The sequence below is a fragment of the Chrysochloris asiatica genome, unplaced genomic scaffold, assembly GCF_000296735.1.
Source record: "Chrysochloris asiatica unplaced genomic scaffold, ChrAsi1.0 scaffold00063, whole genome shotgun sequence".
Lineage (NCBI taxonomy): Eukaryota > Metazoa > Chordata > Mammalia > Afrosoricida > Chrysochloridae > Chrysochloris > Chrysochloris asiatica.
In genome coordinates, this window is record NW_006408581.1 from 15712249 (window position 1) to 15763431 (window position 51183).

General features: G+C 37.8%; 1 protein-coding gene across 3 annotated transcripts; it reads left to right on the forward strand.

The window, feature by feature from the left end:
- Window positions 1–5622: 5622 nt before the first annotated feature.
- Window positions 5623–27724, forward strand: KLF5 (Kruppel-like factor 5 (intestinal)). Of its 3 annotated transcripts, XM_006864311.1 has the most exons (5): window positions 9982–10098; window positions 10159–10227; window positions 12533–13406; window positions 14771–14830; window positions 27531–27724. In XM_006864311.1, exons 1-5 carry the CDS (start codon window positions 9982–9984, stop codon window positions 27707–27709), a joined length of 1299 nt encoding a protein of 432 aa, XP_006864373.1. In that variant the 3' UTR covers window positions 27710–27724. The 3 variants fall into 3 exon arrangements, with proteins under 3 accessions (XP_006864374.1, XP_006864372.1, XP_006864373.1); XM_006864312.1 differs by lacking the exons at window positions 9982–10098; window positions 10159–10227 and adding an exon at window positions 5623–5788; XM_006864310.1 differs by having other exon boundaries at window positions 9665–10227.
- The last annotated feature ends 23459 nt before the right edge of the window (window positions 27725–51183 follow it).

Below are 51183 nucleotides of genomic sequence, written 5' to 3' on the forward strand. Positions count from 1 at the left end.
AACCTTGAGGTTGAATGCTTATCCTATGGCACCACACCGGGACTCCATGAACCAACTAGATCTAGGGAAAGATTGATGCCAAGACACATGGGGATCTTCAAGAATGCTAGCCTACAGATGCTGAAAGGGGACAAGGATTTTTACTCAGAGCTGGTACTCTGAATTCAGACTTCTAGTCTCCTAAACCGTGAGAGCACAAATGGTGTCTATTAAAGCTACTTGTGGTATTTCTGTCCAAGCAGCATGAAATCGCTAAGACAGCCTCCAGACTCATATTCTCTTACTTAGTTTGTTTTTTCTATTTCATGTCAGAATTATTTCAAATTTACAGAAAAAAAATTTCAAGAATAATACAAATACTCTTCATACAGATTCATTCACAAATCATTAACATGTCGTCACATTTGCTTTTCCTCTACCTTTAGCTTGATAGATAAGGAACCCTACTGGCTAAGTGCTTGAATGATAACTGAAAAGTTGGTTGCTCAAACCCACTCCATGAGCAAAAGATACGGCAGTGTGCTTTTGTAAAGATGACAGCCTTGGGAAGTCTATGGAGCAACTTTGTAGCTCTGAGTCACCTTGACTTCAGAGAGATGGGTGTTTTGGTACACACAGATACATACACACACATTTCTTGTCCTGATTAATTAAACCATACGGTCAGCAGTTCAGAACCGGCAGCCACTCTTCAGACACCCTACCTGGCACGTAACAACATAACAACATGGTAAAAAAAAAAAAAAATGGCACTGTTTTTTTTATCTTAACATAGTTCATAATAAAATTTGGCTAATTACCCTCCATCTAGATCAAACCCAGAATTATCTACTGCTTTAAAAAGAACAGATCCTGAGCCTTCCTTTGTGTTTTATGACAGACATATTTTTGAAGAGTACAGACCAGTGGTTTCCTAGAATGTTCCTCAATTTCTCTTTGTCTGACCTGTTCTCATGATTAGATTCAGGCTATGCATTTTTTATGAGAACACAAAAGAAATGATGTTGTCTCCTTCTCAGTTCATCACCCAAGGAAGTGCCTAATGCCCCATTAATGATGATGTTTTGTCCCTTTACTGATGATGTTAATTTTGATCATTTGCAGTATTTTGTAGGTGGAATAATTTGAGACAGTGTAAATATCCTGTTCCTCTTCAGAACTTCACCCAGTCATTTTAGCTTCCATAGATTCTGGTATATATGGTATATATGTGTATTTAGTCAATATTATAATGGTGTTGTAGGATACGTACTGGACTGCAAGGCCAGTTTGAACTGCAAGGTCAGTGGTTCAAACTCACCAGCCACTTCTTGGAAACCCTATACAGCGTCGTTATGAGTCAGAACTTAACAACAACACAGCAATAATGGCTGAAAGTGGTGATGTTTCTAACTCTAGTCTTCCTTCTATATTTTTATATTGGGTTCGATCAGAGTGTATTTTTAAATTTACCTTTATATCTGTTAGGAATAAAATTGAATTAACCAAACACTGCTGTTTCTCTTGTGGGACATTGGGCTAAGAGGACACACACTGTGTTGGAAGAGATAGACATCTAAGACAGATGGTCAGACATGATTTACAGGGGATGCAAAGCTAATGGGAAGGAGAACAAATAAGAGAATGAATTTTTACTAGGGGATAGAGAGATATCTTGCGACAAAAAACCAACCAACCCTGTTACTGTTGAGTCAGTTCTGATACCTGATGATCCCATGTGGTATAGATTAGAACTGTTTTGTGATGCTTACTTGGCTGTAATCTATGGAAACAGATCCCCAGGCCTTGCATCCATGGTATACCTGGTAAGCACTAACTGCCAACTTCAGGTTAGTAGTTGAGCACAGATTATTTATAAAAGAGAAGTGGAATTTTAGCTGGGCTTTGAAGAACAGACAGGTATAATTGGTCAAAGAAAGGCATTACAGTTAGAATTATTGTTGTTGTTGTTGTTAAGTGCTGTCAAGTCGATTCCGACCCAGAGTGACCCTGTATAGGGTTTCCAAGGAGCAGCTGGTGAGCTTGAACCATGACTTTGCAGTTCAAATGACTTTGCAGTCTGACGCATTAGCCCACAGCGCCACACCAGGACTCCCTTAGAATAATAGCAAGGGCAAAATATTACAGAATACATTTGGGAAATTACAAGTACTCCCTTATGATTAGAACCTAAACTTCCTGGAAGTTTTCCTGGAAGAAAAGGAAGAGTGTCAGAGAGTAAGATTCCAGGTTGCAAAGATAAGCTGGGTCATCACACAATCCCACGTTAAGGAAGCCACTCACTAGGGAAACAAACTTATTTGAGGAGGGAGATTATATTTCTGAGGCCTGTATCAATGATCATCACATAGAGCATGTCCAATAAACATTCACAGCCATGTTCTAAGTGTGAGTTTTATGTGTGTGTGTGTGTGTGGGTCATTTAGTCAAAAGATGTTGTTAAGTTCTGTCCAGTCAGTTCTGACCCATAGCCACCTTGTATACAGTTTCCAATAGCTATTAAATCCTTTTTAGAAAATACTTTAAATATAAAGTTCCTGGGCTAATTCCCACTCACCCACTTTAGTTTTTAAATTCCCAGTAACCAATGTGGGAATTACTTTTCAATAATTTTGGGTGCTGGGAGACAGAACAAGAAGATTCTGAGGGAAACAATAGTGTGAATATCCCATTTGAAACTATTGATTCTATATCTTATATGTGAATATTTTAGATTTTTGTAAAAAATAAACAACACAAGCACCTCCTAAAAGATCACATATATGGGTAAATTTACGTTAACTCTGGAAAAAGTAAGATGTCTAGTGAGGCAAAAAAGATAATATAAAGGTTCAGATGGTGTTGGGCTGCTAACCATAAAGTCGGCGGTACAAACCCACAAGCTGCTCCATGAGAAATAGATGAAATTGTAAATATTTGTAGTCTTGGAAATCCTATATAGGGTCTCTATGAATTGGAATCGACTCCATGGCAAGGGGTTGAGTTTAGTTTGGAGTGAAGTAAAAAAGATTACATGCAGTTTCTTGTTGCTGTTAAGCGCTATCCGGTTTCCAAGGAGAGGTTAGTGAGTTTGAATCGCTGACCTTGGGATTCGAAGTTCCTTGTGGTCCAGTGCTTATCCTACAAGGCCACACCAGGACTCCATATATAGATTTGTTGTTGTTAGGTGCTGTCGAGTCAGTTCTGATTCATAACGACCCTGTATAGGTGTTCCAAGGAATTGGGAGGGGGTAAATTGAGTTAACAAAATCGAAACTCTCTCTTTTTCCCACAATAATGTTGAAGATATAAATTTCTTTATATTCTGATAACATTTTTCAAAATAAACTTCTCATTCAGTTAAAACAAACAAACAAACCATATAAGCTTTGTTGAGTTTTAAATGATTCTGTGCATTTTATCAAAATGCTGTAAATAAATTTTACTTAATGTTGTTTAGTTTTGGTAGCATAGGGGATTATGAGCTAGGCTGCTAACCAACTGCAAGGTCAGCAGTTCAAATCTACCAGTCGCCTCAAGGGAGAAAGATGAGGTTTTCTGCGCCTATAAAGATTTACAGCCTCAGAAACCGTATACAGAGTCTCTGTGACTCGGAATCAATTGGTGGCAGACAACCACCACTACCAATGTTGCTGTTGTTAAGTACCGTGGAGTCAGTTTCAACTCACAGCAACCCTTAAAGAGTTTCTGAGGCTATAAATCTTTATGGGAGCAGACAGCCTCATCTTTCTCCCCTGGATCAGCTAGTGGGCTCGAACCGCTGACCTTGTGGTCTTCAGCCCAGTTTTATCCTACAGCGCCACCACACTCTCATAGGGAAAAATATATGAACAAAATAACTCCAGATAGCCCAAATTTTTATTCTAAACCTTGAGTGAAAATCTAGCTGGTCAGTTAAGGAATTAATTATAGCTTATTAATATCTCACATTTATATTTAAAACAGTCCCCAGGTGGTCCCTTTTCAACTTCAAACTTTCTTTGCAATCTCTCTTTAACTTGCTGATTTTGCAGTGAATCCTGAAAATCTGACGGTTTGATTAAGAAAGTTTATATCATTTGCCAGCACAAGGTATAGCTGTTTTCAAATAGAAAATCTTTAATTATCACCTACAATTCTAATTAATCTTTAACTGTGTAGAGATAAATTTGTTTTCACTAAAAGCACATATCTTGATTACCAAATGAATACATGATAATACATGGTGAAAATTTTAGAAAGCACAGAAAAAGATCATTAACTAACTGTATGTAATTTAACTATTCAAATGTAATCATTAAAACACACACACTTTGTATTTTCTTTAATGTTTATGTGTTTATAAAACCTTTGTTTTTCTTAACATATTATTTTTTGATGTCACTAAATAGTCTTTGTTGTTGTTGTTAAGTGCCGTCGAGTCGGTTCCGACCCATAGCGACCCTGTACAGGGTTTCCGAGGGTGTAAATCTTTAAGGGAGTAGAAAGCCTCATCTTTCTCCCGCGGAGCGGCTGGTAGTTTCGAACCACTGACCTTAAGGTTCGCAGCCCGATTCGTAGCCACTACGCTACCAGAGCTCCTTAAATAGTCTTTAGTAATATGATTTTTAGTGGCAAAAAAATGTCCATTATATAACTACATTACTTAACTATTCCCCCCTCCTTTATTATTGGATGCCTAGGTTATTTCCCATTTTATTATAATATATACAATGAAATATTATATATATTGTTTTTGTTAAGTGCCATCGAGTCAGTTCTGATTCATAGGGACCCTGTATAGGGTTTCCAAGGAGCAGCTGGTGAGTTTGAACCACTGACCTTGTAGTTCAAACTGACGTTGCAGTCCAGTGCTTTATTCCACAACGCCACACCAGGACTCCAATTATTTTATATAATAGATACTATATAATATAATGGAGTCCTGGTGTGGCATTGTTGGTTAACATGCCAGAACGCAAAGCTGTTTGAACTGAAAGTGGGCAGCTTCAGCTCATCAGCTACTTCTCGGAAACCCTCTACAGAGTTGCTATGGGTCAGAACTGACTCAATGGCACTTAACAACAACAACAAATAATATAATGGAATTTTTGTAAGGTGCTGCAGGATAATGCACTGGATCACAAGGTCAGTTTGAACCACAAGGTCAGCGGTTCAGATCCACCAACCACACCTCAGACACCCTAGACAGGGTTGCTATGAGTCAGACCGACTTCAGGACACTTGACAACATATAATGTAATATGTAAAATATCTATTATGTGAAATACAAACAATTATGTGTAAAATTTTCTTGAAGAGGAATTATCAATCATTGTCAAGGCTATTTTTAGCCTCCTTGATCCATATTGTCTAATTGTCCATAAAAGTTGCACAAGTATATGAAAGTGAAGGCATAAAAAATCCAGTGTTGCTATTAGCATGATTTTCACACATTTTATTTATAAATCAACCTATAAAAGGACATTCCCTTGTGAGAGTGAACAGTTCAACATACGCTGCATGTGCCCCACAGCCTGGCACCATTACAGCTTGCATCATAGCAAGAACAGGGACTGACTCACAGCTCTGCTCATTGTGATGCAGATGAGGTAGCCTCTTTAATGTTCTAAAAGATTGTTTGGTGTAAATGCTTCACTTAAGGATTTTTATCTTAAGCTTTCCCATCTTGTTTAGAGTCAGAGTTCAAATATTGTCCATTTTAAGCTACAGTATGCCTGGCCTGTAACTTGGTTCAAGGCATTTCTGTCATTTTTTTGTCTACTTACATTGACAAGGTTGAAAAAGCAATTCCAGTCTTCCCCAAAAGGTAAAAATTCAACTGCTTGTGTGTGTGTTACTAGAGTTTTTAAATTAGACTAGGTAAATTATAGCACATTTAGGAATCAGTGAACAATGGGGCTTTATGAGATCTTTCATAAAGAACACATTCAAATTCAAACTTAAATATAAAATTTAATTTGTTAAGAACTGGAAGCAGGAGACAGTACAAGAAAAATACAATATTAATTTTTTTCTTATTAAGGAAAATAATATTTTAGTTTATACACAAAATAAGTACATCATTCTATTTAAATTATGTGCTTTTTTTCAGTAGAAAAACCATGAACCAAAGAATCTCTTTTTATATCTTTCAACCTTTTGAGTCAAATGGTTTAGAATCTAATTGCAGTTGAAGCTTCTATTTATTTTTTATTTATTTATTTTTTTATGTATAACCTTAAAGTGGGCCCCATTAATGAAAAAAAGAAATAGAAATATTAAAAATGTGTGAAATACTCTAGAGGACATTGATTTTTGTTTCCATTTCTACAGATTCTAACACTAGGAAGAGAATCAATAAGTATCAGAAAAGAACTTTTAAATTAAACCTTACCTTAGACAAGTATGTACTCCTTTTAAAAGATTATTTTTACTTATTCCCGGGCTTGTTTTTTGGCCCAAACTCATTAGGTAATTTGAGTCGGATTTGATGGAAATGAACTACTCTCAGAACCTGCTCCCAATCAAACTGAATACAATTGTGTTGGCCATAATACTCCAGATCCCTTCATTGCAAGCTCTCCATGACATTTTTTCCAAACAACTGAATATGAATATTTCTTTTGCTGTGTCTTAACGTGAACACAGTGATAGCTTCATATTTCTCTCATCTCATCACTCAGAAGCTATCTATCCTTTTTTCCCCCACTGCCTGCTTCAAGTACCTCCTCCCCCTATCATTTTTGCTTGTTCAGCCCCCACACATTCAGACGTATTTATTCCCGTAAAGATAGTGACACTTACAGTTTATTCTAAGACTAAATCTGTGTTGCCCAGTGACTAAGGACTTAAGCATGCACTGCTTCTATGCTTACTCTCCTACCTAACTTGACTACTCAACTTTTTTTTTATTCCTTTCTCTCAGAAACTTTTCTTTTGGCACAGTTCATTCAGTTAACACGCCACTGCCAGGCCAGCCACTAATTGATTTCTGAAATCTGACATTTGTTTTTTGTTTTCTCCTATCTTCTCTAATGGTACAGCACTACTAAGCAGGAAAGACTGCAAAGAACTAGAAAGTTCAAAGTAATTCAAGATCTGTCCATTCATACTATCTGGCTTCACACCAGTGTAGAACCTGTAACATTCTGAAAAATATTTATCAAGTTTTAACCCTTTTTGTTAAGCTGATGAAACAGGTCTTCAACTGTAGCATTTGTGTTTACAGCAACATTAATGAGCTTGGATGGACACGTTCTTTGTGTGTTCGGAACTACATGGCAAACGTCTCAGGAAAGGATTACTTTCCAATGTCCGTATTCTTGTACAGCGTTGAGCTAGTTGTTTTCAGTGAGATTTGCAGTCCTGGGCATTTCAGAGAAACCAGGACTTAAAAGTGGCAGTCTTAAATTTATGAATCCTTGTGCCAGAAATGAAATTTAAACAAATGCTACTGCATTTGAGCTAAAAAGAATGTATTTTCTACTGTGAATGTGTTGTAAGCCCAGTCATAGCTGGGTTCAAATGTATATTTCATTAAGAAAAGTGGAAAATGTGAAAACAGTGGACAAAACATAAGCATATATTGTTTTAAAATTTAATTGCTGCTTTTTTGTTCTTTTGTTTCTGCAGTGGGAAAGCCTTTGTAAATGAAAGCATGTTAAAAAGTGGTGTCAAATTATACAAGCATTTCCAGTAAAATAAACGGATTTTATTGCAGTGAAAACATGGGTTGAAATAACAGGCCACTGAAACTCTGATAAAAAGAAAGACAAAAGAAAGACCTAGATAAGTTTTTTTAAACAAGGATTAAAATATAATTGGATGCTGAATTACATTAAATCGAAGTCAGATTTAGACCAAAGTTAAAAAGAAAAAAAGTCTGCAAAATTTCTATCAAGAATTATCGATATCACATACAGGTGTGGTCATACTCGCAGCATTAAATAACTAAGAAGCTCAAAAGTGAAGTGTTATATTAAATTCCATACCAATTCTATAATCTGTTTTTAAGCTGTTTAACTCAAGAAGAAGGTTTAATATTAAAGAAAATGAGGACAGCAGTTTTAAAGATGGAGGTGGACAGTATGGGATTGCTTGCTTAGGAAAAACCCTGCAAAAACACTTATTAAATACTTTGGTAACCTGAAAGTTGTCATCATCTACCATTCTCTAAAAGCTGTGATTGTAGCTACACAAATGAATCATGTATTAACCGGACGGTAAAGGAAAAAAAAATCTATTTTACAGCACAATTATCTTTTCTCATAATAAACAAATATTTCTAATACTTTAATGTGCATATTAATTTTTTAATCGACACACATAAAGGAGATCCATACCTTCTATAGAGACTATAGAATTTTTTTTCTAAGAACTCTTTATTAAAGCTGTTTGAGAAGTGATGAGTGGGCTGTTGTATATGTAAAACTGCCTAATGGTATAGTGTGCTGTCAACATATAGTACATATGTAGTAATATTCCTGGAATTTTTATTACAGTTTATTATTTCAGCTTCCCAATAAGCCAGATAAAATCATGTACAAGAACATTAAGGATTAAGGGAAGTGGTTTCCTTAGGTGATTGCTGGCAAAAATTCACCTTCCCATTATAACATAGTAAATGGACGGTGATATATTTCCTTTTACTTTCCTACACATTTTGATAGCTAGTTCTTAGAGCTGACATATGGCTGTTTGTGGCTTCCATGATTGTCTTTTCGTAGGAAAAGGTGCCATGGTGTTAGGTTAATATGCTTTTTCTGCCTTGTAAATACGAAACTCCATTTTTCGAACATTCATGATTGTCAAAAAAAGCTCAAATTGTAAGGTCTATTTACATATTTTATCTATTCATTAGTGCTTAAAGTAGATTACATGCTTCGGTTAAACATTTTAAATATGAAAAATGTCAAAATTTATCTGGCCCATCCCCCCCTCTCTTCCACACGGATACCAGATAAAAAATGTGTATAAAAATTTCTAATCATTTAAATTCAGAAGGAAACATACAGGATTTTATGTAAGGTTTTTTTTTTTTTTTTAATTGCTTGTCATTATACTTTTTATTCAGGACATTCCGAATTTGTTTTGCAAAATGGATATATATGCATATTCATTTCAGATCCTTAGAGACAAGATCTGTTTTTAAATTTGTGTATCACACCGCCCCTAGTTTTCTGCTAAAGAGTACATTTCGCATATTCAAAATATATACTTTTTAAACAGTCTCGAAAAAACGTAGCTCCCCCACCAAGCCTGATCTGGGGTTTAGCTTTTGAGTTTCAGGTCCTTGCACAACACCTAAAACGTGCAAAAGCCCTTTTTCTCCCTAATCCTGGCAGCGAACAGTCCGGGGAAATCTCTCTCAACGTCTCCACCCTAATTCCCTCTCTTCCTAGATTCCACCCAGCTCCTCTCCTACCCTCCGCCCCCGGCTCCGCCAACCTAATCTGTCAGAGAAGTTGTGTACAAACTGCGCGGCCGCTCTAAGCGCGAAGCTCGTGGCCCGAGAGGGGTGCGGTCGGTCCGGCGGAGGCGGGGTCCTTGGTGAAGCTCTCCCTTCTCATAGGCTGGATATTCCGGTAGGGCCGGCCCCAGGGCCTCAGGATTGGTGGTGGCGCTGCCAGTCTGGGCGACGGGCTCCGCCCCCTCGGAGTTGGGTGAAATAGAGGTGGGCGTCAAGTGTCAGTAGTCGCGGGGCAGGTACGCGCGCTCGCAGCTCGTTCGCGGGGACTGGCGGCTGTAGGAACGGCTCGGAGAAGGAGAGAGCGCACTGGGGCGGGGCGGGAGAAAGTGGCCGCCCGGAGGACGTTGGCGTTTACGCGTGACCGAGCGGCGGAAGAGTTTTGCTTTTTCGTGCGCGCCTTCGAAAACCGCGCTTGCTGTTGGCTTAGGAGTCCGCCAAGAGCCACCCCTTTCTTCGCCCGCGGCCCCGCGCCGAGCTCGCCGGTCCGCGCCAGAGTGGGCGAGGTGGGAACTCGCGCTCGACCCGCGCCCGGAGCCGCCCCCTGAGTGCCCATGGCTACGCGGGTGCTGACCATGAGCGCCCGCCTGGGACCCGTGTCCCAGCCGCCGGCCCCGCAGGAACAGCCTGTGTTCGCACAGCTCAAGCCCGTGCTGGACGCAGCGAACCCGGCCCGCGACGCGGCGCTCTTCCCGGGCGACGACCTGAAACACGCGCACCACCACCCACAGGCGCAGCCCCCGCAGCCCGCGCCGCCACCCGCGCCCGGCCCGCGGCTGCCCCCGGAGGAGCTGGTCCAGGTAGGAAGAGCCGCTCCCTCTCTCGACCCTCCCGGGGCTCGGGCGTGTCCGCCACTACGACGCACGGGCGACAGGGGCCGCTCCAGGCTGGGGCGTGCGTCGGGGCGCACCGGTAGCCAGTGCCGGCTGGCCAAACCTGCCCCGCACCTCAGCCTGGGCACCCGCACTTGGCAAGGAGAAAGTGGGGAGATCCGGGAAGGGTTCGGAGATCAATATGTTGCTTGGTCGATGAGAGGTTAACGAGCCAACTGGGTTTTCGTGCTCTCCGCAGTTTTCCTTATGTATTTGGGAGATGAAAGCGTGTACCCCGTGCCCAATTTTACTTAAATTTCGCCACTACTCCCCTCTTTTCAACCCAGTGCCACGGTCTGGAGTCCTCCCACCCTCAACCGCACCCCGTTGGCGGCTCTCGGGTTAAGTAGAAACACAAGTTAGGTGTTGGGAGGGGTTTCAAAGAGTTTCCAGTTTAAAAAACCTTGGCTCGACCTGCTGTAAACGCGATTGTGAGGTTGCGTGTTTGGGAAACGCGAGCTAAAAGAGCTAAGTTGTATTGGAGAAGTTATTTATCCATAAAAAAAGAAGAGTGGGGGAATAAAAAGGGGTGTGTGTGTGTTGTTTTCTTGGTGTGCGTGTAAATTTCCTCCCAGAGTCGCGTTGAAAGCTGGCAGTTGGCTTTGCACTTGCCCAGCAGCCGAATTAGAGCAACCGCCTGTTTCTTTCGCCCACGCAGGGAGTCATATAGCCCAGAAAAAACTTCCCGGGACTTTTAGCCTGTCCCAAGGTAAAAAAAAAAAAAAATTGGAAACATACCCACATGCAAACAGCTGGAAGAGCTAAAATCAGAAACCACTAACCGCCACGCGAGCGCAGTGCGAGAAAGGGTTTAGTTCGGTTTATTTCCAGACGGTTCGTTTTAATATAGCCCCTTGGTATATTGTGTGTTTGCGACCCAGCTCCTACTCGCGGCGGTTTGTCTGCTAGTGTCTCTGTGTTTTGAGAGGGCAGTGGCATTTGTCAGAGATGTGATTCACATGACTGGAGCGTTCATTTTATTTTTAAATCGAGGCTATTCGGGAAAACCCCATCCTCATCTACACCGAATGATACACGATGTTCAATATGAAACGCTTTTGAAATTAAGTAGTGGCAAAAAATTACTCTTATTCACTGAACTAAGGTGAATGAGTTCGGTGAGCCATTTAAATTTAGTTGGGAATTTTTTTTTCTTTCGAAATATCCTTATCAGTGCTTAAAATGAATACAAAAAGTAAGTTTGTGTTGTCTTAAGATAGAAGAAGGTAGCTTGTTAAACGAGATTGAGACACAGGCTGAATGATGCCCTAAAAAAAGGGGGGTGGGGAATCACCATTTGAAAGTGATTTGTTAATTCAGTTTGTTTATTTTCTGCTTAGGGGAAACCAAAAGGATAAGGGATGCCTGAGCTTTTTACAGAGTAAGGGGGAATGTAGCATAGGGCCACTGAAGAGGACATGATAAATGTTTTGCTGATGACTGTGCTAGCTAGCACTATAGCAGCCTCTCCCCACCCACAGGCTCCTTAGCACCACTCTACCAAGGGAATGATTTTCCCAACTAGGTAATTAAAGATCTGTTTTAGATAGGGATATGAATAGGAACATTTCATTATCATATTAACCAATTACAGAATCTGCTGATTAAAATCAACATTTAGATCCAATGTTGAATGTGGTGTTGTTTTGTTCTTTTTTCAGTGGATCCAGTGTTTTGCTTGAAAACACTTTATTTCATTGTCCACTGAACTATAAACAAGAAAAGACACTGAAATTAGCCAATATGAATATGATTTTTTAGATTAGCTCTAGAACCTGTAGAAAATCTTCGCAATGAATATTGTTTTTAAGGTTTGCATTTTTTTTTTAACAAGTTAATCTTGCAATGAACAGAACTGAGGTAGTTTGGCAATATTAATAATATTGTACTTGAGTTGCAAACTGAATTTTTAATAGGGCAGGGAATCTTTCTTGTATGTGGGCGATACTTTATTATTGCATCAGAAAGCAGTATGTTCTATTTGCTTCCCTTTTTTTCTTGATTTTCCTCTTTCACTTTTTGTCGGGGGAAATAATTTTATCAAATTTATATTATGCAGAGTTTTGTAAGTTGGCAAATAAACCTGGGTATGTTTGGAAGGAGTTTGCCTTAATATTCTTTGAAATAAATTGTTAGGATGGTGGTTGGGGTGGATTTTAGTAAGCAAAGTTTGTCCTTCCTGAGATGATGAATCAGGTAGTTTATGCATATGTTTCTATCTTTTCTTTTTTAGACAAGATGTGAGATGGAGAAGTATCTGACACCTCAGCTTCCTCCAGTTCCTTTAATTCCAGAGCATAAAAAGTATAGACGAGACAGTGCCTCAGTTGTAGACCAGTTCTTCACTGACAGTGAAGGGTTACCTTACAGTATCAACATGAACGTCTTTCTCCCTGACATCACTCACCTGAGAACTGACCTTCACAAATCCCAGAGACCATGTGTAACACACATCAAGACAGAACCTGTTACCATTTTCAGCCACCAGAGTGAATCGACTGCCCCTCCTCCGGCCCAGACCCAGGCCCTCCCTGAGTTCACCAGTATATTCAGCTCACACCAGACCGCAGCTCCAGAGGTGAACAATATTTTCATCAAACAAGAACTTCCTACACCAGATCTTCATCTTTCTGTCCCTCCCCAGCAGGGCCACTTGTACCAGCTACTGAACACACCGGATCTAGATATGCCCAGTTCTACAAACCAGACAGCAGTAATGGACTCTCTTAATGTTTCTGTGTCAGCCGCCATGGCGAGCCTTAACACACTCACCTCTGCTGTTCCACAGACTGCAATGAAACCATTTCAGAGCATGTCCCCTTGCACATACACAATGCCAAGTCAGTTTCTTCCACAACAGGCCACTTACTTTCCCCCATCACCACCAAGCTCAGAACCTGGGAGTCCAGATAGACAAGCCGAGATACTCCAGAATTTAACCCCACCTCCATCCTATGCTGCTACAATCGCTTCTAAACTGGCAATCCACAATCCAAATTTACCTGCCACCCTGCCAGTTAATTCACAAAACATCCAGCCTGTCAGATACACTAGAAGAAGTAATCCTGACTTGGAGAAAAGACGCATCCATTACTGCGATTACCCTGGTAGGTGATTTTACACAGTTAAAGCATCAGTAGATGTCTTTCATATTTGTATATGTGTATGATTAATCAACCTCAGATTTAAAAAAAATTACATTTGACAGTTGGGGGAAAAAAGTCTACATGTGCCTTTTGTATCCCAGTCCCCGCCTTACTCAACCTATTTTATGTGTTAAAGCAAAAGGAAAAGGCTAACATACTTCGGAGAAAAGTTACTTTGAACTTTTTCCTCTTTTACATGAAATAAAATATGAGTTTCTAATTTAGCGTTAAGTCACAGTTACCTTGTTTAACCAAGCAATCTAATAAATTTGAATTTTTAATTACTCATCTCAGAAAGAGATTAAGGTAGTACAAGGAGAAAATAAGGTGTGATGAAGAACTGGCGATTGAGACTGTTTTGTATAGGGTAGATTGAAGGATGGTTTTAATAGTGTATGTGAATGTCATTCTTGAGTGAGGCACGCAGCTCAAAATATAAATTGATGGTGATAATGAGTGAATGAAGGAGTCCTGGTGGCACAGTAGTTAAAGTGCTCCATTGCTAACTGAAAGGTTTGTGGTTCAAGTCCACCAGTTGCTTCACAGGAGAAAGATGTGGTGGTCTGCTTCCATAAAGAATTACAGCCTTGGAAACCTGTGGAGGGGGCAGCCCTACTCTGTCTTCATAGGGTCATGCTATGAGTCAGAATCAACTCAACTGCAATGATTAATGGATTATTAATAAATGTATAAGTTGCTAGCATACTTTATGTGGTTAATATCAGATAATGTATTGACTGTAGTACATGATATGGCATGACATGCTAAACAAAAAGCAAAAAATGGAGGAGTATGGAAAATTACAGTCATCTTGGACAACAATTTAGTTACATTTAAGATATATACTATCTTGTTGTTGTTGTTGTTAAGTGCCATCAAATCGATTCCAACTCATAGCAATCCTGTACAGGGTTTCCAAAGAGCATCTGGTCAGTTTGAACCACCAATCTTTTGGTTTGAAGTCCAGTGCTTATCCTATAGCGTCACACTAGGAGTCCAGAATTATATATTACAGTACCTCTTAAATCACTCATGTATGTGCTACTAGTATAAAGTGTAGATACAAATGTTTCATATGTAGGTTTGACTTGGTTATCTTCGTTGCTCCCTGCAAAAGGGATGCATAAAACAAATCATTTTATGCTTTTTAATAAGGCAATGGGGGGAGGACTCTTACAAACTTCTATTAAAACTGAAGCTTCAAATATCTCATCTAGCATGAGAGATTTCTTTTAAAGCCAGATTTTAAACACTGAATCATCAAATGTGAAGATTTCAAAAGGATCTCCAAAATGACAAGCTGTTCTTCCTCTCCTCTATTTTAGGCTGCACAAAAGTTTACACAAAGTCTTCTCATTTAAAAGCTCACCTGAGGACTCATACTGGTATGTAATTTTCTTGTTAATTCTGTGAGTTGTGTAAATAGTGTAAGTGGTATTCATCCTTTTAAAAGCCAACACGTGTTTGATCTCTTCTTTCTTCTGTCAACTTTTATTTTTTAATGGCCTACCTTTTCAGCACTGGCTTGGCTCAAAATCCAGTTCAGTAAAAAAGTCTGGTTCCAGGAAGGGATGATGTTCTCTTCACTAAGACCTTGCCCTGTCACCTCATGTAGAATTAATTACACAGAAGTGTAAACAACAGCATTTACTAATGGATTTAAACTCTGCTAGGAAACCATTCTTGTCTTGAAGGGAAAAACGCAACTTCTCTAAAGCCATTTTAAGTTCTAAAATTTCTCCTTGTAGTAGGTAAAACATAACTGCTTTAAAACGTATCTTTAATTTCACCTTTAGCTCAAAATACCTGTGTGCAGCATGTTTTCTGTGCTTGATGGAAGGGGGCTGCAATTGCAGTAGTAAGGTAGACAATCCAAGGATGGGTTGTGGTTTATAAATTATTTTATACTCCACCTCAACCCACACTCTCTGTGTTTCAGAGACTTCATCTTTTGTTTAATCCATGTTTTAAAATGTGTTTCTTAAGTCTAGCCCCATTAATTGTAAACACTCATTTTCCCAGGTCCATAGCAATCATCATTCGAGAGCTTTTTAACCCTTTTTAAGATGAAAGTAGGTGGCATACTGAAAAACCCCTAAAAATACCCAAAATATTTTCAAATATGTATATGGTTATTGTCTGTGACTTTCTTAAAAGAACAGCCCTAATGGAAAGAATGTATATAAAATGATTCCTTTTTCATCCCTCTGAATAAATACAGCCTTACCTAAAGTTCAAAGAATAAGTTTGCTAATAAAAGCAATGACCTAGCAAAATGTATTATTCCATCATTGCTATGGAAACCAAAGTATTCAATAGTTCCTTTGAATGGGTTGTTGGATTAGTGTGAGGACTTGAATCTCCCCAGGCTAGATGTTACTATGGAAATTGAGTTTTGATAAATGAAGTAGTTATCTCTTAACTGCTGCATTAAAAAGTAAAAGCATTTGAGCAAAGGTCAGTGCTGCCATAGAGCACAGAGAAGAATATGGTTGCAGACATTTTAAATGTCTGTTAGCAATGCCCTAGCGATAAACACTACTTATTAAAATGAAATCTAAATCGTGTGTGAGTGCAAACTGGTATAGATCTCAGGACTTTTTGGTGTGTTGTTGTTGTTGTTTTTTGAGAAATTATTTTTAAAGAAACCAATGGATTATTCAGGCTTGAGGTTTTTAGATATAGACAAATGGATTACATAAAAGGAAAAATACCACATAAACTACCCAAGGTAGAAATTATGTTTGTAGTTAAACAAAACACCCACAGTACAATTAAGCATGTAATAAAAAATCCAAGGTAAGCTTTTCAAAATACAAATGATGAGTGCCAAGAAAGTGTTCCATACCTATAAGTATTAAAGTGTCATTTTATAGAAATGTGTATGCTATAGAAAGTTTGAGATTAGGCTTTTTTCTGAGTTATTGATTAAGGACAATGGGGAAATTCTGTAGACTGATTTGAACTGTTTCCTGTTTTTTTCTTTTGGAAGTTCTTGAATGGGAGATAGTAAGGAGGGAATGGTTTTCATAGGTTTAAAGTCTCTTAAAAAAAGAGAAGTACAATCACATATAATAATGTAATCACCTGCTTACTGCAGGGATGTAGTCTGTTGTCAGAGCATATCTAAGTAGCATTTCAACCCGGCTCCAGGGTTTATTTAGTGCTTTGAATGCTTAAACTTGGGATTCACGAACTTGACCCTGTTGGCAAAGAAATTTAACAGTGGGTTATCTTAACAATGCATGTACTAATAAAAACAAAAAGAGAATGTAGGCCTGGTTTGGGTCCCATACATCCACTTTTTCACCAGATCGTAAACATGTGGCCTTCAACATCTAATGAGTGAGACCATGTAATCCAGTTTAATAAAGTTTTGTTTGATAGTCTTTCAAATGCCTTGGGGAGGGTTTTGTAGCAGACTTGTTTATCTGGCTAAACTCGTTCTTGGGTAATCATAGAGCATTGGGGTTGTTTTCTCCTCATTTCTAGTTGCTAGACAATGCCTTTTAAAATTACCTGTGCCTCTCTCATTGCATCCTTCCCACCCCGTCTGTTGGATTTAAATGAACGTATTTGAACACAGCAAAGCCTTAGGCTTTTTGTCTTCCTTAATTTTAAGGCTTACAAAGCAAATCAATTTTTTTTATTTTCTATCATTTGATAACTTATTTTTTTCCTACCCCATCTCATCTGGACAATCTAATTTACTCTAAGAACTTTAAAAAGCAATCTCTGGGAATGTTGTATGTGATGACATAAAATACATTACTTTTTTAAATGATTGGCATTTTACAGACAGAATGTGAAACCACCCTAATTTTTTTTTTTTTTTTTGGAATATAATAGTTTTAAAATGTCAAGTTACCCATTTTTTGAAAAATGCAATTAAAATGAAAAACTACATCTGAGTCCTGTTTAGTTGCTTATTCTGGATTTTTAGATTATAAATGCTTCCTAATGTACTCTGCAAATTGTCTTTCCAAGGCACAGAACTTTTTCTTTTTTAAGCTTGAGATGAGAGTAGAACATAACATTTTCTTGAACCAAAATTCTCAGCAGTACTCAAGTACTAAGTTCATGTACGTTTTATATTTGGAAAACATATAAATAATACAAAGCTGTCTTTATGGTTAGGCTTTTTATACCTGAGACATAATTTGCCTCTTATCTTGTGGTGCTATAGGATAAGCACTAGACAGCTAACTGAAAGGTCAGCAATTCAAACCCACCCAGCCACTTCTTGAAACCCTATATAGATGTAGACAAATTGATTACATAAAAGGTTGCTATGAGTCGGAACTGACTCCAAGGCACTTAACAACATTTCATTTAAAAACATACTCTACCTGTACGATAGTGTACATTTATGACTATATGTTGTTGTTGTTAAGTGCCGTCGAGTCGGTTCTGACCCATGGCGACCCTGTATAGGGTTTCCAAGGAGCAGCTGGTGAGCTTGAACTGCCGAACTTGCAGTTCAAACGGCTTTACAGTGTGGCGCATTAACCCACAGCGCCACACCAGGCCTATACAGCCATCCTTTTTATGGGTGTTTTTGTGTTGTCATGTGTGTGTGTCAAACGTGTGTGTGTACATAGTTGTTGTTAAGTGCTGTTGAATTAGTTCCGACACATAGCGGCCCTGTATAGGGTTTCCAAGGACCGTCTGGTGAGTTTGAACTGCTGACCTTGTGCTTTATCCTACAATACCTCACTAGGACTTGTTATGTATACATAAATATATTTTAGAATATGGTTAGAATAATAATTATTCTTTCTAGGCAACAGCGTTAATATTTCTATATCAAAATATCTGTAGTAGATTCAGCAGCATTTAAATCTAAGGAGGTTTTGAAAGTTGTGGAAAAATTCTATTATCTTTTAATTCCATTTTTCCATGAACTTTGGAAGCCCCCTCGTGAACAATTTACTAAAATTTTGTATACCGTCTGGTGTATAGAAGGGGCTAAGCCCATTGCTGTCTTTAAGTCGTTCCCCAAATACGTCATTTGTTCATGAACTTTTGAAGCCTCCTCATATGAACAATCTAATAAAGTTTTGTATACCTTCTGATGTATATAAGGGGCTGTGCCCACTATTATTTAACATGACTCTGTGAACTTTTGTGATTCATCAATCAAGTATTATCTACCATAAAGTTAGAACCTTTAAAGTTGTATTATCATCTCACTATTAAATGATTATGCTCATATACTGTAACTATTTTTAATTTTATACTGAAGATTAAAAATTAACTTCAACCTTAACACAGGCTCAGCGTCAGAGGTTAAAATAAATGCAATAGGAAAAAATGTTAAGATTTACATGTGCAAAGAAAATTTTGCTAGGAATTAGAGTTTTTTTTTTTGTTTTTTTTTAATGACTGCCACAGGTTTCTTATATGCCTGTAAGCACCCATAAATTGAATTACTGCTTTTACATTGGGTGTGGGATGTCTTTAGAAATTATAAATTAGTTTTATACCTTTAAAAATATATATTTATGTTATATGAAAGGCCCATAAAGACAACTCGCACTCATTTTCTGACTAGAAATGGCATCCCCATCCCTCAGGATAATCCAGAACCTTCCACAAACCAGAGTTATTACTGCAACTGACAAAATGCCAATGTTGTCCAGCTCTTCACTGTTGGAGTAATTTTTATGATTTGTGTATTTTTGTATGTGTATATTTATTACAATAGATCTGCAAGTTTATATGCAGTGTTTTCAACCCCAAAGACAAATGAAGATTGTCTTTTATATTTATAACCATTAAAATTTTAATATTTATAATATTTAAAAATGACAAAAGTACATTGCAAAGAAAAAAATCCTGGAAAAGTAGATTGTGAACTCAGTGTAGGTGTTTGAAATTCTAATGTGTAGATGTGCAGGTAAGCTTTATAGATAGCTGAAGCTGTTGGAAAGTTAGGATATGGTAACATTCTTCAGTCATTTACTTGCCAGTCTCAACTGTCAGGATCCATGGGGCAGAACATTAGCACATGTCAGTGAAAGTCTTCGAGCAGTACTCAAGCATCCCTCAGACCCAGACTGCACTAAATGGGGTCGGCACTAAAAGATCCTTGAGTAGCTGACTACAGGTTGATATAAAAACTACCAAAAAGAAAACCAAGACAATTGAAGACATCCTCCACATAAAACAAATTGGAAACATGTAGGAAACAAAGTGGAAGTGAAGCACTTTGCTGTTTAGTGCTGTGTTTTATAGTAAGTTAAGAGTCAAGGTTCCCTGTAAGAAAGAGTCCTACATTATGTCTTGGGGAGATTTTTAGTCCAGAGAATGAATTTCAAAGTTCGTTCTGTATTATTTGCTTAATATGTATAACACTAAATTTCAACAGGGTGCTATTTAGTTGTGGTTGTTAAGTACCTTGGAGTTGGTTCCGACTCATAGTGACCCTGTATAGAGTTTCCAAGAAGCAAGTGGTGGGTTTGAACCTCTGACCTTGTGGTTAGCAGTCCAGTGCTTATCTTACAGTGGGACACCAGGAGTCCATATTCGAAAACTACATGGGAAAACCACACATTTATCTTGTTAGTGTTAAGATTTTTCTAATTAATTCTTTCATTTAAATATTTCTAACCTTTTATTTTCATGTGTTCTATGTTGACAATTTCAGGCTTTTTTTTTTTAAATGGCTATGAACTCACTAGTTCAGACATGATCATGAAAGTGGAAGCCATTTCTTTTTAATGACTCACTGGGAAGATTAAACTTTGCTTCTAGGACTTGTTCTTTCATCTGAAAAACTTTTACATAGAAAATTGATTAAACATTGTTTTGAGATAATAAAGCTTATCAAAGGTTAAGAATTTTAATTTAATTCCTGAAACATTGTGGACTGATCGTTGTGGAGAATCCAAAGATAGGAAGGAATAATTTATTCTTGCCCTTTTGTTCTAGTGGGAAAACACAGTTCATGAATAGATTACAGTAAGTCTCTGGGTTGTGAAATCTTATTGACAGAATACTCATCCACTTGACTTATCAATGTTAGGTAAAATTTGCCCACACTTTGAAGGAATTGAACTCCCAAACCCTTCTCATTAATGAACAATCACCTTCACGTGCTGAACTTACATCTTTTGAAGCATTGAAAAGGCTTCAAGCCATTTCTTGGATTAAAGTAAGGCTAAATCTGGTAGCCTAGTGGTTACGAATCGGGTTGCAAACCTTAAGGTCAGCGGTTCGAAACTACCAGCCGCTCCGCAGGAGAAAGATGAGGCTTTCTACTCCCGTAAGGATTTACACCCTCGGAAACCCTGTACAGGGTCGCTATGGGTCGGAACCGACTTGACGGCACTTAACAACAACAACAAATAAGAAGTATTGTTCTTAATGTGCCTTCGCATCAGTTCTGACTGATAGCTACCCTGTTTGTATAGGGTTTCCAAAAAGCTGCTGGTGAGTGTGAACCACCAACTTTGTTGTTCATACTTCTATAGAGTGTACTATGTCCTGGTGTGGCACCTGGTAGGATAAGCACTGGACTGCTAACCACAAGGTTGGCTGTTCAAACCCACTCCCCACTCCTCAGAAACTGTATACCAGGGATATGCTATGTGTAGTAACCAACTCGATGGCATTTATTAGCACAACAAACAACAGTACATCTTTTCTGGTGAAAGATTAGAAACAAAGTAACCTATTTTAGTAAGAGTATCTGATTAGCAGTATTCCTGTTCTGTTAGCCTCTATTGTTTATTTTCAGGGATCTCTAACAGCTCTTACTAAGGATGAGTTACTGTCTTATGTTGTAAAAGTGCACAGTAGGTAACAACATTTTTGACTGCTTTATAAATGCAAACTTTTAAGGGTTGGAGAGGAGGAGGCTTTTAGTCCGGGTAACGATGATAAATGGCAAACGAAAGGAAAAGATCTAATTACTTGTTTGGTGCTAAGAAAAACAACAACAACAAAAAATGTAAGGATTTAAAATTTTGGCTTAAAAGAGGGGAAAGTAAAATAGTGCTTTGACACTTTGCTTACCATACTCCTTTTTTTTTTTTTTTTTTAGAGAAGGGTGAGGGTTGGAGAAACCAGTTTGGGTTCTTATTTAAAGAAAGGGAATCTGAGTGATGTCTTTTTGTCAGGGGACTCAAGAAGATGGTATTTCATTTCATTAACTCTATTAATCGACAGAGATGGTTTTCCATTGTTTTTATCAAGAACCCTTAGGAGCAGTAGCTTGCTTAGTAGCCTAGAGATAGGCTCGCTGGGATAAGACTGCAGGTGTAAATCCTTTACAACAAGCAAGTACATGCCATCTTTCTTGTAACCATCTGTTGCTTTTTTGAGAGGTCTTCCTGCCTTTGACCAGCCAGCATATAGGGACTTCAGAGCATTTTAGTTTCTATCAAGTTCAGTCTAAAACAAAAATAAAGTTTTTATATAGATTTTATTTATTTTTGCAAAAACTTAACTGAGAATATTTCCTCTTGAAGAATCTAAGAATTCAATTCACATCTATGCCTGCACATTGACAGGACTCTCCTCAGTGACCACCCTACGCAGAATTAGAGCCAGACAGAGCCCTGTTATGGCGGCTTTGTCATGACTCTTAGCAAACCCTGTGTAGGGTTTCTGAGGCGTCCAGTCTTTTGCCGGAGCAGAAAGCCCACAGAAAAAGACAATCTGACAGCCACACAGATACTTTTTCATGGCTTCCTTCCTTTTCATTAATAAGAATAACCAAGAGTTAGACATTGGACAAGCATGTAAGTGTTCCAAAGATGCATTAGGAAAAGTGTGGTATCACAGTAGAAATAGAGACAGTGTCTGCCCTTGAGGAAACTTAAAAGCTGGTTAAGGAGGCAAAATACATCTATTTGAAGCCTTCAGAAAGCACTAATATATGTATAAGTACAAATCAATAGCTCAAAATGAAGTTAAGTGATGGTGGGGGATACAGAGAAGTGGAATGATCTCTTACGGATTGTTCAGAGGTTTTCTGGAAGGGGCACACAGCACAGTGAATCCGTTTTTTAAGAAAGTGATAAGCATAAATTGGCAGTGGGGAGGAAGACCAATTCTTAATGTTTTCTTTTAGTTAATTTCCTCAAAATGAGCATAATACTGACAACAGGGAATATAGTATATTTAGTAAATATTAGATGCATTATGAAAATATTAATCTTTGAGGTGAACTGTCTGCTTTTTCTTTGTTTCAAGACGAGACCTATGATGAGCTTTAATTGAAACATTTTTTACTGCTTTATATTCATTAAAATTTTAAATTTTCATTAAAAATTTTGTAATGAAATGTTACTGAGATAATATAAAATCAAAGTAAAGCTAACATTGTCCTACTTTACCTGTATTGCCTTACATTTTTCACATTTTTTTTCCCTTTAATGCTTTGATAAAAATATTTCCTACTTTTATCATTGATTAATAGGCACGAATACGATATGGAGCCTATTTCAAACTCTGGACACCATTGCATGTGGGGGCTGGGAGATCTCATTGAATTGTGTAAATATTTTTCCTCCTGAAAGCAAGTTCATTTTCACCTTCAAGGACTCTTAAATTATAAAATGAGATTAGGGGATAGCTATTGAAATTTTTTTCCATTTTGAAAGTTTACATTGTTTCTCAGACTAGTATATAGATTTGAAGTTTCTTTAGGCTACGAACCAAGTCTTATTTGTTACTTTTTGCATGGCATTTAATTCAGGTCATGCACTCTTTTGATTATTAAACATTGTCTTTAATTCTAATGGTTTTTAACATTTATCTTTGGTCAGGAAATTGATTTGGATTGTCTTTCAGCCATTAGGAAAGATGAATGAATTTGCTATAATCAACTTTGAAGAAGTTACCTAAAACAGCTATTTTAAGAGAATTGTTTCCATCTGTTTTCTTCTTTTGTAAGGAGAATCTGTGCAGAACATTTGAGGAAAAAGACTTGGTTATGAGCCTATTGACTATGTTCAGTAGAGCAGAGAAATCTCCCCTTCCACCCTTTCCATTGTGATAGGGTCTCAACAGCATTTGAAAAAAACCCCAAAAATCTGTTCATGTGAGGGGGGGCGGATTATTTTAGTCTGAAAGCTTTTCAAAGGCTTAATAAACATGTTTTGCTAACTCCCTGAAATTCTCTTAGCCTGCTGAGAATAGGTGCTCTTTTTAATTACTTTTTGGTGACTGTCAGTAAGCATAAAGTTATTTGTGGGACCCACAGGCCTGGAATGGTACCTCTTCCTTCCACAGAGGGTTGACTCTGTCTGGGTGTGACCTGTGCTTCCAGCTGTCTGGGGCTTAAGAGCTGCTGTTCGCCCAGCAAGTTATTCTTTAGCTGACCTTCACAAGTGGCTTTATAATCTTTAAATAAATTTGAACACTATTTATGTGTTCCTTAAATCATTCAAAGAGAACATATTAGTGTTTGCTAATGGAAGATTTAAGTAGGACATTAAGAAAAGTGGCAGGTCTGGATTCTTAATGTCCAGCTCATTGTTTTTTCTCCTAACTCATGAGGTTACTGTGTGGCTCTCGTGAAATGCTAAGTACCCACTGCTGGAGTATGTGTTCAGTGTGCTGTACCTGCTCCCGCCTCTTACTAGTAATGTTCCTAGTATGTTTTCATACATTATATCAGTGACTTTGATGGATCGTATGTTTACCCTGAACATTTTTATTTCTCCTAAAGATAGGAATTCCTAGCAAAATTGCCCTCTAAATATGAAAACAGAATGAGAAAATGTGTACTTTACTTGAGATAATATCAAAGCTTGTTTTTCATGCTATACAAGTTTTCACCCTTTTTTTCTCTTGGCCTTTGGAAAGTTTCACATTAACAGCATGAGAACTTAAAAAATACAGTTGATGTTGAAAGAGCTTAACTAAATATTTTAAATTGGTGGTATTGGAAAGAGATTTTGTAAAAATCCAATTAAACTTTTGAAAGCTCTACCCTGTTGAAATATAACTTAAAGGAAGTCAGTTTGGTTTCCCAGAAGTACTTTGCATAGTGTTTCTGGCTGAGGAAGAAAGACTTGAGTCTGCTGTTTGGCCAGAAATTGGGTACCAGCTTCCTCTATGATGTTTTGCTTGAGCGGTGTTGACACCTGAACAAATCCCATAGAAGCTGCCCCAAGTGGGAAGTAGTTCTTGCTTTTATAGTGAGACTTGGCCCCAGTAACTAAAGTTCCAGACACTGCTAGTATTCTTGGCTGAACAACCTATAGATGTGCATAAATTGAGAGCAAAACTTAAATGTTTAAGGAACTTTAATGGCTACTGTATTTCCACCAAATCAGTAAAGTAAACTTTAAAAATATTGGTGTAGTTTATTGCTTCGTAGCCAATAAAAATAGTGAACAAAAAGAGCCTAGTGTCCCTTGTTTCTTAAATAAACTATGAAAATTCAGTTCTCTAGCTTATTTATTAAATTCAAAGACTAGAATGATTTCTTTTTTAAATTGAGGTAATTGAGGAATTTTTTTCCCCTTACCTCAGACACTAGAAGCAACTTTTTTCATTAAATGAGAGCAAAGTATTTAGCCAACATGTTTGTTTGTTGTGATCTTTTTCATTTATAAAAACTAGGAAAAACAAACACATGCAGAAAGTTATTTTTCTGTTTGATTTTTAAGAAGTGAGCTATATTTATTGCTGTTTGTTGTCATCAGTAGATTCTGACCCTTGGAGAACCCCATGTGTACACTTGTTTTAATACTAGTGCTATGTTGTTAAGTGCCATTGAGTCAGAGCAAGTCGATTCTGACTTGTAGCAACCTTGTATAGGGTTTCCGAGGAGTAAGTATAAGAATTGAGATGTGTACAGTGTTAAAATGGAGTGATAATAGGGACCAAAAAGAATTTAAAAAATGTGTCTTGGTTCAGAGCAAGAGAAATTAAAGGAAGGAAAGCGGCAGTGAGTACATACACATACCTTAGGAGTTGAAAATGAAATCTTTCTGGAAATAATTGGGGCACTCTTAATGTACAAGGGGGGCTTCAGAAATTTTGTGGGAAAATTCCATTAACTTTTAATTCCATTTTTCCATGAACTTTTTGAAGTCTCCATGTGTGTGCCCTATTCTAGTCTTTTTATGTGTGTGTGTTTTTTGAAAATGAAACTTGTAAACTTTTGTGTGGTTTAGGAATTTGTTCAGAGTTTTAAAAGATGTCTAAATAAAACTTAGCAGGAAGCCAGCAATATTTTACTATGTAAATTTATCTCAGTACTCAATTCCCCCTTTAAAAAAAAGCCGACAGATTCCTTTAAAATGAAATCATAGATGCAGGAATTAGTAATTCGTGCTTAGTGAAAGATTTTGGGTTATATTTAGTGGAACACATAGCATTATTGCATAAGATTAATTATTTCAAAACAGGGAATTAAGATAAACCCTAGAGCGTTAACTGCAAATTGGCGGTTCAAACCCTCCAGTTGCTCTTTGGAAACCCTTATACTGGGTGCTATGAATCAGAACTGGCTCTACGGCACTTAACAACAAAAACAACATAAATACTAAGTGGCTCAAAAGATAATGAGTTAGGAAACTTGGGGTAACATCTAATAATAAAAATTTTAAGGAACTCAAATATCAGCTTGCCTCTGTGGAGACAGCTGTGTGATAGTATAGAGTAAGTTAATAGAATGATTATAGTGTTTTTAGGTCTGTATCAAGGAGTCCTGATGTCACTCTGTGGGATGCACTGGACTAGAAGGTTGGTTTGAACTATAAGGTTGGCAGTTCAAATACACCAAAACCCCAGTTGCCCCTTATTAACCGTATACAGAGTCACTATGAGTAGGAACCAACTTGACATTTAACAGCAACAGCAGTCTTGCAGGGTTTTTGTTTGTTTTTAAACAGCTGTATCCTAAACAGTGCAGTACCTGGCATATAATAGACATTTGGCAGATTGTTTACAGAATAATTTTAGGTTATCTTTTTGCTACAACACCTTACAAAGAAATAGTAAGCAAATATTAGAATTACAGTTTTATATCCTGACTCTTCTCTAAAGTGAAGTTCGTCAACTCTAGACTTTCAAATCTGGGTGAGGAATTTATTATATTTATCTTGGTTCATTTCATTTGTTAAATAAGAAAGCATATTAAACCAAGAAGTTTTAAACTCACTTGACTTGTAGAAGACTTTTGTTTTAATCTTATTTGAATGAGTTATGAATGTGAATCTCAAAAGAGCAAATGACCTAGTAGTCCATTTTTGAGGAAGTGTTTTCAAGTGAAGTGGTTTATGTGCTGGAAGCTTCCATCTGGTTATTTTTTTTTAAATATCCAGGACTAGTTTCAGATAAAAGGTGTTGATCCGTGAGACATTAATTTCATTGTTTAAATGATGGAATAGCTCCTTCTTGGGTGCTGCTGTTGTTAAGTGCCGTTGAGTTGGTTCCCACCTATAGCGACCCTATATAGGGTTTCCGAGGACTGGCTGAGGAGCTTGAACTGCTGCTGACCTTGTGGTTCAAACTGACTTTGCTGTTCAGCGCATTAACCCACAGCACCATACCAAGAGTCTTCCTAGGGTAGCTACCAATTATTTAATTCCCCTTGACCACCTTCTAGCCATTGTTAAGTGTAGTCCAGTGAATTCTGACCCATAGCGACCCTATATAGGGTTTCCGAGGAGCAGTTGGTGAGCTTGAACTGCTGACCTTGCAGTTCAAATGGCTTTGCAGTCTGGTGCCTTAACCCACAGTGCTACGCTAGGACTCCTTCTAGCCATTAGTTCTATAAATTATATTTATAAAGTTATGACAAAGCTACCAAAGCTTATCTAATCAATTCATGAATATATGTGTAAGAGAAATATATAAAAATAAAGAGCACTGGTTGGTGTAAAATTGCTGTTTTTCATTTCTTCAAAGGTACATAAAACACCTTTTTCTACCTTTTTATGTATATAGTTAGAGGTATTGATGACATGGTAAGCTCTTCACTAATGGCATCTAATATTTAGTTCCGACTCTACCTTGTGACCTTTTCCCACTGTCCTGGATCATGATTTTATCTAATTTGAGTTTGATACCGTTATTTCTTTCTAACGGCCCGTCTCACCTCTTTGTTGATGATCACAGGTGAAAAGCCATACAAGTGTACGTGGGATGGTTGTGACTGGAGGTTTGCCCGGTCGGACGAGCTGACCCGCCACTACAGGAAGCACACAGGCGCCAAGCCCTTCCAGTGTGCCGTGTGCAACCGCAGCTTCTCACGCTCTGACCACCTGGCCCTGCACATGAAGAGGCACCAGAACTGAGATCCACTGCCCGAGGGGAGCTCAGTGTCTATGCAATTCATACTGACGTTATGCAGTTAATCTGGTGAAATTTTAACTACAAGCTTAACTATATATATATATTTATATATATATATATATATATATATAAAGAAAAAAAGACAAAAACTGGAAATGTATATTTTGTATATTTGAGAAAACAGGGAATACATTGTATTAATACCAAAGTGTTTGGTCATTTTAAGAATCTGGAATGCTTGCTGTAATGTGTATGGCTTTACTCAAGCAGATTTCATCTCATGACAGGCAGCCACATCTCAACACAAGGAGGGGGGTAGGGGGTGGAGGGGGTGTTTGCAGTGTTTTTACCTAAGCGCCATCATTTAATGTGACAGTGTTTAGTAAACAAATCAGTTGGCAGGCACAGGAAAGAGGATGACATAGGGTACTTTTTTCAATATTAGACGATTCCTTGGAGGAGGTGCCCAATGTACGTGGCAATTCACAAATAGCCGTTGAACAAATGTGGTTCTTTTTTTTTTTTTTTTTTTTTTAACTATGAGTTGCATATTTTGCTATTTGAAATTTTGTAAATATGCAAATCAGCTTTATAGGTTTATTGCAGGTTTTCTAGGATTATTTTTTGGGAAAATCATTAGTAATTTGAAAATAAGCATGAATACATTTACAGTTAGAATTTGTGGTAAGATACCACTCAAAATGTTACCAAATTCATTTCTTTAGGGGGAGAAAATAATCATAAAATGAAATTAAGCAAATTTCATGCACTGATTAAAGTAAGATTGTTTATTTTAAATATGGAAGGACATTTTATATGAATTGTGAAGTCGAGCTTAAGAAAGTTACAAAACACAAAAGTTAAACCTCTTACGATAAGCTACGTACAGTATCATTTTAAAAAAGGATTTATGATGTAGTTCTCACATGGAAATGTTGGTTTTATGATGCAGTTTCATATGCTGAAATGTTTGCTCGTACAGTACTGTGGGTTAAAAGCCAATTTTTGTGGATTTTGCATGTAATATACAGTGAGACACAGTAATTTTACCTAAATTACAGTGCAGTTTAGCTAATCTATTGTTAATACTGACTCAGTGTCTGCCTTTAAATATAAATGACATGTTGAAAACTTTAAGGAAGCAAGTGCTACATATATGCAATATAAACTAGTAATGTGATGCTGATGCTGTTAACCAAAGGGCAGAGTAAATAAGCAAAATGCCAAAAGGGGTCTTAATTGAAAATGAAAATTTAATTTTGTTTTAAAAATATTGTTTATCTTTTATTTATTTTGTGGTAATATATAGTAAGTTTTTTTAGAAAACAATTTTCATAACATGATAAATTATAGTTTTGTTTGTTAGAAAAGTTGCTCTTAAATGTGTAAATAGTGACAAATGGTGTAAATAATTTTGTAAGGCTTAAAATGTTTATACGTGGAAAATACATACATAAAAAAGCATAAATCGGTTGCTGTTTTGCTTCTTTTTCCCTCTTATTTTTGTATTGTGGTCATTTCCTATGCAAATAATGGAGCAAACAGCTGTATAGTTGTAGAATTTTTTTGAGAGAATGATATGTTTATATATTAATGACAATTTCTTTTGGAAAATAAAAAGTGCCTAAAATAATTCATGTTGTGTCTTTCTTCTCCACCTACAATAGTAAGATCAATTAGCTAACAAATTCCATTCCCAAAGCTAATTTTTTTTAAGTGTATGCTTTATCAAGGCAGTTAGTAAAAACTAATTCTCACAAATTAGTTTAGTGGGTTAAAATTAAGAAAGGTATGCGACAAGGTTTTATTCTTTTACCATACTTAATCAACCTGTATGCTGAGCAAATCATCTGAGAAGCTGGGTTATATGAAGAAAAACTTGGCATCAGGATTGGAGAAAGACTCATTAACAACCTACGATATGCAGACAATACAACCTTGCTTGCTGAAAATGAAGAGGACTTAAAACATTTACTGATCGAGATCAAAGAGCACAGGCTTCTGTTTGGATTACATCAGAATGTAAAGAAAACAAAAATCCTCACCACTGGACCAATAAACAACATTCTTATCAACAGAGAAAAGATTGAAGTTGTCAAGGACTTCATTCTTCTTGGATCAACTAATGGAAGCAGCAGTCAAGAAATCTCAAAGGACGTATTGCATTAGGCAAATGTGCTGCACAAGACCTTTTTAAACTGTTGAAGAGCAAAGATGTCAGCTTGAGGACTAAGGTGCACCTGACCCAAGCCATGGTATTTTCAATAACCTCATATGTATGTGAAAGCTGGTCAGTGAATAAGGAAGACCTTAGAAGAATTGATGCTTTTGAGTTATGGTGTTGGAGGAGAGTATTGGGAAAGTGCCATGGGCTGCCAAAAGAACCAATAGATCTGTTTTGGAAACAGTGCAGCCAGAGTGCGCCTTGGAGGCCAAGACGGCCAAACTTTGTCTCTCATACTTGGGACATAGAGGGACCAGTCGCAGGAGAAGGACATCATGTTTGGTAAGGTGGAGGGTCAGAGAAAAAGAGGAAGACCCCCAATGAGATCGATTGGCCAAGTGGCAGCATCAATGGACTCAAGTGTGGCAACAGTAGTGAGGTTGTCCCAGGATTGGGCAGTGTTTCATTCTGCTCTGCATAAGGTAGCTATGAGTCAGTACTGACACCTAACAACAACACAACACTAACGGTCCATGTGAACATCAGTCTTAACAACCCTAAGACCAAAAGAACTAGATAGTGCCGTGTTCTGAAAGGGATCACATTAGAAGATCATGGATAGAGGGGGAGAAAATGTGGAGCAAAACTCAAAATCATAAAGAACAGGCATAACTGGTCAGACACTGGTGGGACCTTGAGACTGGTCCTTGGTCGTCCTTCAGCTCTGGAATTGAATTAAATCAACATGGCTCAATTTTCAGCCAAGCAATAGATAGATATACAGGGGGGATAATAGTTGTGAGGTATGCATTCCATACAACAGCCAACATTCAAGATGAAAAGGGCAGTATTTACCCAAAGATTAAATTCAGGAACGGGGAAATGCAACCAAGAACACAAGGAAGAAGGAAGTAGGATAAATTATGTGTTACAGTCGGGATTGAAATCATTGAGAAGTGTATGATTTGAATATAAAACTGATGATCTGCTCTAAACATTGACTCAGTTCACTAAAGTTAAAAAATTCCCAGATGTTTGTTGTGTGAATGTTTTTTGGCTTAGGTGAAAGTTTATAGAGCAAATTAGTTTTCCATTCAATAATTTATATGCATTTTGTTCATGACATTGGTTGCAATCCCCACAACGACACAGCACACTTCCCATTTACTGGGTTCTCCTTTCCCATTCATCTTTTCTGTACCTTCTGATCTGTTTTTAGAGATGTTCTTGCTCTCTTGTGCTTTTTAGGTATGTTCCTCTCTGGTTTTAATGTTCATTAGTTAGGCCTATTGTTTACCTGACAGTCAATTCCAGGCAGGGGTTCAATTCCAGTCTTAAGGGTGTCTTGAAGGGTGTCTAAGGACCAGTTTTAAGGGTTGTACCAGTCTATATCAGACTTGTAAATTCAGAGTTTTTTATGATTTTTGAATTTTTCCTTTTTTCCTCCCAGGACCTTGCAGTGTGATCCTGGTAGTGGTGGCTGGGCACCATCTAGTTCTTCTGGTTTCAGGTACTTGAGGCTGTGGCTTGTGTAGTTCTTTAGGCCTTGGAACACTTGTTTCCTTGAGTCTTTGCTTTTCTTCTCTCTTCTTTGTTCCTTACAATGGAGAGCTGGATAATTGCATATTAGATGGTCACTTAAGCATATAAGACCTACAGTTGTTACTCATAAAAGTAGGATGAAGAACATTGTCTTTGTAGACTGTTGACGCTAGTTAGTCTAGATGGTGCCTGAGGCTTTTTCTCAACCTTAAGACCAGTGACTCATTCATTCAAGGTGTTTGTCTAGTCAGTATGGACTCATAGCGACCCTATGCACAACAGAATGAAACACTGCCTGGTCCTGGACCAACCTCACAATCGATATGCCTGAGCAGCGGCCACTGTGCCAATCCATCTTGTTGGGGATCTTGTTTTTCTCTGACCCTCCACTTTACCACACATCATGTCCTTCTCAAGGTGTTTGCTTTTGATTGAAATGTTTTCAGAACGTTGCCCTCTTTGTGCTCTAATATATCTGTGCATATATATTTGCAGCACATACAAATACACATACAGAGATACCTGTTATACCTACACACTCAAGAGTACACGCCCATTTGACTTTTCACATGTGTTAAGCTTGTATGTCTGTCTATCTGCTTGCAGATTGTTATTAGTTATTGCAAAGTTCTGTTCATAATATTTTTTTAACACTATCCTTTGCTCTTGAGCAACTCCCAGTGTCTTTTTTTTGCCCTGTCATGTGCTAAATCCCAGCCACCCTGAACCAATACGTACCTATGTAAGATACTGAGGATTTATTTTTTAAATATAGTTAACATTTTTGTTTTTGTTTAACTTATTGTGAATTGAGTGAGAGTTTACATAGCAGATAATTAGTTTTGCATTCAACAAATCATTTTCTGTGCTGAGTTCATTTTGTCTGTGGGTTTTTGTCATTTTCATTTCTGTTGTATTAATGTTTTCTAACGTGTCCTGATTTACTTCTTAAATTTTTATTTGATGTGCAGGTGTATTAATTTTCTTTGAGGTTACCCTGTAATTTATTGATTTGTTTCCATGTTTAAAACAGCCTTTTTTATTTTAAAATCTACTTGATTTCCTTGCCATTAGGAAAGTTCTGTAGCTACACTATTCCCTCTTGCTCTGTAGTTGACGTCATTATAAATTGATATCTCTGGCTCCCTCTTTTCAATATTGTAGATTTGTTTTACTTTAGATACTTCTATACCTGGGTTGAGTTCTGGAGGGTGTTGTCATTGTATGGTAATCTCAGGTTGTTGTCTGTATTGTTGGTTCTCCAAAGAACACCCTTTAACATTTTTTGTAAAATAGAACTGGTCAGTACAAATTCCATTAATTTTTGTTTACCAGGAAATGTCCTAATTTCAGTGTCATATATATGTATATATATTTTTACTTATTGTGAGGTGAGTGGAGGTATACAGAGCAGACCATCAGTTTTATATACAAGAAAGCATATACTTTGCTTCCCTACATGTTTGAATCCCCTCCGTGTACCAACAGTTAACAACACTGACCCCTATTCACTTTATTGCCTTCCTCCCTGTTACCCACTTCATCTTTCCTCTGTTAACCTCCCTCTGGTATACTGTCTGCCCTGTCACCCACATTAACATGTGTCTACATTCTAGCTCATGAATAATTTTCCCTCCCAACCCCGTAACCTTCATAGATTATTTTATTAAGAAAACATTTTAAAAAATCTTTTTACAGTGTCAGTCTCATATAGTGTTTGTCCTTATAAGATTGACTTAATTTCACTCAACATAATGTCCTACAGGTTCAACCATGTGAGGTGCTTCACAGATTCATCTTTTTTTTTTTTAAAGCTTTTATTGTGACTTGAGTGAAGGGTTACTGGGTAGATCATCAGTTTTACATTGAACAAATCATTGCAATGATTACAATTACATCCATACACCATCAGCTAACAGTATTTACCTCTATTACTTTTTTTTTTTTTAATGTACACGTTGTTAAGGAGCTCTGGTAGCGTAGTGGTTACGAATCGGGCTGCGAACCTTAAGGTCAGCGGTTTGAAACTACCAGCCGCTCCGCGGGAGAAAGATGAGGCTTTCTACTCCCGTAAAGATTTACACCCTCGGAAACCCTGTACAGGGTCGCTATGGGTCGGAACTGACTCAACGGCACTTAACAACAACAACAACAACACGTTGTTGTTAAGTGCAGTCGAGTCAGTTCCGACCCATAGCGACCCTGTATAGGGTTTCTGAGGAGAAGCTGGTGAGCTTGAATTGCTGATCTTGCAGTTCAAATGGCTTTGCAGTCTGGCGCATTAACCCATAGCACCACACCAGAACTCCAGTGTACACATAGCACATTGAAAAAATATATTTAACTATTCAAAGGGAACATTTTGCAAGCCAGCTTCCTGCCCACGAGCACACTGCCTTTTTCAGTCCATGGGCCTAGAGTCGTCTGCTGCTCTGTCTCTTTATGCCATCGCCTCTGCCACCATCTCTGTTGTCACCTCTTTTTTGGTTAGGATCCCTTGCTCCTCTTAAACTCTTCCCTCTTGATGGTCCTAGTGTCCTCTATTCCTCACATGACAGATTAACTGTTCTTCCCTTTTAGTCACACCTCTTCTACATTTACAGTTGTGACAGTCACCATTAGTCCCTGATAATAGTCACTCACAGTTGAATCATAAAAGCTTAACCCCATCATCACCAGACCCATCTGGACAAGAGGAAAACTACTCAGTTGGGGATTCTGTCTTATCCACCTCATTCTGACACTAAGCACCCTCATGAAAAGCTTGTAAGTCAGTGACTTCGTGCTTTTATAGCCCCAATTTTGATAGCCAAAGTCTAAATTGTCTGTCCCTCATCAGTATTGTTTAATTAATTTCCCCCCCTGACTTAAACAGTCTGTTGTATCTTAAGATCTACTTTGGAAGTTCTGTGTCTATGCTATTCCCTCTTTGACTTCATTATACATTGATACCTCTGGCTCCCTATTTTCAGTTTTGTAGGTTTGTTTTGGAGTCCTGGTGTAGCACTGTGGGATAAACTACTTACTAGACTACAAGGTCATTTTGAACCACAAGGTCGGTGGTTTAAACTTTCCTTGGAAACCCTGTATTGGGTTGCTATGAGTCAGTACCTACTTCTTGGCACTTAAAAACAGTTTGTTTTATTTTAAATACTTGTAGATCTGGATTGAGTTCAGGTGGTCTTGTCATGAATAGTAATCTCAGGTTGTCTGCTGTGGTTGAGTTTCAGTCCAAAGAATAACCTTTAACGTTTTTGCAAAGTTGGTATGGTCATTAAAAATTCATTAATTTCTCTTTCTCAGGAAATGTTCTAATTTTGCCATTGTATTTGAGGGACAGCCTTGCTGGGTTTATGATTCTTAGTTGGCAATCTTTTTCAGAGTTTTGTGTATGTTGTTGCATTGCCTTCTTGCCTGTGTGGTTTCTGCTGAGAAATCAGCTTCATCTTACTGGTTCTCCTTTGTAGGTAACTTTTCATTTTTCCTGAGCTGCCCTTGGGATTCTTTCTATGTCTTTGATTTTGGAAGGTTTGTTTATGATATACCTTGATGATTATCTTTGGGATCTATCTTGTTTGGTGTTAGATCAGCTTTATGCATTCTTCTTGTTTTTCATGATGTTAGGGAAATTTTCTTCCAACCACTCTTACACAATTTTTTCTATGCTTGTGTCTTCCTGTTCTGTAATTCTGATTACCCATAAATTGTTCCTCTTCATGGTGTCCCACATAGCTAATTAAAAAATTAATTAAAGAATAATGATGCTGGATGGACAATTTAGACTTCAGCTATCAAAATGTAGTGGTTACGAATCAGGCTGCTAATGTCATGGTTAGCAATTTGAAACTACCAGCTGTTCCGTGGGAGAAAGATGAGGCTTTCTGCTCCCATAAAGATTTACAGCCTCGGAAACCATGTACAGGGTCGCTATGATTCAGAACTGACTCCAAGGCACATAACAACAACATACAGGCAAGAGTAGTCCTGGTGTGGCACTGTGGGTTAATGCGCCAGACTGCAAAGCCATTTGAATTGCAAGGTCGGTGGTTCAAGCTCACCATCTGCTCCTTGGAAACCCTATACAGGGTCACTATGGGTCAGAACCAACTTGACAGCACATAACAACAAACAAAAACCACATAAAGGCAAGAAGTCACTGACTTACAAGCTTTCATGAGGGTTCTTTCTGTCAAGAGCATTGGATGAAAATAATATAATACTGTGATATTGTTGAAATGTTGATTCCAACTCATAGTGACCTCCATATGGGGTGGTTCTAAGGAACAGCTGGTGGGTTTGAATGCCAACTTCTGATTAACAAGCCAGTGATTATCCTATAGTGCAACACCAGGCTCCAATGATGGTGGTGGTGGTGGTGGTATGCTGTGGTGTTGGTTCTGACTCATAGCGACCCTGCATAGTGTTTCCGAGGCTGTATATCTTTATGGAGCAGAAAGCCTCATCTTTCTCCCACAGAACAGTTGGTAGTTTCGAACTGCTGACATTGGGGTTAGTAGCCCAACTCATAATGATGGGTGTAGGTCAGAATAAATTGAGTTGCAACTCAAACTATTCATATTAATATGAATAACTGAATACATAAATGGGTGAAAAATAGTCTGTTGGAGAATTCCATTAACTGTAGACAGATATTGTACCCTCAAAGAAATACAGCATAACTTTTCAAATATAGACTTCAGAAGAGTACAGTATGGAAGGGAAGTGGGAGAGAAACAACAGTGGGAGTTTCGGACAAACATTACCTCAGCCAGGTGATGAAGGTTCACATCTATAGTGATAAGTCATGTTGCTAGCATGTACTGTTGATATGATGAGAATGGCATGTTGCCTCTGTGATGGTCTCTCCAGAAGCTCATGGCCACAGTATCCTCTTGTTCTGTTTGAACAGCTGCCTCTTGGTCTATGTTCAGGTACCTCATGAACACAATTAAGTGTTCTGGAATTCCCATTCTTCACAATGTTAACCCAAGTTGTCATGAACCACACAGTTGAAAGCCTTTGCATAGCCAGTAAAATACAAGTAAGCATCTTTCTCTGCTTTCCGTCCAGATCGATCTGATATCAATAATGATATCCCTAGTTCCATGGCCTCTTTTGAATTTGACTTTAGTTTTCTTTTGATGTACTGCTGTAACCATTTTTAAATGTTCTTTGGCAAAATTTTACTTACATGTGATATTAATGATATTGTTAGATGATTTCTGCTTTCCATTGGGTTACTTCTCTTTTGAATGGGCACAAATATGGATCTCTTTTAATCGGCTGGCCAGGTAGCTGTTTTCCAAATTCCGTGACATAGACTAGTGAGTGCTTCCTGTGCTGCATCAGTTTGTTGAAAAATTTCCCTTGGTTGTCTGTCAATTCCTGGAGCCATGCTTTTCACCAATGCCATCAGTGCAGTTTGGACTTCTTCCTTAAATACCATCAATTCTTGATCATATTCTACCTCTTGAAGTGGTTGAACATTGCCCAGTTCTTTTTGATACAGTGACTCTGTGTACTTCTTCCATTTCTTTTGATATTTGCTGTATTAGTCAGTATTTACTCATAGAATCTTTCAATATTTCAACTAGACACTTGAAGTTTTTCTTCAGTTCTTTCAGCTTGAGAACTAGTGAGTGTATCCTATCTTTTAGGTTTTCTAACACCAGGTCTTTGCACATTTCATTATAATACTTGACTTTGCCTTTCAGGAGAATTGTTTCCTTGTTTGGTTTCATTAAAAAGGCAAAGTCATTTTCAATTTCAAGTTTTCTGGTTCTACCTCAAATGCTAAAGATTTGAATGTGACAAACAGTTGCAATCTGTTATATAATTTCTGCTGAAGAAGTGAACCCCAAGTGTATATCAAAATAGCTGGTTTTAACTCTGTTACTATTGCTTCTTTATACAAAGGGGAGGGGGCTTCAAAACATTTATGGAAAAGTAGAATTTTTGAAGCTACCACATATATTTGTTGTTATTTGTTATTACGTGCCATTGAGTCAATTCCAACCCATGACAACTCTGTATAGGGTTTCCAAGGAGTGGCTGGTGAGTTTGAAACACCAACCTTGAGATTAGCAGTCCAGTGCTCATCTTACAATGCAACACATAAGACTTCACCTTATATCTGTTGTTGTTATTAAGTGCCTCAAGTCTGTTCTGACTCATAGTGAATGGTGACCCTATATAGGATATCATTGCTGATGTCTGATGGATCTTGGCTGAAAGCAGAGAATACCAGAAAGATGTTTACCTGTGCTTTATTGACTATGCAAAGGTTTTTGATTGTGTGGATCTTGACAAGCTATGGACAACATTGTGAAGTATGAGTATTACTGAACATTTAATTGTGCTCATGAGGAATCTGTACCTGGACCAAGAAGCAGTTGTTAGAACAGAACATGGGAACACTGAATGATTTAAAATTAAGAAAGGTGTGTGATGGGTTGTATTCTTTTGCCATACTTATTCAACCTGTATGCTGAGCAAATCATCTGAGAAGTTGGGTTTTATGAAGAAAAACGTGCCGTCAGGATTGGAGGAAGACTCATTAACAACCTGCAATATTCAGATGATACAACCTTGCTTGCTGAAAGTGATGAGGACTTAAAACGTTTACTGATGGAGATCAAAGAGCACAGCCTTTGGTATGGATTACATCGCAATGTCAAGAAAACAAAAATCCTCACCTCTGGACCAATAAACAACATTCTTATCAATGGAAAAACATTGAAGTTGTCAAGGACTTCATTCTTCTTGGATCAACCATCAGCACTCATGGAAGCAGCAGTCAAGAAATCAAAGTACGTATTGCATTAGGCAAATCTGCTGCATAAGACCTTTTTAAAGTGTTTAAGAGCAAAGATGTAAGCTTGAGGACTAAGGTGTGCCTGACCCAAGTCATGGTATTTTCAATAACCTCATATGCATGTGAAAGCTGAACAGTGAATAAGGAAGACTGTAGAAGAATTGATGCATTTGATTTATGGTGTTGGTGGAGAATATTGAAACAGATCTGTGTTGGAAGAAGCACAGCCAGAGTGCTCCTTGGAGGCCAAGATGGCCAAACTTGGTTTCTTATACTTGGGACACACTGTCAGGAGGGACCCATTGCTGAGAAGGATATTATATTTGGTAAGGTGGAGGGTCAGAGAAAAAGAGGAAGACCTCCAGCAAGATGGATTGGAAATATGGCATTATCAATGGGCTCAAGTGTGGCAACAATTGTGAGGTTGGCCAAGGACTGGGCAGTGTTTCGTTCTGTTGTGCATATACAGTTGCTATGAGCTGGTAAGATTGACCTGCTGACCTTGCGGTTCAAACCTACCTTTTGGTTGAGTGCTTATCCTATAGTGCCATACTAGGACTGCCACCTCATATGTAACTGTCATTAAATCTTCCCTTAAGGATGACTATTAGAAAAAATCTTAAGTTACATGCTCATGGGGGACAACATTATTTCTTTGACTTACATTTATTTCTAAAAATTGAACAAAGAAATGCCAGATTTTTTGAAGCAAGGACAATTTCATTATGTGTACATTCATTATCAGAGATTTATGAGTAGTATTCAATTAGTAATTGCTAACTGAATTAAGAAATTTTCTTGTAAGTGGAGACTTCTATTCTTGCTTTGGTACTGAACATTTAATAATATTCATTTTGCCAGCACTTCAACAGCATTTTACCTTAGATTAGAGGGCACAGTTCTTCCCATTTCTCTTTTTTTTCATTTAATTATCCCCTTTTCTCTTTTGTAGGTTCCCCATTTTCCTCCTGTCATTTCTCTTGTCATCTACGTACAAAAATCATAATTTGCCAAAGTTCAACCCAGAGCCTCTGTCTTTGATTAGCCACACCGATTAGAACTTCTTTTACATTTGGAGACATGATATTTTATTGTCAACTCTTGTGGAGAAACACCAGTTCTTGTATTGTTTGCATCTCTGTCCTTATTAGTTAATTGATAAAGCAGGTATCAAAATATAATTTTCTGGTGCTGTCTAAATTAGCTTAAGCCACAGCAGCAATTGAAAAAGCCCGGTAGTCATCAAATTTCCTCTTCTTGTTGCACTATTAATAACAGCCTTGGTGTTTGATGTTTGATAGGATGTTTGGCTGTGAAACTGTGGGTGTCCTACAAATAAACATGCAATGCCCTGAGCAGTTTTCAACTTATTAGTGGGGGTTTGAGGGGAAATTATTGTAGAAAGACAACTAAACCTAGCATGTTTTACAAAGCTGCAAATAATTTAATTGCTAATCATTATTACTACTTGTGTTCAAATATACTCTGACCAACTTCTTTGTATACAAAGCACTGAAATAAGACAAAAATAGGAAAATGTACCCCGTTTTGATCCACTAAAATGCATTTATATGGCCTGTTTTCAAGTATGTAATGTTCTGAATTTTAATGATCTTAAATTAATTTTAAGAAGTCTTGGCGGTACAGTGGTAAAGCACTTGGATATCTAAACCCATCAGGGTCTCTATGAGTCAGAACCAACTCAGTGGCACTTAACAACAACAACAACGGGAGCTGTAGTAGTCTGATTTTATAAAGATGATAGCTTTGGAAATCCTATGGGTAGTTTTTTTTCTGTTCTGTATGATTGCTGAGTCAGAACTGACTTGACAGCAACACGTTTTTTGTCTTTTCAGGTTATTTTTTACCCTTCTTTTCCACCAAGTTATCTTATGTTTTGTTCAACTTCATTTTGCCATTTCATTCTTAGGTTGAAGCTTGGGTTAAGTGCATCACTTCATGGTGTACAATTAGAGAATCCTTAGATAAGCATAGCATGGCCTGCCTGAAGAAAATATTTTTTCAAAATCTAGCTAGATTCCCTTTCCTATCTGCAAGTAAGCTCACCAGACCTCTTAGTATTAACTAAGTGGGCCATACGGTAACAAAAAAGGCTTTATTATGTTTCACAAAATCTGGTCTCTACTTTGAAGTAAAGCAAATTCTATCTTCAGTTAGATTCTTCATTGCTATGATAAACTAATCAATAAGATTAATTCTTTTATTGCTCATGCCAGAGTTATAGGTGACAAAATCTTGAGATTTTTAAACAGCCCTTTTAGCAGTTCTTATAAAAGAAAACAACAAAACTGAATAAATCACATGAAAGCTATGCAAAAAATTGAAGAATTTGATATATAGAAACACATAATTTTAGTTTTTAAAATGTAAACAAGCAATCTTTGTTATGTTTGTATCCCTCCTAGTAAATATCACCTCATGAAAATATTTGGGGCTATAGAAATGGTTATATTTCATGAATATGAAAGTACCAACTTAGGCTACAGGCATACATTGGAGACATTGAAAATCTTGGTTCCAGATCCCTGCAATAAAACAAATATCACACAATAAATGAGTCACATGAATACTTTTGGTTTCCCAGTGCATATAAAAGTTACGTTAGCACTATGTCATAGTGCTATGGAAAATTTGAAATACTATGAAAATTACCAATATGTGATATAGAGAAAGGAAGTGAGCACTCAACACACTATTGGAAAAATGGTGCCAATAGACTTTGACGATGCAGGGTTGCCACAAATGTTCTATTCGTAAAAAGACTACATCTGCAAAACACAAAAAGTGAACCACAATAAAATGAGGTATGCCTGTTTATGGCAACCAAAGACATTGGAATGACTCAGCTATTAAAACAAAATACCAAAACTAAAACCAAGGAGTTGGATAGGAAAGTAACAAACTCATCTAGCCTTATAGATAAAGATAGTAGATTGCACAAAACTAATTTTACAACTTCCTAAACATCTCACTAAAATGGAGCCCAATGCATAATCTTATGGACAAATTCTAAGAGAAACAATAACCAAATTTTGGAAGCAAGAAGAACTAAGTGACAATAGACTGACCACAACTAGACAAGCTGAATAGTGAACTTGTTGGTACTGTTAACTGCCATCGAGTTGATGGAGACTCATGGTGACCCAGTATAGAGTTTCTTAGGAGTGACTGGTGAATTGCTGACCTTGCAGTCCTGCACTTACCTTACAGTGCCATGCCAGAATGCTGAACTAGCAGTGGAGAAAATGAACTACCCTACAACTTCACAAAGTTGATTGGAAGAGATCCATATTTGTGCCCATTCCAAAGAGAGGTGACCCAACAGAATGTGGAAATCATCAGACAATCTCTTTGATATCTCAGGTGAGTAAAGTTTTGCTAAAGGTAATACAGAAACGGCTACAATCATACATTGACAGAGAACTTCCAGAGGTTCAAGCTGGATTCAGAAGAGGCCATGGAACAAGAGATAGCATTACAGATGTCCGGTGGATCTTGGCTGAAAGCAGAGAATATCAGAAAGATGTTTACCTATGCTTTATTGACTACGCAAAAATTTTGATTGTGTGGATCATGACAAGCTATGGACAACATTGAGAAGTATGAGTATTCCAGAACACTTAATTGTACTTCTGAGGAATCTGTACCTAGACCAAGAAGCAGTTGTTCGAACAGAGCATGGGAATACTGAATATTTTAAAATTGGGAAAGGTGTGCAACAAGGTTGTGTTCTTTCACCATACTTATTCAACCTGTATGCTGAGCAACTAATCTGAGAAGCTGGGTTCCATGAATAAAAATGTGGCGTCAGGATTGGAGGAAGACTCATTAATAACCTGCGATATGCAGATGATATAACCTTGCTTGCTGAAAGTGAAGAGGACTTAAAACATTTACTGATGAAGATCAAAGAACACAGCCTTTGGTATGGGTTGCATCTCAATGTCAGAAAAACAAAAATCCTCACCACTGGACCAATAAACAACATTCTTATCAACAGAGAAAAGATTGAAGTTGTCAAGGATTTCATTCTTCTTGGATCAACTATCAACACTCGTGGAAGCAGCAGTCAAGAGATTAGATGATGTATTGCATTGGACAAATCTGTTGCACAGGAACTTTTGAAGTGTTGAAGAGCAGAGATGTCAGCTTGAGGACTAAGGTGCACCTGACCCAAGCCATGGTATTTTCAATAACCTCATATGGATGTGAAAGCTGGACAGTGAATAAGGAAGACTGTAGAAGAATTGATGCCTTTGAGTTGTGGTGTTGGAGGAGAATACTGAAAGTGCCATGGACTGCCAAAAGAACCAATAGATCTGTTTTGGAAGAAGTGCAGCCAGAGTGCTCCTTGGAGGCCATGATGGCTAAGCTTCGTCTCTCATACTTTGGACATATTGTCAGGAGAGAACAGTCGCTGGAGAAGGATGTCATGCTGGGTAAGGTGGAGGGTCGGAGAAAAAGAGGAAGACCCTAAACTAAATGGATCAGCCAGGTGGCATCATTGATGGCGTCATGTGTGGCAGCGGTGGTGGGGTTGGCCCAGGATTGGACATTGTTTCATTCTACTGTGCATGGCGTCGCTATGAGTCGGTTCCGACTTGATGGCACCTGACAACAACAACAACTTCACAAAAGGAGTCAGGAATTGGTAGTACCAAGTCCTTCTGGAATCTTATTCTAAAATAAGATTGTTAACAATTGGGCCAAGAAGCAATTCAATGCCAATTAAAGCTCGCCGTCTTAGTTATCTAGCACTGCTGTAACAGAAATGCCACAAGCGGCTTTCTTTAAAAATAGAGATTTCTTCTCTCACAGTTTAGGTTAGAAGTCCAAGTGTAGAGTGCTGGCTCTCGGGGAAGGGATTCTCTCTTGTTGGCTCTGGAGAAAGGCCCTTGTCTCCTTTTAGCATATAGATGCCCAACATTTCTTGAAACTATCTGTGAGTCTTGGCATCAGTCATCTGAATCTAGAAGCTTCCCATTCAGGGACCCCAGTTTCAAAATACACACTCCACTCCTGGCTCTTTTCTCTTGGTGGTCATAGGTCCCTTTGAGCTCTGCTTGCCTTGTTTAATCTCTTTTATATCTCAAAAGAAATTCACTCACACTATAACCTAATCCTGTAGATTACAGCTGACCTCATTAACATCATAAAAGTGAGGATTTACAACACAGGATAATCACATCAGATCACATTTTGTGGGGAGTGATTGCATTATATTAGATCTCACCATGAGGGATTGCTATCTTTTACCTGCCAAATCTCTCAGAATCCAGGCCCAGTCAGGTTTTGACATAAAACCTTAACTCTCACTCTCCTCTAGACACTATGAATAGAGAAAAAATAGATATTCCCAATTCCTGTAAAAAGTAGGTTTGTGTTTTCTCCCTAGAGAAGGTATCTAAATTAATGGAAAATAAGCCCAGTTGAGAGTAGAAATGTCATATGGAAAATAAGATCAAGTGAATGTATACATATTGGTTGCTGAGACACATCATCTTCCCTTCTTGTTTTGCAATGCAATAGTTAAGCTCTTGGCCACTATTTGGAAGGGTAGTTTAAACCCAGCAGTTGCTCTGAGAAAGAGAGATATGGCAACTGCATCTGTAATGATGGCTGTTGTTAGGTGCTGGCCAGTCTGTTCTGACTCATTACAACCCTTTGCACAACTGAACAAAACATTATTTGGTCCTGCACTATCCTCATAACTGTTGCTACGTTTGAATCCATTGTTGCTGCTACCATGCCAAGCCATCTCGTTGGGGGTCTTCCTCTTTTACACACACTATTCATTTAACCAAGCATGATGTCCTTCTCCAGAGACTGGTCCCTCTTGGTAATGTGTCTGAAATATGAGAGATGAAGTCTCTCCATCCAGGCTTCAAAGGAGCATCTGGCTATACATTTCCCCAAACAGACTTGTTTGTTCTTCTGTACTTTCAATATTCTTCATCAACACAGTAATTCAAATGCATCATCCCTTATTCGTTGTCCCAACTTTTACATGCATATATTGTTGTTGTTGTTAAGTATTGTGCAGTTGGTTCTGACCTATAGTGACCCTGCATAGGGTTTCCAAAGAGCAGCTGGTGAACTTGAACCACCAATCTTGTGGTGCCAACTAACTTTTCAGCCCACTGCATTAACCCACAGTGCCACACCAGGACTGCTCACATGCATATAATAAGGTGATTGAAAATAACATGGCTAGTTGGAGTCCTGAAAATTATCACTTAACTAAAAGTTTCAGAAAGAGAAGAGAAAAACATGGGGCATGGTGTGAGTGTGTGTGTATGTGTGTGCCTGAGAGAGGATTAAAAAACAATTAAAGAAAATTCCTTAAAGCTAAAGGGTATGAATTTCATGACTGAAAAGGTCTTTCCTAAATGCCCATGTAGCAGTGTTGAGCAGACATAAATCTAGGTGAAATTTCAAACTTTGGTGTCAAGAAGTTCCTTAGAGAAACTCCCAGAAACTGAAAAAAAAGTCATAAATGAAACTGAATGATTTCAGACTTTTCATCTGCAATATTGGAATCTAGAAGACTGTAGAGAAATGTCTTAGGAATTCTGAAGAAAAAGAAATTTTAATCGAGAGTTTTATAAATAGCATGACTATAAATCAAGTTATTTATAAAATTCTAGATTAAAATAGCCTGACTATAAATCAAGAAGAAGCTCTGGTAGCGTGGTGGTTACAAGTCAGGCTGTTAACCTAAAGGTCAGCAATTTGAAACTACTAGCCATTCCACTGGAGAAAGATGAGACTTTCTGCTCCCGTAAAGATTTGCACCCTCAGAAACCCTATACAGGGTCACTGTGAGTCAGAACCAACTTCACCACACACCACCACCACCATAAATCAAGTGTGAGGAAATACTAAGATAGTTTTAGACATGCAAGGTCTTCAAAAGGTCACTTTTTTATCTCTCAAGATGCTACTGAAGGCTGCACTGACCCCAAATGAGGGAGTAAATCAAGGAAGAAAGACATGGATCTAGCACAGATGAGAGGTGAAGGGAGTTCCCTGGGGTGATGGTGAAAACACAACAGAGTTTGACAGCTCTAGACCAAGCACAGAGGACCATCGGTCCAGAGTGAAACAGGCTAGAAACTCTGTGATAATCTTTTCTTGGCCATGCCCCATCCTCACAGTTGCTGTTATTTTTGAGCCCACTGCTGCTGCCACTGTGTCAATCCATCTTGTTGGGGGGTGGTCTTCCTACTTTTACCAAGCATGATGTCCATCTCCAGGGACTGATTACTTCAGATAAAATGTTCAAAGTATGAGAGATGAAGTCTTGGCATCCTGGCTTCTAAGGAGCATTTTGGCTGTACTGCTTCCAGTACAGATTTGTTTGTTGTTGTTCTGGCAGCCCATGGGGCTTTCAATATTCCTCCTAATACTGTAATTCAAATGCTTGATTCTTCTATGTTCTTCCTTATTCATTGTCTCACTTTCACACACATTTGAAACAATCAACAATACAATGGCTTGTCAGCACATCTTTGTCTTGAACATTTTAAAGAGATGTTTGGCTGCAAATTTGTCCAGTGTAATATATCTTTTGATATCTTGACTGCTGCTTCCCATGAGAGTTGATCGCAGATCTAGCAAAATGAAGTATTTGACAACTTCAGTTTTTTATCCATTTATCATGATGTTATTTACTAGTTCAGTTGTGAGGATTTTTGTTTACTTTGAGGTGCAATTCATAAGTATTTTAAGTCCTCTTCACTTCGAGGAAACAAGGTTGTATCATCTGCATATTGCAGGATATTAATGAATCTTCCTCCAATGCTGATGCCATGTTCTTCTTTTTATAACCCAGTTTCTCATATTATTTGGTCAGCATACAGATTGAATAAGTATGGTAAGAGGATACAACCCAGACACACTCCTTTCTTAATTCTAAACCGTTCAGTGTCTCATTTTATGTTAATGATTGCCTCTTGTTCTATATTCAGATTCACGATGAGCACAAGTAAGTGTTCTTGAATTCCCATTCTTCCCAATGTTATCCATAGTTTGTTAGGAACGACACAGTCAAATGCCTTTGCATAGTCAATAAAGTACAATTAAATATCTTTGTGTTATTCTCTATTTTCAGTCAAGCCCCATCTGACATTACTAATGATGTCCTCTTCTGAATCTGGCTTGAATTGTTGATATACTGCTGCAACCATTTAAAAATTATTTTCATCAAGATTTTCTTGTATGTGGTATTAATTAAATTGTTTGATAATTTCCACATTCCATTTGGGTCACTTTTCTTTGGAATGGTTGCAAATATGGATCTCTTCCAATTTCTTGTCATAGGTGAGTGAGTGCCTCAAGTGCTGCATCAGTTTGTTGAAGCATTTTAATTTGTATTCCATCAATTCCTTTAGCCTTGTTTTTCACCATTGCCTTCATTAGAGTTTGGTCTTCTTTCTTCAACATCTTGATCATATAGTACCAAATAGGGTGTACATGGTCATAGTAATGTAACTATTAGTTCAAGTCACCGTATAAAGTGAAGAGAGGTACAAGAACATATGAGTATTAAAGGGGTAGGGCTGACTAAGGGTGTGAGCTAAATCTAATGCATACATTTAAAAACTAAAGAGGAAGATGTGCAAACATGTTATGTAGCAATAAGGAAGTAAATTCCCAATATCAGATCAAGAGATGACTACGATATGTGATTAAGTACTTGGATGCTACGTGCTCTTTGGGAGAAAGATGTGACAGCCAATCCTATGCGTGGTTCTGTTCTCTCCTCCAGTGTCATTATGAGTCACAAGTACCTCGATAGCCATGGCCATGTGTGTTTTATCTTGTGGGTATGGGAGAATGGCAGAGGAAAGGAGGTGAAACTGTTGCGTTTCATTTAAAAAAGCTTTTAGAATTATTTAAGTTATTAAATAATATCTATGCATACTTTTGGTAACACTAATAAGCAGAAGAAGGTGGAGGAGGTGGGGAAGGAAGAGGAGTAGCTCATAAAACATTGTTAATTGTATTTTCAGTGATCGGTTTAGAAAGTGCTGAAAAATTTCTCCCCTAGCATCATCCCTACCATTTGTGATTTATGTGATGACAGGCTCAGTTTTAAATGAAAAGGCTAACAGTCAATACCAAAAAACAAATACAAAATATTTTTGTTGATGTTAGGTACCTTCGAGTTTGTTCCCACTCATAACAACCTCATGCACAAAATAACAAAACATTGTACAATCCTTAAATCGTCCTTAAATCGCTGTTATACTTGCGTCCGTTGTTGCTGCCACTGTGCCAATCCATCTCATTGGAGGTCTTCCTCTTTTTAGCTGTCTCTCCACTTTACCAAACATGATGTCCTTCTCCAGGGGTTGGTTTCTGCTGATAACAAGTCTGAAGTATGAGAGACAAAGTCTCACCATCCTGGCTTCTAAGAAGCTTCTATCTGGTTTTCTTCCAACACAGATTATTTTGTTCTCTGGAAATCCATAGCTTGTTTTCTGGCAATCCATTAACTATTCTTCTCCAACATCATAACTCAAATGGATCTGTTCTTCTCAGGTCTTCTTATTCATTGCCCAACTTTCACATGCATATCAGGCTATTGAAAATACCATGATTTAGGTCAGGTGCACCTTGTCCTCAAACTGACATCTTTGCTCTTGAACACTTCAAAGATGTCTTGTGCAACAGATTTGCCTAATGCAATATGTTGTTTGATTTCTTGAATGCTTCTTCCATGAATGTTGGTAGTGGATCCAAGCAAAATAAAGTCTTTGACAACTTCAGTCTTTTCTCAATTTACCATGATGTTATTATTGGTCCAGTGATAAAGGATTTTTTTTTTCTTTACATTGAGGTGCAACTCATACCGAAGGCTATGATCTTTGAGTTTCATCAGTAGGTATTTTAAGTCTTCTTTACTTTCAATAAGCAAGAATGTACCATCTGCATATCTCAGGTGGTTAATGAGTCTTCCTCCAATCCTGATGCTACATTCTTCCTCATATAATCCAATTTATTGGATTATTTGCTCAGCATAAAAATTGAATAAATATGGTAAAAGAATATAACCCTAACACACACATTTCCTGATTTAAATCCATTCAGGTTCTCCTTGTTGTGTTCACATATGCCTCTTGGAATGTGTCCAGATTCCTCATGAGAACAATTAAGTGTTCCAGAAGACCCATTTTTCCTAATGTTATCCATACCTTGTCATGATCCACATAGTTGAAAGCCTTTGCATAATTGATAAAGCACAGGTAAACATCTTTCTGGTATTCTCTGCTTTCAGCCAAGATCCATCTGATGTCAGCAGTGATATTCTTAGTTCCACATCCTCATCTGAATCAGATTTGAATCTCTGGCAGTTTGAATTGATGTACTGGATCTATGTACTGTTGAGCCGATGTACTGTTACAGCCATTTAAAAATTATCTTCAGCATAATTATACTTGCTTGTGATATTAATGATATTGTTTGATGATTTACACATTCTGTTGGGCACCTCTGTTTGAGACAGGCATACATATGGATCTCTTCCAATCAGTTGGCCAGGTAAACTGTCTTCCAAATTTCTTGGCATAGATGAGTGAGTGCCTCCAGAGCTGTATCAGTTTGTTGAAAGATTTCAATTTGCATTCCATCAATTCCTGGTGCCTTGTTCTTTGCCAATGTCCTCAATGCACCTTGGACTTCTTCCTTCAGGATCATTGTCTCTTGATCATATGCTACCTCTTGAAATGGTTGAACACTGACCATCGCTTTTTGGTAAAGTGACTCTGTATATTCCTTCCATCTTCTTTTGATGCTTTCTGCATCATTCAATATTTTGTCCATAAAATCCTGAAGCTTGAATTTTTTCCTTCAATTGTTTCCGCTTGAGAAATGCTGAGAGTTTTTTTTTCCCTTTTGGTTTTCTAACTCCAGGTGCTTGCACATTTCATTATAGTACTTGAATTAGTCTCCTCAATCTGATCTTTAAAAGTTTCAATTCAGCTATTCTATCTTCTGATTTCTTCTATTTGCTTTAGTATCTTCACACTGTAAAGCAAGTTTTAGAGTGTCTTTCAACATTCAATTTGGTGTTTTAGTTCTCTCCTGTATTTTTAATGACCTTTTGCTTTCTTCATATATAGTATTCTCGATACTCTAGTATTCTTGATACTATATGTCCTTGATACCCACAACTCTTCTGGTGTTTGGTCATTAGTGTCTAATGCATCAAATCTGTTTTTGCTTTTTTTTTTAAAGTTTTTATTGTGAATTATCTGATAGTTTACTAGTTTACATGGAAGAACATTAGCTTTACTCAAATCTGTTCTTGTGATGGTCTCTAAATTTAGTTGGAATATGTTTTCATCCATATTTTGGCTCTTGTTTTAATTTTCTTTAGCATAAGCCTAAAATTGCATATGAGCAATTGATAGTCTGTTCCATAGTCTGCCCCTTAGTCTTATTTTGAATGATGACATTGAGCTTTTCCACCATCTCTTCCCACAGATGTAGTCAATTTGATGTCTGTGTATTTCATCTGGTGACATCCATATGTATAGTTGTCTTTTATGTTGTTTAAAAAAGGTATTTGCAATGACAAAGTCATTGTTCTTGCAAAAGTCTATCATGTGGGAAAAAAAAAAAAGTCTATCATGTGATCTCCAGCATCATTTCTATCACCAAGGTCATAGTTTCCAACTACTGATCCTTCCTTTTTGTTTCTAACCTTCACATTCCAATCACCAGTAATTGTTAATACATCTTGATTTCTTGCTTGATAAATTTCATACTGAATTTATCAAGCAAGAAATTTATTCAGTATAAATTTCATACTGAAGTTGGTAGAATTCTTCAATTTCATCATCACTGGCATTAGTGGTTAGTGTTTAAATGTGAATGATAGTGGTATTAAGTGGGCTTCCTTGTTGTTGTTGAGTGTTAGGGGGCTAGTTCTGACTCAGAAACCCTGTATAGGGTTTTTGAGGAGCAGCAGATGGTTCGAACTGCTGACTTTGTGGTTCACAGTCCAGTGCTGATCCCACAGTGCTGATGATCCCACAGTACCATCCCAGGAGCCGTGTCTTCCTTGTAGGCATATGGATTTTATCCTATTATAGATAGCATTTTACTTCAAGATAAATCTTGAAATGTTCTTTTTGATGATGAATGTGGTGACATTCCTCTTGAAATGTTTTCTCGGCATAATAAATCTTATGATTGTCAGAGTCTAAATGGCTAATGTCTGTCCATTTCAGCTCACTACTGCCTAGGATATAGATTGTTATGCATTCCATTTAATTTTTGACAATTTCCAATTTTCCTAGGTTGATGCTTCATACATTCATGTTCTGATTATTAATGGATGTTTGTAGTTGTTTCTTCTCAGTTTGAGTTGTGCCATATCAACAAATGAAGGTTCTGGAAGCATTACTCCATTCATGTCATAATGGTCAAGCTCTTCCCCAGCTGTGTTTTCAGTGCCTTCCAACATAAGGGACTCACTCATTTTCTAGCACTGTATCTGACAATATTCTTGTGCTATTCTTAATGTTTTTACTTTCTGGAACCATATATATATCAGTGATCCACTGATATTCAAAAGATTTTCAGTGGCTAAACATTCATAAGGAGTTCATCTTTCCTTCTCCCTAGTCTGTCTTAGTCTGGAAGCTCAGCTGAAACTTGTCCACCATAGGTGACCCTGCTGGTATTTAAAATACTGGTGGCATAGCTTTCAGCATTGTTGTTGTTGATATTAGGTGGCATCCAGTTGGTACCTACTCACTGTGACCCTATGCACAACAGAACAAAACACTGCCTGGTCCTGGGCCAATCTCACAATTGTTGCCACACTTGTGCCAATTGATGCTGCCACTTGTCCAATAAATCTAGCTGAGGGGGCTTCCTCTTTTTCTCTGACCCTCCACCTAATCAAACATGATATCCTTCTC

Bases quoted from the DNA above. Each gene is read 5' to 3' on its own strand.
- KLF5 (XM_006864310.1), top strand. From the start codon at position 9,982: ATGGCTACGCGGGTGCTGACCATGAGCGCCCGCCTGGGACCCGTGTCC. The intron at 10,228-12,532 runs GTAGGAAGAGCC...TTTCTTTTTTAG, and splicing joins CCCCGGAGGAGCTGGTCCAG to ACAAGATGTGAGATGGAGAA. The intron at 13,407-14,770 runs GTAGGTGATTTT...CCTCTATTTTAG, and splicing joins CCATTACTGCGATTACCCTG to GCTGCACAAAAGTTTACACA.